The sequence below is a fragment of the Peromyscus maniculatus genome, chromosome 7 (assembly GCF_049852395.1).
Source record: "Peromyscus maniculatus bairdii isolate BWxNUB_F1_BW_parent chromosome 7, HU_Pman_BW_mat_3.1, whole genome shotgun sequence".
NCBI lineage: Eukaryota > Metazoa > Chordata > Mammalia > Rodentia > Cricetidae > Peromyscus > Peromyscus maniculatus.
This window is the reverse complement of record NC_134858.1, coordinates 85,012,502-85,084,590: the sequence shown is the minus strand read 5'-3', so window position 1 is coordinate 85,084,590 and position 72,089 is coordinate 85,012,502. Positions and strand designations below refer to the sequence as shown.

The 72,089-nt window shown below is 37.7% G+C and overlaps 1 long non-coding RNA gene across 2 annotated transcripts; it reads left to right on the top strand.

Moving 5' to 3' along the window:
* Nucleotides 1–28,794: 28,794 nt before the first annotated feature.
* LOC107401579 (uncharacterized) lies at nt 28,795–39,078 on the top strand. Of its 2 annotated transcripts, XR_013052874.1 has the most exons (3): nt 34,639–35,404; nt 35,579–37,039; nt 38,856–39,078. It is a non-coding gene; the product is annotated as an uncharacterized LOC107401579 (long non-coding RNA). The 2 variants fall into 2 exon arrangements; XR_013052873.1 differs by lacking the exons at nt 34,639–35,404; nt 35,579–37,039 and adding an exon at nt 28,795–29,178.
* Nucleotides 39,079–72,089: the final 33,011 nt, after the last annotated feature.

The window sequence follows — 72,089 nt, the reverse complement described above, 5'->3', positions numbered from 1 at the left end:
TAAAAAAGATTTGTTCTATTTTTAATTATGTGTATCTCTGTGTGTGGGTATGTACACATAGATGCAGGTGCCTGCAGAGGCCGGAGGCATCAGATATCCTTAGTGCTGGAGATATATAGGCTGTTGTGACCCACTCCATATGAGGGTTTAGAATCAAGCTCGGGTACTCTGCAAGAACAATATATGTGTGTTATTAAATGCTGAGCATGTCTCCAGTTCTATATTAGTGTTTCTTAACCACTGAACCATCTCTCCAGCCCTGCCCTTTATTAGTGTTTCTTGAAAGAATCGGTTATATATAATGTATGTCTTTCAAACATGTAAAGAATCTGCGCACTGCTAATATTAATTAATAATTCAGGCATACATGGAAGTTAAATCTGTCACTACTAGCAGCAATGTTCAAGGGATATAAATTAGGACAAAATCATACGAAGGCTGGAGAGGTGACTCAATGGTTGAGTGTTGCACAATCAAGAATATAGACTTAGGATCCCCGCACCCGTGATCATCCTGCAAACACTTGTAACTACAGCTTTGAGGGATGTAATGCCCTCTTCTGGCCTCTACTCACACAACCCCCGTCCCCACCTCAGCTGAATGAAATACATCTTTTATTTTTCTTCCAGTTTTTCTTAGTTAAAAAAAAAAAGATGCATTAAGACAATTACATGAAAACAACTACCATGAGGCTAAGGTGCAGCCAGACAATAAATAAAACGTTTACGTCAAAGTTTACACTGAGGAGCTGGACTCCATCGTGGTGCAGAAGGCATGGCTGGCGGGCAGCAGGAGCAGGAGGCGGAGGTGGCTGGTCGTATTGCAGGGGCAGTGAGGAAACAGAGTGAACGGGAAGTGGGGCTGGGCTACACAGCCTCAGTGCTTGCCTCCAGTCAATCATTTCTCCTAACAGTGAGCGATGCTCTACCTTATGAAGATTTCACAGCTTTCCCAAACAGAGTCAGCAGCCGGGAAACACATGTTCAAACACATGAGCCTAAGCGAGACGAGACTTTTCACATCTGAGCCACAACTTGTTTTCTGCTGTTTCCTTTTTTTGGTTTGGCCGAATGCATTCTTTCTTTCTTTCTTTTTTTTTTCTACTGTTAATCTACTATTGACATCCTTTTACTACTTTTTGTACTATTTTATATTAAATGATCACATTTCCAATTGTAAAATCATGTTAGAACCCTAAAACACGTTTTCTTCGTTGCTTTCCTGGCTCTGTGATAAAACACTGACAATATCAAATTGAGGAAGAAAGCTGATTTTAGCTCACAGTTCCAGGCACACTCCATCATGGAAGATAAGTCACAGCAGCAGCAACTTGAAGCAGCAGGTCACAGAGTGCAAGCTGCTATTCCATTTGCTTTCTCTATTTTATATAGTATAGGATTCTCTGCTTGGAGATTGAACTAATCTACAATTAACATCCATTAATGTAATCAAGATAATCTCTCAAAGATTTGCCCAGACACCCATCCACCCATCTCCCAGGTGACACTAAATTCTCAAGTTGACAACTAAGAGTAAACATCATACACATCAGCTCCTTTTATGTCAATTCTGTTCTTTGCATCATTAGTGGTATACCTCCCCCCCCCCCCCACACACACACTCACTCACACACACCACTATATTCAAGTACTTTGGACATCATTATTCTATATTTTAAAAATCAAGTCTGTTTATTTTAGCCCACACATTTATTCTTCCTTTTTTTATGATTCTTTCTTACAATCCTGTGTTAACTTCTCTTTAAAATGCTTCCTTTATGGATGGCAGATGTAGCTCAGTTAATTGCTGTAGTACTTGTACAGCACCGTTGCCCAGCACTGGATAAAGCAGGCATGGGTGGTGGCTGCCCATAATCCCAGCAATAGGGAGATGAAGCTTGGAAGGTCAGAAGTTTAAGTTAATCCTTGGGTGCACAGAGAGCTTGAGGCAAGTCTGGGCTGTCAGCAACAATGTGAACCATGAGCATCACCAAAGAACTTCATTTAATATACCTTTTGATATATGTCACCTGGAGACAAATTCTATTAGTTTTTGTTTGATGGAAAACATTATCCATTTGTTTTCATTTTTTTGAGAATTTTTTTTTAAAACTGGAAATAGAATCAATATGTCAAGTTATTTTGTATCTATTTCTTAAGTACTTGCTTTAATTCCTTTCCTTCTCTGAACTTACTTGGAAATTATTTAATAATCATTTCATGCTTCTTCTTTGTTCATATGGCTTGATATTTTCCCTAATGTTTAGCCCTGGGGTCTTGGGGAATTTTTGGCATAATTATAAGTTTTGGTTGAATACATTCCATGTGAAGTAACTGCAGCCAATCCTGTTTGTTATAAGGGGAATTGCAACCCTCCACTGGGCAGATTGGGTGGGGTGTTGTGACCACCAGTAGGGAGTCTTTTCTTTGGAACATGGATCAAATTACCTTTTTTTCCCTCTCAGGACCAAGAGAGTGGAAGACATTGCCATCGCATCAGTACAGTTTAGCTTCATTATGTGACCTTTTCGATTATCTGGGTTCAAAATGCACTGTGTACATTTTAGGGAATACAGATCATATCTTAAGACATTAGAATTGTCCCCTCCCCCTTTTTTTTTTTCTTTTTAATTCTCATTCCAAATGATTCATAAACATCTGCTGGTTTCCTTAGGCCCCAGAGGAAAAGTCCCGATTCTCAGGCTCTGTCTGCATTCAGAATCCTCATGTAACCACAACACAAAGGGCGATTGCTGTCAGCTCTCTGTTTCCCCAGGACTTTCTGGTTTGTTATTGCTTTACTCACAGGGCCCCTCCCTGCAGAACGTTTGTCTACTCAGAATGTGGGGAAAAATAAGGGGAAAAAATACATTGAAACTTCAGCTTTATCAGATGTTTTGTGTTAGTCCTTTATCATTCCATCCTTGGGTGCCTCAGCTCTGGAAAGTAGTTGTGAGGGGGAAACCCTCTGAATGCAGGCCCCAAAACTCGTTGATTTTGACTACATCATAAACACACCAGGAGCTCTGCTAGCTTCCTAGTCTGCACCTGAATTTCTCCCTAAACAGAAGTGTTCAGACACAAACTGGGCTGTAGTTAGTATCCCTCTCCCTCAGATCCCTTCTGAGCCTACTTGCCTTTTGACTTAAGAGTTCCTCTTTTAGAATGTTACACTCTGCAGTTCTTTTCAAACACATGAATTCTGCATTTCATTCATCTATTATTTGTTCTCTGGCGTCAATGTGAGTTTTCAACAAGCTGCTCTGAACTTAGCATTAGACATTTCCTTCATTTTTCTATTTTTTCCCTGTAGCTAGGAAACAGCATCCATTTTCAAGGAGTTTTCCAAGTGACGGTTTCCTCTGGGTGGATATGAACATCTCAGCGAGTTTGCTACTCCATATATCTCTACCAGCTCTCTGGCCTGCAAGAATCACATGAAAAATACATGTATTCATTGCAAGGTCTCCAAAAGTGTCAGTCTACTAGAGTTTAAAAATGTTTCCATACTAAATTAAAAAACCTCATTTATACTTCATCAGGTCAGAGGATCAAATCTTATCATCTACCATGTAAATCAGATATAGATGGGGCTCCAGCTTCAATCTATCCTAAAGAGAATTTTGTCTCTGTCTCTAAAATGAGAAAATAAGTTATTTGCCCCAAAGGTATCATACTGAGATAATAAACCAGCATTGGATAGTAGTTGTGGTTATTCCCGTTTAAAACGGAAAAACATAAATGTTATTGAATTCATATTATCTTTCCCTACAATGTAGCAATCAAATATTATCTTTCCCTACAATATAGAAATCAAAAGGACAAGTTTAGAACCATAAAACCACACTAAATGGAACAACTTACTTTCTTACTATTCACGATTGAATCAAGGCATGTCATTTGATGTATACTCAGCATGCCTCTTTTTATTTTGAGACCCAGGCTGATTGAACTTGCACACATGGGTCTCGAATATCTGATCTTCTACCTCTGTAACACCAATCTTCAAAGATCTTATTAAATAAAAAACCTAGAGCCAGATATTAGGGTTAAAACCTGAGAGATCAGAGGAATAGGAAAAGCCACAGCTAACCTCACCTCATCAACTCTGCAGCTTCCAAAAGAGACCTACTTCCTGTATACCCATGCCTATATGCCTTTCTGTTCTGCCAACTCATTTCCTCGCCACCCAGCTACATCACTTCCTGGCTCTGTTCCCAGTGTGGCCTTGAACTCACAGAGATCCAGACGGATCCCTGTCTCTTGAGTGATAGGATTAAAGGTGTGTGCTACCATTGCCTGACTTCTATGTTTAATATAGTGGCTGGTTTTGTCTGTGGAACCAAAATAAGACCAAAATACTTTCACCCCAAAACTAAGGCCTAAGACTGCTCCTTTTAGCCACAGGCCATAAGTTACTGGAATAGGCCAGAAGTTACTGAAACCAGTCAGTTCAGATTCCAGAAACCAGGAAGTGTAAAAGTACAGAGTCACAAGGTAGTCAGGAGGTAATGACTGCCACACTATGGGATGTCCTCTCCCTGGCCCACTAGGTAACTGCTTGACCATAGAATGTCCCAACCCTAGCTTCCATAGTGACTGTGTAATCACCAGATGCCCCCATCTGGGAGCAGCCAATGAGAAATGGTGGCGGGCAACTACCTCCTTAGAAGGAAAATTGAATTGTGATTTTTGGAATTCCTAGACACAAGCCAATCAGAATTGAACCCATACTAGCACCCCTAAATGATGTAACCTTGTGATTTTTCCCTTTAAAATCTGAGCTTGCAGACAGGCGGCCACTTCCTCCAGCCTCCACTGCATTGGATCTGTTGGACGAAGTCCCTGCCTAGGCTTGCATTGCATTTGGGTATCCTGAAATTAAACCTTGCTTTTGCATTCCGGCTTGCTCATCCTTGGTGGTCTCTTTGGGGGTCACGATCTGGGCACAACAGTCCTCAGATCTTTAGATAAACTTTATTGGGGGACACAGATAAAATATCACCACACACCTCAGCCTTCCTTCCAAGTAGCTGGGATTGCAGGTTTATGCAGCAAGGCCCTGCAAACAGCTTAACTTTTAATAACAAAGGAATCAAGGAAGAAACTGGGTGAAGACAGAGGTCATTATCTGTGGCGATCTTAATCTTTCCACAGAGTATTCTGAGGGAATAAATGTTTTGATCTGTTGATCTATCTGAGGCAGTTGCAAAAGGTTTCACACCCTTGAGTTTCCCTGAAGATGCTTTTTTAACAATCTGTTCTTTGCATCTTTTGGCATCTGAACAGGCCAAGGAGTTCCTGTGTTATCAAGCTTAGCTTCACTTTTCCTGAGGAGTCTTCCCTCAGTCTACCTTTTTCTTCTCTTGTTTTATTGTTTGTGGAATGAAGAACCTGGACTCATCCACTAAAAGTTTACTTTCAGCATAACTGCCAGAAAGAAGTCATGTGACATGTTCTACCCTGTCCAATAAAGGTCCCAACCCCCCAGCTTCTGAGAAATGCTTTTTGTTTTCTTCTCAGTCTTCCCAGGAGTTTTTGAGTGTTTCTATTTCTAGTGACAGAGGAAATACACAGGCATGTGGGATGATACAATGATTCTCTACCATACCCTTCACTTCATTCTTTCCAGTCAGGCATTTAACCAAGTCACTATGTGCTCAAAGCAAACTCACATTTTTTGGGTTTCTCACATTCTTGGCATTCTCCCAGCCTGCACCTGTTCCTCAATTTCAAAAACCTCTCCTGCATATTTAAGTATTTGTTATAGCAGTTCCTGTGTTAGTCCTCTATTGCACTGACAATAAATTTAGTGGATTAAAATGACTTTGGTTTATTATCTGGGGGTATGGAGTCCAAAATGGATGAGTAGAGTTTCATTCTTTCTGGCAATTTTAGGAGATGATGTGTTTCTTTGTCCTTTCCACCTTCCAGAGTCCACTTAAATTTTCAGCCTCCTAAAATGCTCTTCCAAGTTCAAAGTCAGAATCACAGATCTTGAATCTCTGGTTCTGATCCTCAGTTTATGTCTTAAAATCTTCCCCTTTCTGGCTTTGATCCTCCTGTCTCCCCTTATTCACAAAGGTTTTTGTTATTAAAGTGTGCCCATCAGGACAATCTTCCCATCTCAATATCAGTTTTTTTGCCATAAAAAAAGTAATATATTTGCAGATCCTGGGGATCACACACACACATATTTGGATGACTTTTATTCTATCATACGCACTTACTTTACAGCCATAGATTTCAAGTCATTAATTCTGTAGGATTTTGGATTTCTGAACTATTTTCTCATTTTCATATTATTTATGGTCTCCAACACCAAATCATAGATTGACTATTTTCCTTAGTGTTTCTGTTGTGACATCTCTTGCTTTATGCAGACACAGTAAGATGCCCCAGGAGTTAGAGGGGCCATGAAGTACAATGGATATGAGGATTAGACATATCTTTTGATTTTTTTAAAAACATGTATCCCATTGTATTGGTATTTTAAATATGCCACTCTTTCCAAAATACCTATTCTTTACTTTTTGTTATGGATAAGAGAAAAGACTTTAGAACATTGTTAGATAAGCTAATAGAATATCACGGTAGGTTACTTTCTGTTAGATATCGAATGAGATGAAGAGAATTAATGGTGCCATTTAAAGGTGTCCCTAGAACCTGGAAAAAACAACCCTTCGGGGCAAGTGAATCTCTGTGTCGTCTGCTCTGATGAGATCCTTAAGACATACATGAAGTGTAACTTTGGGGAGCTGATGTCTCCATCAACTTACATTACTAGTGGTTAATAAACCAAGCTTTTATTTAGACTTCAGCCTGAAAAACTGGTTAAGATGCAGTGAAGTTGTTTTTCTCATTCTAACAATTGCATTTGGATTTTTGGAAAAATGTAGTTTCTGGAAGAAATGTTCTCAACTAAAGAGAACTTCTTTGCAGCAAAATGAAAATAAAATGTGGACTTTTTTCTTCATTTAAGTTATTTAAAATGATTGTTTCAGAATGCCTTTGGGAAAAGTCAACTGGGTGAGGGTGTACATCTTTAAAAAGTATTTTAGGCCATCTAGAGCTCATGGGGTTTGGTAAAGATGAATATATGAATACACACAGACACACACACACACACACATACACACACACACACACACACACACACACACACACACACACACACACACACACACACACATACTCCATGCCTATTTTGCTCTGTAAATCATGGAACTGTGGGAGTTCTAAAGATAGACTTTACAGATTGCTGCAGAGGGAACAGGCCAGCAGGCAAGTGTTCAGTCCGTGCCTTCTCTTGGGTCTGGATTTTGTGCTGGTTTTGCATATCTTTGTTAGAACAGCTTCCCCTCCCCTGCTGCCCCACTCCCTGCCCCTGGTGCAGTTGGCTAGAAATTGCAACAGATAATTTGATGTAGGTTCCATTCAAAGAGACAAGGCCAGGACGAAATTACAGTCACTTCATATCTTTGTTTCAACCCCATCCATGACTGCTTATCAGTCTGAAAATAAAACTTTCATTACTTAACTGTTGCATGTAACATTCTTACTGAGCTGACTGGTGCTCATTCCTCCTGCTTCCTTCTTTCTTGTAGTGTTCTCAGTGTCCTGAAGGTTCTCTCCACAATATTTTGCATCATAACTCAAGTTTCCCTCCATGCTCACTCACCTGTCAATTTTCATAACTTGTTTATATGAATGTCTTTAGAATTAAGGTTGTCCATCATCACTTAACTCATTCCTTCAACTTTCTGCTCTCTGGATCCTATGAAGATATTCCCCTGGGTCACAAAATGAATAGTTTATAAAATAAAAAATAAAATGATGTGACCCAGCTCATCAGAAATTACGGCTTACCAGAAGTTCTGACATAATTTTGACTGTGACCCATTTGAACCATGAGAATACTTCATTGGTTACTGAATCCTTTGATCTTATTTTCAAGTGAGGAAAAAAAAACTTGATGATAACACAGACTTTAATACAATGGAAGATAACATAACCAAAACGGTAAGTACAAGTGTAGAATAAATCTTCAAAGTTCTTATTAATAAAATCAAACCCGAGGCGAGTTATTGGGGTCCATGCTGGTAGATCAGAGAGACAGAACAAGCCACAGCTATCTCACCTCGCCGGATCCTCAGCTGGTCTTGTCTCCTCAGACTGGAGGCCTCTGAGTCCTCATCCAGAATGGGTCTCAGCTGAATTACTGCTCAAAAGCCTGAATGCTTAACCAGCCAAAATCTTCTAGTTTCTGGTCCTCATGCCTTATATATCTTTCTGCTTTCTACCACCACTCCCTGGGATTAAAGGCTGGCTTTCTGGGATTAAAGGCATGTGTCACCCTGCTTGGCTATTTCCAATGTGGCCTTGAACTCACAGAGATCCAGAGGGATTTCTATCTCTGGAATGCTAGGATTAAAGGTGTGAGTGCCACCATTTTCTAGCCTTTGTATCTAGTGGCTGTCTGTTCTCTGACCCCAGATAAATTTATTAGAGTACACAGTATTTTGGGGAACACAATACCACCACATACAAGGCCACATATATAGTATTCTACAATACCTGTTTGCAATTAATAGCTGCTGACAATAAGAACCACCCACAGGAATACCCATTGCTTCTTTTTGTCCCCCATCCATTCTACTTCATTTTCACATTTCGAAAAGGAAATAGCAGCTACTGGCTTTGGTCACTACATGTTTGTGGATTGCTTTGATTTCCCACAAGCTAGTTCAAATGAGCATCACGCAGAATGTTACTCTGAATGGTGAGGAAGAGTACCTTCTGAAAGTGATCCATAAAACCGTTGCAAATTCTCTGATAAGAGACATTCCTCAGGGAAACTGTCTGTTCTTTTCCCTCGAAAATGCCTCCCAAAGAATGTTGCTCTTCAGGTATGCCAAAATCCACTGACAAGTTCATATCCGAGATTCAAAGACTAAATCTAATTAATTTGGGTTAAAAATGTTACAAATGCAGCAATTATACCTAAATCAATATAGGATGAAATACATTTTATTGGTTTCTTTTCTGAAAGTTTTTTAATGACTAAGTTATGTGGACACTTGTTTCTATAAAAAATACAATTCTATAAAATCATTTCAAATGTTTAGACCATATGGATAGAAATAATAGCCTTGTTTCCTAGGGTCAGATTGGGTAGGACATATCACAGAGCAATCTAAGTAGCAATAAAGAACACTTTATTTAGTTCCTCTTCTGACCTTATGAAGCACTGTAACTTCATCTCATGGTGAAGACATTACTACAGACACTGACTGCTGATTGCAGTCACTCAGTATCTATCCAAGTTCATGCCGAGAATTTAAGAATAATATCCTGGCCATTTTGAATCATAGAAAACAACTCTGCTTCATAAAAATTATTAAGTGTGGCCTTCTCAGGTTGAAAATGTGTAGAAAGTTTCACGTCAGCTAACATACACTGCACAAACTTTTATTAAATGTTGTCAGTGTTTGTCTAAGATATTAGCATTTGAGTATTCAAGGAGACTCTAGTAATCTGCTAGACACCAGTCAGCAGCTCTGGCTTATTGAGGAAGCCAGAGGGGGGTGTAGTATAGTCCAGGTCAGATTAGTTATGTGTCTGAAATGAAATTCTAGAATTGAGCACATAAAATGGGAATGCTTGCTATAACTTGGGCGTGGTAGGGCACAGCAGTAACTTTAATGCTCAGAGACAGAGGCAGGAGAATCCCAAGTTCAAGGTTATCGTTGTCTACATAGTGAGTTCAAACCTAGGCTAAGTGAGATCCTGTTTGAAAAAGAAAGATCCACCCCAACAATGATTAAATAAAATAAAGTGCCAGTCTTTATCTGTGATGTGAGACAGGTGTATGAACAGTTAACCTTAAGCAGTCATGATGAGAGCAAGGAAGCTTTATTAGGAGAGTGAGGAACTGAAGCCTGCTTATAGCTTTGGGAGAGTGGAAGTTGCTGTTCAGGAAAGAACATCTGGGAGAGGTGGAACCTGAACTAGAGCTTGAAGCATTAACTGAGTGCAAAGAATAGAGTAAAAAAGGGCAAGGCAGGGCAGGATAGGAACCACATAGAGCATGAAATGAAAATGTATTTAGAAAATGAAGAGCAATTCTCTGCAGCTAAGATATACAATGCAATGGAAGGATGTGATGCAAGGTTCTCAGAATGCTGGGACCTTTCATGATCCAGTCATATACGACCCCTAAGCTACTGGACACTCACAGTTATCAACGATAGATCCAGGAGAGCTGTTCTGAGTCCATTGTCTCACCAAGAAGATTATGAGACACCCTTGTTGGGGTGTGCAAATCAGAAACAGGCTTTTAAAGAAAGATTACAGAAAAGTGAGAAATAGAGGGAAATCGAATGAAACTCTGAAGAATCAAGGGTAGTTTCTAAAAGAGGGAAAAGCTGCTGAATGTCCTTTGGAGTTTTTATAGGGCAAGACAGAAGTCATTTGTGTTTGGTTGTTGAAAATAGGAGGGAAATACTCATCTTGAAAGTAGATTCCAAGAAAGATAAGAATGTGGGAAAGGGGGAGATACAAAAACTGGGGCACCAGAAAACGTCTCCCTAAAAGCCAAGCTCATCTGGATATTCTGTAGTGTATTCCTCCAGACAATGTAGGACTACACATAGACAAGTTTGAAAATAATTCCAAAGTGTTTAACATATATGTGTATATATAATCCATTCTGCAATATATTGTGGATAATATACATATATTTGAACTGAAAATCAGATGTTAGAAAGGCTTATCTTTGTGTTATTTTCTGGAAATCTATAAATCTAATTTCATTTTGTGATTTTTTTTTCATTTCATGCTCCTTTGTTTTCTCTTTTGCCAGGTTACAATGTCTTCATATTTCATTCTGTCACAATTCCTTTTATTGTTTACTTATAGAGAGGTGTATAAAATGAATGTGGGCTAGCAAATAAAGACTGTTTCCCAGTGCACCAGGAGTGCTTGGGATGAACAGTGCCAGAATCAGGAAACAGCATTCACAGGCATGCTGCTGTCTTTTCAAAACTGGAATTACTAGAGTCTGAGTTTCAAAATTGATGTCTGACTGTTTTCTTTGTTTTTAATTAATAAAAGATCAATAGAGATTTACTCTATTAACCTTAAGCAGTCATGATGAGAGCAAGGAAGCTTTATTAGGAGAGTGAGGAACTGAAGCCTGCTTATAGCTTTGGGAGAGTGGAAGTTGCTGTTCAGGAAAGAACATCTGGGAGAGGTGGAACCTGAACTAGAGCTTGAAGCATTAACTGAGTGCAAAGAATAGAGTAAAAAAGGGCAAGGCAGGGCAGGATAGGAACCACATAGAGCATGAAATGAAAATGTATTTAGAAAATGAAGAGCAATTCTCTGCAGCTGAGATATAGAATGCAATGGGAGGATGTGATGCAGGGTTCTCAGAATGCTGGGACCTTTCATGATCCAGTCATGAAATAAATAAATAGAGATTTATTCTACTGTGTGTTAGTCTCTCTCTGTGTGTATGTGTGTAATACAGGGAATAGTGAACTTCTCTTTAACAATAAGCATATGAAGTCATTGTTGGTTGAACAGTGAGTAATAAAGATGTCTAAATAAATGAAGATATAAATTCCAGTTAGGTGGAAATGACTTGGCAATAAGTTGAAAAGCACATTTTAAAATAAAGCTAATACATTTCTTTTGGAAATATTCAAAATGTTGGGATATTGATTATAACATATAATCATCTTCCTTACAAAAATTAGGATAAGAAGTGGATTCTTTCGTTCTCTTATATGAGAAAAAAATGAAATCTCTACTATCTTCAGAAGTACTGACACACTGAAGACTAGCTGATATATCTTCTGTCCAGTAGAGAGCAGTCACAGTCCATGAAGAGATCTTAGAATTCAGGGCATGACGGAGCTCTGAACCTTATGTTCTAGCTGAGTCTGGACTTTGTAGAACACAACTAAGTATTCCTTCTTGTGTTCAGGATTCCTTCTCATATCTGTCCTTTATATTTAAGTGTTTACATATGAATTTATATGAACACCAATTTGTATACAAAGACTTGTGACTAGCTTGTGCTCATTTTAAGGTAAGTACTTTAAAAAATCTGTAGGAACACACACTGTGTAGTAAGAAGAAATTGATAGACACTAATGTCAAGCATGAAGGTAGGGAAAGCTTAACATTCCTGGAAAGAAGGACTTAATTTTCAGTAGGCAGGCAATCTTCATAGTGATCAGCCCCAGTTGACTAGAGGACAACATCCTCAAGGAAACACAATGAAATGTAAGGATGTGCGTGCGTGCGTGTGTGCCTGCGTGTGTATGTGTGTGTGTGTGTGTGTGTGTGTGTGTGTGTGTGTGTGTGTGTGTGTATGTGTGTGTGTGTGTGTGTGTGTGTGTGTGTATGTGTGTGTGTGTGTGTGTGTGTGTGTGTGTTCATATGTGTTTAGGTATGTATGTGCATTTGCATGTGGTTGCCAGAGGTCAGTATCCAGTGCTGTTCTTTGAGAGCTGTTCATCTCATTTTTTGAAATAGGCTTTTACTAGGATTTAGGTTGATCAATCAGACTGAGGTGGCTGGCCAGCTAGCTGCAGGGATCTGCCTGCCTCCACTTCCCCAGTGCTGGGATTTCAAACACCTATCACAACATTCAGATTTTTTTTTTTAAATTGGATGTGGGGATTTAACTCAGGTCCTCATACTTTCATAGCAAACACTTGACCAACTGAACTATCTTCCCAGCTTTGGAATATAAAGATTTTTGACTAGCAGGCAAATGAAGAAGAATTGAAGAAAGATTCACAAAGAGAACTTTAGATGACATAATAAAAGAATGTGCAGCAAGGGCCATGAATTCAAATGTTATTGCTTGTTTCATATTTCTTTTTCACCGTTATGAAATGTTTTGTGCTTGCATGAAGTACTATATGGTAATGATTCACACACACACATACATATACATACATACATACATACATACATGCATACATACACACACACATATGTGTATCATCTTTAGTGATCACTCTGTGGTAAGTTGCTTTTTCATCTCTTCTAACATTAATAAGTTTTGTATGTTGAGATCTTTTACACTCTTCCCGTTACCTTGGAGTATATCCTAGCTTGTTAAAGAAAATTGTTCTTGGAGTGTGGAAGAGAAAGCCAGAACTAATTTCTCCTGCCTATCTGGGTTTTTCTTCCCATTATTCGGTGCCTTCTTAGACTCTAGTGACAAATATTCTACTCTGTTGTCCCATGAAACTGTATTTTTCATCAGTGAGTGAGGATGTGTGGTATTTGTCTTTCTATGCATTACATTTAACACTCCAGTCTTGTTGATAATAACCATTCTTACTGAGGTGAGACAATATCTCACTGTGGTTCTGACTGTGGTTAATTTCTGTGATGATTAATGATGTCCTTTTAAATTTACTTGTTGGCCATCTATATATTTCCTTTTGAGAAATATCTATTCTGACCTTTGGCCTATTTTAATTATATTATTTGTTCGGTTTATGTGGAATTTTTTTTTTGGTATTTAATATATTCTGGGTATTGAGTCCTTGCTGTAATTGTGATTTATAAATATTTTCTACAATTTTATAGTCTGTTTCCTAACTGTTGGTTGTCAGAACTTTTCATTTGATAGATTGCCATTTGTTTACTTTTTATTTGCTGCCTGTATTTTGGGGATCCTGCTGGAACAGATCTTTCCCCATTGATACCTTGAAGTGATTTTATGGTTTTTAAGCCAAACATTTAGGTCTTTGATCTATTTTGTGTTGATTTTTGTGTATGGTGAGAGGTGTGGCACTGGTTATTTTCTCAGCATACAAATGTGCCGTCTTGTTTTGATTGATCTTTTAATATGCCAGAGGCAAGTAAAGCGTGGGAAGACAGTATTTAGTTCTATGCTGGAAGGCCCATCTTGCCGTCTTCTTCTTATTCATGGGCTTTGAATGCTATAATATGAAATCTTTGAGTGTATGAAACTCTGCTTCTGTGTGATAGGATATTCCTGTAAAATAGGACTGAAGGATGAGGTGGCATGAGGAAAATGCACAGGCTGTCCTGATCCTCTGTTTGGTCTTGTTCCCAGAAGTCAGTTTGCAGCTGAATAAATGTAATGGAAAATGAAGAGTAAGACCCACTGGGAAAGGTACAAAGTGAAGAGTGTTCTCAGGCCCTCATAAACAGTCATCTTTATGAATGTGCACTGACATGAGGTTCATTTGGTACATTAAAATGCTACCTTCTTTTATGTGTTAATGACACACTGATTTATCATCAACCAGGCATAACTTAAGGTGGTTTTACCCAGTGGTGACATTACCAGAAGACAGCCACATTCTTTTTTTTGGCCATCCTCACAACCAAAGTCATACAATTTAATTGGTAGACAAGAGTTAGGTATGTAATTTGTGGCCCGGAAACTGACTAGAGCTCACTAACCCACAGGCAGTGGACTTGAATACCAGCCTGTGAGCTCCTCTCTTGCCTTCTGATCTAGTGAGCCTCACAGACTACTGCTGAAATGGTATCATTTCAGTCTATTCATAGATTGTTATAATTTCCTGCAAAATGTTTGTTTTCACTGAAGTTTAAATTATTGCTGAAGAGTACACAATATGCTTGAGTTAATTTCAATTTTTCCCTTAACTTACCAAGGCTTCTCAACAAACGGAATTCCTATTCTGAGCAAATCAATGGTTTTCTACCTATTGTGAAATGTACTTTCAAAATTTATTGGACAGCATTAATTAGTTGAAAGTAGCTACTTTACGAAATATAGTTTAGTCACACTTTAGAATGATTGGTTACTCACTTTAGTTTTATGCTGGAAACAATATAGATACATGTCACCACATCTCCTAATATTTACACTGGGCTCTGGCAATGTACTATGGTATTTAGAAGTTATACATCTAGAGCTAGGAGACATGCTTCTTAACCTCATCCTGTGACCTACAGGTCTCACACTGTGAACGTATCTTACTATTTATTCTGCAAAGTAAAAGACCATGGAAAACACACATAAAAATAGCATCAACTGGGGCCTGAGTGTCAGTAGCAGCAAGAGGTTTCCTGGTAGAACTTTGGCCCTCCATCCCCATTCATTGTCTATGAGTCCTTCAACACCCTCTTTTATTTAGATAAAAGAGATTTTCCCTAATGTTATTTGAAATACTAAGCACATATATCAGCAAAACAAGTTCTCTGGCCACATTATCCCTTCATATTGGTATCCTAGGCCATTTCTAGAGATAAACAGTTCTGAAGATAAAAATAATGAGAGAGTTTAGTAGGCAAGACCTTATTCTGAACCTTGTTGAAGGTTTAGAGGGCTTTGGTGAGATCAACCCATCTCAAATGGGATGAGTGCACAGCCTTGATGAGAGGCGACTTGGAAGGAAGACTGGTGAGGGTTCTGGGAATCCATTATCAGATAAGGCCTACAATCAAAGGTTTGGTGAGCTGAGTGGGATTTGTGCATGAGGACATGTGTCATAGTGAGGGGAACCAGGAGAGAGCATTTCACATTCCTGCTCTGTGAGGAGATGAGTGCAATAAATCTAACTGCACGCATATCGAGGACTATGTCTTGTTCCATAGGATGTTCTTGAGAGATTTTTCAAGTATGGGTTGAAATTCAGGTCAGAGATTGTGTCTAAGTGCAGCTGGAAAGCAGTTCCACTTTTCTTATCCTTTTTCTTACACTCACACTTGAAAGTCTTTTTTCTCTTTTCTTTCTTTTTTTTTCTTGTTTTACTTTGACTACACCGAGGGCTAGGATTTTAGCCATTACCTTTACTTCTATCTCTCACAAAGTTTTGATAATTAGGAAGAGTCCGCCATCTTCCACACCCAAACAAGTGTAAGCCTACATCTGACTCAAGGGGCCATATTCCTATTGCTTTCACAAAGACTATGCTGGCCCACACATCCCAAGAGTTCTTGCAAAATCTCATTACAAGTTTGACTGATTTTATAATTTTCAGAGGGAATAAAATATGGGAAAAAAAGTAAAAAGTCCAAACTGTAGTGGTATTCTAATTGTACTGAAATGTGATTTTGATTGTATGTTAATAAATAAAGTCCCCCCGGGGGTCAGAGTTATTAGAGCCGTAGCACGAGTGTGGCGGTGGTGGCACACACCTTTAATCCCAGCACTTGGTAGAAGAGCTAGGTACATCTCTGTGTGTTCAGGGATACAGCCAGCATTAGAGACATATGCCTTTAAGACCTGGGGGGCTGTTCATACAGACAGTGACGAGGCACTCACGTGTTTGGGTTTACAACCAATGAGAAGGCAGAACAAAAGACTATGAAAAGACTTACACACAGGAAATAGGTCCATTTTCGGAGAGCTAGGACCACTGCAGGAGGAAGGGTGAGATTTTAGCTCTGAGCTCTGACCTCTTGGCTTTCTCTTTTACATTGATTCTGTGTTTCTTATTTAATAAGACGGTTGGTTACATCTACACCAAACCCAAACCAAAATAGTATTCTACATATTATATAGGCAAAACAAATAATTAAAAGCAATTATATATATATATATACATATATATATACATATGTATATATATATGTATGTTTGCAGCAGGAATTTATGCAGTAATTCAGTTTATAATTTATTTCCTCTGAGATACTACATCTTGTCCATAAAAGATACAAAGAGTTTGGTTTTTTTTTTTCCTAAAAAAATATTTGATAGTCTCTTCTATGTTCTACACAGTTCTCTAGGGAAATAACAGAAAAGAGTGGAAAGTAAAGCTAATCCCCAATAGTATTCCAGGGAAGGAGACGGGCAAAACACATGTCAACTAATACATGGACAACAGGTGTTAGAAGGTAAAGGTTATGAAAAATATACTAGGAGTTAAAGAGAGAAATCCATGGGAGTCTGCTTAAGGAGTATTAGGGAATTTATTAGGATATAAATTTAGGAAATACACTCATGAATACAGAACCTAGTAAATAGCTGAAGTCGTCCTCTGTTCTGACCGGGAGTGAATCCACCTGGCCTGGCCATCTGAACACACTAGGAAACGGGGTTGGGGGGTTAGGGGGGTGGGGGGAAGGGCCTTGTGACCCCTCTCCCTTTCTTTTTAAGAGGTCGGCAAGAAGCACTGCCTCCTTTGTACCATATATCCAAGGTCATGGGCCGAGCAAATGCCACTATAAGGAGTTATTTTAAATTAGGGTTTCAGAATATTAGATTCAATTTTGGGAAAGATTGTAAATAAACAAGTAAATTGTAAGTTGTAAATTGAGAGCTGAATAAGAATATAGTAGCAATGTTGAAGTTCCAACTGTAAGGAAAGTGCAAAGAGGCCTCCAAGGCAGAGATAAAGTTGCTGCTCAAGGTGCATAAAGGGTAATTTGACTGGTTTAATTGGAAAAAGAGTGAGGTGGACAATGTGATGGGAGAGTTTCCTGGAGACAAGTCAGTTCGAGGTCCTTGGACCAACAAGGGTTATCTGGATTTCATTCCTAGTACAGTCGATTTATGCAGAGAAGACAATGCTAATTATTCACCCTTTGTAATAACATTTTCAGCTGTATCATCTGTGTTTCAATTTTAGAAGGCTGCAAAGCTTTCATATGATAATGTTTCTAGCATAGAAATAATTGTATACCCTCCAGTGTGTTGAAATATGTAGGCAAGAAAGTGAAATGGGCCCTATTGTTTGTCATGGTCAAGGTGAGCTCCTGCTTCACTGTGTAACTGTTGACTCAGTGGGAGATCATTCTCCTCTGCCAGGCCAAGCCACACTACAGTACACGGACAAGTCAAGAAGAATGTGCTTTAGCTGAACAATGAATTGCTGACAAACTCTTCACATGCATACATTTGAGGCTTAAAATGGATATTTAAAAAACTGTAACATACAAGTGACTGTGGAACAAAATATGCTTTTTAATGTGAGCGTCAGAAACTATAAAATTCCTCAGGATTTCCATTTGATTTCACTTCACTTTGATGGACTCTAGTACAATTTCCATCAAAATACACTCCGCCTTTTAACTAAATAACATTTCTTTTGGGCACTGGTTGGGAGCTGACATCTGACAATATTAATTTGGGGAATAAAGATTTTTGTTTCAAAGCCTAACTGTGTGCAGAGACTGAATTGTCTACTTTTGCAGGTTCCTTTGATGAGGGTGTATGTGCTCCTGGGCTGCTGAGAGAGGTGCTACATAACTTCTGAGTAGGAAGGCTGTTCTGTGCCCAGTTCTCTGATTTCTCACACTTAGTGAAATCAGGTGAAGGTCAACCCCTGGAAGACTTCTCTTCATGACTTCTCCAGAACGTTGAGTTTAAAAGATTAAAGAACTGGACGGTGGTGGCACACGCCTTTAATCCCAGCACTCGGGAGGCAGAGCCAGGCGGATCTCTGTGAGTTTGAGGCCAGCTACAGAGTGACTTCCAGGAAAGATGCAAAGCTACACAGAGAAAACCTGTCTCAAAAAAAAAAAAAAAAAAAAAAGATTAAAGAAAGAAAGTGACTTTAAAAAAAAAACAACTTCCACCTTATTCTTAGCAGTGAACTCTAGTGAAATACTAAAGATTGAAAGTACACAATAAGGAATACGGTGTAAATAATCTTTCCTAAACTTCACCTTATAAATTAATCTCTCTCTCTCTCTCTCTCTCTCTCTCTCTCTCTCTCTCTCTCTCTCTCTCTCTCTGTGTGTGTGAGAGAGAATTTTAGTTATTGTTCTCACTGCTGTGCCTGACAAAAACAACCATTAATGGGATTTATTTTGGTTTTTGTTTGAAAATGTGATCCATTGTATCAGGGAAGGCAGGGGGATAGTACTCAGATAGCATTGCGTATAAAGACAGGAGGCAGAAAGGTAGACGCTGGTGCTCACTTGCTTTCTCCTTTTGTCCTTTTTATTCAGTCTAGAAGCCCAGGACATAGAATGGTGCTACCAATATTCAGGGTGGATTTCCCCACCTTGGGTAAACCTCTCTGGAAACAGACTCGCAGTTACACTTAATAGAGGCATGTCTTCTGGGTAATTCTAAATCTCATCAAGCCAACAATGAAGATTAACTACCACAAGTCTATCTCTTGCCAACTTGACACCAAAACACACCCATCCCTTTTATGTTACAGCATCCAATTACTGACCCCCAAAGTCTCATGATTATCTCAGAGTAAAAAATGCATTCAGTTTACCTACAAAGCTCTACATAGTTTTAATAGTTTCAACACTATTCAAAAACCAAAAATCACTACTGAGATCAGAAAGAAAACTTGTAAAATAACAACAACAAAAAAAGTCACATGCTTCCAATGTACAATGATACAGAATAAGCATTCCTATTATCCAAGCTAGGGCTGGGAAATAATGAGGGACTATTTGACCAAAGCAAGACAGAAACCCAGCAGGGCAACTCACAAACACTGCAGCTCCGTGTTTAGTGCTTGGGGCTTGTGGTAGCCTGTGCCATCTGGACTCCAGTAGGCTTAGGCAGTCCAGCCTCTTTAGCTGTGCAGCCTGCCACAAACATAGCCCCTCTCGGCTTCACTTCGCTCTATGCTTTGTTTTTACTGCTTCACCGGTTCAATGATCCTAGTTTCTGAAACATCCTGCAGTTTTCATGGCAACTTAGAGTTTACCTTCACAACTTTATACAATAGCCTCTGGGGGCCTTCTTTTAGGGAATCCCAATCCTGACAAACATTCCCTGGACTCCATGGTTTTCTGGAATCATGGTACAAGCTTTCATGTCTCCATATCTCTGCTATCCTTGCATTTTTGCATGACTGCTCAGTTACTGAGAAAGTGCTACCAAGTTTTTCTTCCAGCTTGAGATGTAGTATTGCCCTGGCTCCTACTTCTATTATAACCTCTGTGTGCCTTGATGGATGAATCTGGAAAAATACTCCTTTAGGTTGTTATGGAGCATGGGACATTTTTAGTGGGATTCTCAGTTCAGGCTCTCTCATTTCCAGTGGTTTTGCGTTATTGCAATTTGGAACCTAGGATAGATAGGATTTTGTCCTCAGAGTTCTTCTTCTGTTGTCTTGGGGCAGAGCATGAGGTTCCCCTTAACGCTAATACTTTTTTAAAATGTATAGCTTTCTTTGTACCTGTTTTGTCTACAACTTCAAACCCAGGTGCCCTTCCTCATCAAAATGCACAGTCTTTCATATACCTCTATTTCTGTTTTCTCCCATTCATGTTATTAAGATCAGTAGGAAATGATCACATTACAGCCTGGATGCTGTGCTGTCTTGAAATTTCCTCCAGCAAACAACTGGATTATCCTTGAATTCGGCTTCACTTGACTAACAACTGGATTATCCTTGAATTCAGCTTTACCTTACTAACAATTGGATTATCCTTGAATTTGGCTTCATCTTACTTCTCATGAAACAGACAGAAAACAGCTAGATTCTTCACTAGAATTCAGCATGAAGGGCCTGTAAGACCATTTCTCAATACATACCTTGTAATCAGACTTCATTTTTTGCCTGCATTTCTTTCAAAATATTGTCTTCCACACGTCTATGAGAATGGCCCCTTGAACTCAGCTTACATTATGCTAGGTTTTTGTAGTTTGCAGCTTAAAACTCTCCCATGTTACTCCCACAAATCAGTCTCAAAGGCCTACAAACCTCATGATTAGGCAGTTAAAGCAACAGCCCTACTCACTACAAAGTTTCTGCATTTGTTGCTTTTCTGGTTGCTGTGACAAAACACCTAAGAACAGCAACTTGAAGAAGAGTTAACTTTGACATGGTTTAAGGGTACAGCCCAGCAAGACAGGGAAGTTACAGCAGTAGGAGGATGAGGTAGCAGGTCCCTCGGCATCAGTAGTCAGGAAGTAGAAAGAGATGGATGCTGCCACTCAGCTCGCTTTTTCTCCTTTCCTTTTTATGCAGTCTATGGTGTCAGTGCATGGAATGGTACTGCCTACCATCAAGGTAAGTCCTCTTTTCGCTATTAATCTTCTCTGGAAATACCTTCAGACAATCATGGAAGTATATATATATATATATATATATATATATATATATATATATATATATATATCCTAGGTAATTCTAAACCTATTCAAGACAACAATCAAGATCAGCTCTTACGATTATATAGTCAATCTCCAGGGATATTGGTTTTATTAAATTACCATATAACTGAATTAACAAACACTAAGCTGTTGATTCTTAGACAAATGTTGGGCTAGAGTCTCATAAGGCTTAGTCATAACACTGGTTAGCCAATCAATGCATAATCTTGTTTAATGTTTGTATGCCTCATGTAAAATATGCTGTTGATTCATGAGTAGTGAACTCATGATCAACAGTGTTGAAAGTCCTGTTTGAAAGAAGGTGCTCTGATATATGTATTTACCTCTGTATGGTGCAGTATAGCATTTTTTTCTACTTAGAAACCATATGATAATATTTTGTCACTATTCATGGATTCTAATTTAAATAGTGAAATCATTTGGAGTCCCCCAAATGCAAAAAACAAACAAACAAAACACAATCATAAAACAAAACAGAAAGATAAAAAAAAATCAACAACAGCAAACAACCCCCCAAAGAGAGTTGTTTACATTAAGAGCTAAAACAATAATACCAAATAGTATTTTGCGAACCCCATTGGCAGCATAAATATGTAGGGATTTCATTTTCTACTACCTGCATGCCTGTGAATGAGCACCAACTGCCTTCACTGTTGATTTTGGAGTTAAAACAAAACTTTAATGAGTAGATGAGTTAAAATATAGAGAATCTGAATAGTGATGGAAAGCATTTAACACACACACACACACACACACACACACACACACACACACACAGTTTTTTGCATCCAGTGAAACCATTAATGGCAGCAGGAAAAAACTTACAGTTTTCAAAAAGTAATAATGATAAGGTTAGTGGCACACACATTCTGAGGCGAGTTTTAATCTGTAAGTGGAAAGTGGCGTGTTACTGTCTTTAGAACATATGGGGATTGTCAAATGATTCATGAAGGGGGACCCACACAATATCTGTTCTCATCAACAAATACTGAAAGCATGCAATATTTTTCTTTCTCTTTTTTTCTGGGAGAAATTCAGAAATGTCTCAAATAAATTTTATGACATAAAATAGGAACATATTGATTTTTGAATCTTCAGACACAGATGTTGAGAACTTTAACAAATTCAAGAAAACTCATTTGTTTTACTTGGTGGTTATTTTACCTCTTGAAACATGGATATGACTTCATCCTCCATAAATCAATAAATCTTGAGTTGGTGATTTCTTTGTTTTGTAGAAAGGAAATTACATCATAATAGTAGTCTTGGGATAAATAAGATCAGCTCATTTCCTAATGTCAGCATTGAAACCGCAAATTGAATGTCAAGACCCTAAATTGTTATTTTCATTTAATTTTAAAAGTATGGAAAAAATTCAAAATGATTCAAACCAAAAAGAAAAAAACCTAAATCCAGAAAAATATATACTCAGTTATGTTTTCTTTTCTTTTTCTTTTTTTAAATCAGGACAACACATGAGAAAATCCTTAGGAAGAAAGAATTTGGCGGAAACACGTGGTTTTTGACTTGTAAAATTGTGGAGTTCAGCTAGCATGCTGTTTAATATAGCTATCTCTGCTCTAAAGTTTCCTAAGTCTCCATTATAGAATACCTATGTTAGTTTGATTTTTCAGAACATACCTTAAGGGATTTTCTTGTGAACAGAAAGGAGTAGCAGAAAGTCCTCGAGCCAATAGTAGTGATGATGGAATTGATGCAATTCAACACAGAAGCAGGATAGGTTGGAGAACCAGAAATGTTCCCCCAAAAGGTAAATTCATAAAACATTTAAACACTGCTTATACAAATGTATGTACTTGTTTGTAATGTGCTGGTGAACTCACACATTCTTTCTTTATAGAAAATATATTTATAAACAAAGTTTTGTTCAAAGTAATATTTTACATGAAGACAATGTCAAACAATTATCTTTGTATCTTTTACCTTTATTTTTTAATTTTGCAATATTTATTATAAAAAACTTGCAAATAAATAAAACACCACACCCCAAAATGAATCAAATCAAATTTTCTCCAGCTCTATGAACTTCTAAGTTAGAACAGGCATCTGGAACAAAGGCACAGAGCTTCACAGTAAATTCTTATTTTGAGACAGGGTTTCTCTGTGTAGTTTTGGTGCCTGTCCTGGATCTCGCTCTGTAGACCAGGCTGGCCTCTTAACTGACAAAGATCCACCTGGCTCTGCCTCCCGAGTGCTGGGATTAAACCATCCAGCCAGGGTCTTTACTCACTGAACTATCTGGCCAGCTTTTATTTGCAATTTGTAAAATGCAAAATAGAAGCTACTTATCTACAGATAGTTCCTCAAATATTTGGTGTTTAATTTTTAGACAAGTGTTTTCTAAGAAAACAATTAAATTGTCTGCTTATACCCCTTTTTATCTTTGCAAAATTTTGTTGCTGCAAGACTATAAAAACATAGTTTACCGACCTGAATATAGGAATGATATTTAAATGATTTCATGCCAAGATATTTTAGAACAAATTATTAAATTTCTTACACTTTCGAGTTGTCACTATTTAATCTATACAAATTCTCCTCCATTTTTTTGAGGAATAAACTTTGATATCTTTGACACTAGAAGCTTGGTTTTCAATAAATGCAATTAATGAAAGTTTAAATACTATTTTAAAATTTCATTTATTGAATAAGTAGATTAAATATTGCTAATAAATTTTGAAAAAGTGGTAGACACATAAAGAATTTACTAATAATATATGCCATCTGAAATATAGTATAGTTTCATTGGTTTTCAAAATAGTTCTTCAGTGATTTAAAAGTCTGATTAATTAAAAGCAAAATTTAGTGAAAGTAATTTTTGTTATTCTAAATATTTTTCATTTTGTACTCAAGAATTTCTTTGCTACAAATTTCCAAGGTACATTCTGAAAATACATGCAAATGCTATAATTTTTATAAATGCAACCTCTATTTTGATAAAACATTTCATCTCGCTTGTATACAGCAGTGATTTATGTATGCTCTTCAATCAATTCCATGTATATTTTTATTTATTTATAGTAAAAGTATATTGTTCTTGTACCACAATGCATTACTCTGACACAATTAATGTTAGTATTATCATTGAAAAAATTTATTTTGTTAAGCCTTCTAATGCAATACATTTCATCAGTTACAATAATGTCAGATAATTTTCCTTCAATAGGATAAGTTTCCATATGCTCATACATTAGAAAAATGGCTAATTACTAATAGAATCGATACTCAATAACTTTGTTTTTTAAAGAAAAAAGTTCTGATTTATCTAAGAGTTTTTCTTCTGCTATGAAGTTGTTAAAAAATTAAGAGCACTTGTTTAATTTTTTATATGTCCAAAGAATTCAATTTGGAATTTAAAATTCATAAATTTTATTTAGAAGTGAGTGAAAATCATACTTTAGAAAGCTATGTAAAGATATTTTATACAGTTTCGAACTTCTGCTATGGTTATCCTTATGCCCTTGAAAACACATTGCTACTTTTTTGGTGTTTTTCCATCTTTTCTTTACTGAAGTTGTAATACTGTGCTTTCACACCAGACAATATCTGTCAATAAATACTTTATTATATGATATTCATAAAACTTTTTGAGAATATGAATGTCTACTTCCTTTTGTTAAGCTCATTGTTGCAGAGTAATTTATTAAAAATAAGTAAATGTTATCAAACTATGAAATAGTTTTAGATTTACACCACACAGTATATGAAGCAACATGGCTAAAACATTCCAAATACTCTTTGGTTTATGGAGAAGTAGGCTTGTTTTTTTTTTTTTTGTGTGTGTGTGTGTAGTTAGGTATACATACCCTATAATTATCCTGTGGGTTCCCAATGACATCTGTATGGCAGCCTGAGGAATTCATTCATCCCAAAAATTATTCTACAAATCATGTCACACCTGATTGACACACCATATCAAACTCTGCCATCATTGCCTGAGGTGAGGAGTGAGCAGTACCACCATACTCTTACTTAATGCATTAATCTTCTATGTCAGCCTTCTGAAAACTGCCCTAGAAAGAGAGCTATTACTTACATAACAAAACAGGTGATAAAAAGGATGGTGAACAAAGGTAGTCTTGAAGAAAACTGTATATTTCATGTGTATTGAATATACAGCAAGAGAGTCCTCACAGAAGTGAGAACCAGTCAATAATAGGATTATTTTCCCAATAAAGTTACTTCTAATGCAATTGCTAATATAATTTTGTTGTTTTCAATTATTAGATACACACACATAGTATAGCTGTTTACCTGCATGTATGTCTGTACACCACGTGCATACCTGAGAACAGAAGAGTGTGATGGATCCCTAGAAACTGAAGCTGTGGGCAGTTATGAGTTGCCATATGGGTGCTGGGTATTGAACCTAGGTTCTCTGGAAGATTATCCAGTACTCTTAACCTCTAAGCCATATCTTCAGAGCACTAAAAGCATATTCCTCCAAAAAACAAAAATGGAAAAAAGAAAATCTTTTTTTATTTCAGCTAGAATTTTTCTAGATTTTTAAAGTTATCAGCAATTAAATTATTTGTACAAATAACATAAAATGATATCTTGGAAACAAAACTGGATACTCAGCACAATGCGGGAAGATTCTTTTTGGAAAGATCATATCTATTTCTTTTCAGAAACAATGTGACACACTAAATTAACAGTAAAAGCAGTCATAGCTGCTACTTTTCTATTTTCTTTTTGGTTTATTTTTGAAATTGTAATTTAATTATAACATTTCTTTTTTTCTCTTCAAGCCCTCCCATATACCCTTCCCTGCTCTCCTTCCAATCCATGGCCTCTTTTTATGTTAATTATTGTTGCATGAATCTATAGAGTGTATGTACATATATATCTTTATGATAGTATGTTGAGTCCATATAATGTTACTTGTATGTATGCTTTCAGGACTGATGGTTTTGTACGGGACAACCAATTGGTATGCTTTTCCCTGGGGAGGACCACTGCTATCACTCTCGCTCTCAGATTTCCTTAGTTGCTATAGTTCTCTGTTAAGGATTGAGGACCTCATCGGCTCCTCCAAACCCATCCAGTTTGGCATGTTTATTGGTGTCCTGTGGTAACCAACAGCAGCTCACTAATTGTACTTAAGATTCACTGAACAAGAAGGACACCATGCCTGGGACTGGAACCCAGCCAACTACTCAGTGCTAGTAAAATCATGGCTATTGGAGGAGAATCTACAACCACTAATTTACTAAACTGGCCTAATCCCTAGCAACAATCTGTAAACATTTGTCCTTAAACCCATAGATAAGTGTGGTTTTCACCAATCATCAAGGAAATGTCACTTTGCAATAGACAGAGGCTGTTACAGAAAACCACAACCAATCAAAATGCAGAGTTGTGGAGCCTGGTCCCAAAGGATACTTCTATAAAACACTCCCAAACCTAAGACTCAGGGAACATTACAGATAAGGGGTGGAAATACTTAAGATATGGAGGATCAAGGACTTTGCTGTGAGATTGTGTCTCCTAGCAACATCATAAGATGTACCCATAAAGTCTCACCAACATGACTGTTCAAAAGCTACTTCTTTTCAAATTGCTTCTTTTTCTGTTAAAGAATGTTTACTATTTGCTGTAAAGACATTAGATTTTTTAGTATAATAAATAGTTATTAAGCCAGTGTAAATTAAGGAAATTGAAAACATGCTTCATTTTTTAACAAAGTGCATTTAATCTTTTTTTTGAGAAAATAAGTTTAGAATTTTATAGGCCCAAAAATGCTTAGAAGATGTCTTAAATTGTTCCATAGATCACGTATTTGATTTCTTCTTTCCTTTAGTGCATCCAAAGTACACAATATTTCCTAGATAACCAAGTGGTAATTTTTAGAATAAATATATAAATGAGAATATTTTAAAGCTCTAGACCAAGGACTGATAAGAAGGGAGATAAAACATTAAATTTTGCTTTGTAATATACTCAAAACAATGACAACACACTAATCTTTTGTAAATTTTTTAAAGAAAAATATTCAGACTTGTTTTTAAATTATGTTTTGGGGAAAGAACTTCATAAATGAGTACTTTATCAGCACCATTCCTGTCCTCTTCTGTAGTAGGATCTTAAAAGTTCTTATTAATAAAATCAAACCTGAGGCCAGTTACTGGGGTCAATGCTGGTAGATCAGAGAGACAGAACAAGCCACGGCTATCTCACCTTGCCAGTTCCTCAGCTGGTCCTGTTTCATCAGACTGGAGGCCTCTGAGTCCTCATCCAGAATGGGTCTCAGCTGAATTACTGCTCAAAAGCCTGAATGCTTAACCAGCCAAATGCTTAACCAGCCAAAAGCCTCTAGTTTCTGGTCCTCACGCCTTATATATCTTTCTGTTTTCTACCACCACTCCCTGGGATTAAAGGCTGGCTTTCTGGGATTAAAGGTGTGTGTCACCCTGCTTGGCTATTTCCAATGTGGCCTTGAACTCACAGAGATCCAGAGGGATTTCTATCTCTGGAATGCTAGGATTAAAGGTGTGAGTGCCACCATTTTCTAGCCTTTGTATTTAGTAGCTGTCTGTTCTCTGACCCCAGATAAATTTATTAGAGTACACAATATTTTGGGGAACACAATACCACCACACTCTTCCTTCTCAAGCTCCTTCTTTTTCCTCCCCTCCTTCCCAAATTCGTCTTCTTTAATGATCACACACACACACACACACACACACACACACACACACACACACACACGCATGCACACACAGACAACATACTGAATCTTTTAATATTTTTAGTATTTCTGGTATGTATATGTTTCCAGAGGTGACCACTTCAAATGGGACAGTGACTATGAGAGCTCATCCCTGGAGAAAACTGGTTTTCCTGCTCAGCATCCATTGACTATGTGTAACCCTTCATTTATAGCAGTTGTTCTTAACCTGTGGGTCAAGAACCCTTTGGGGGTAATATCAGATATCCTGCATATCAGATATTTACATTACAATTCATAACAGTAGCAAAATTAGTTATGAACTGGCAATGAAAATAATTACATAGTTGAAGGTCACCACAACATAAGGAACTGTATTAAAGGGTTGATAACCACTGATCTAGAGAAAAGACCTTGTAGAATTTCTCCCACCCATATTGATATGACAACTGGAGTTGTGATTACACAGGTCTTGTTCAGATAGCCATATTGTTGAGAATTTATGGGTGCATTATCCCTTATCTAGAAGCAGATATCCTGGTCTTCTGGATCTTCCAATCTCTCTGCCTATTCTTTTGTCATGTTTCCTGAGCACTGAAGATGATCATTTAGGGTTGGGTACCCCATGAACACTTACTGTCTGCATTTTGACTACTTATGGATCTCTGTAGTAGTCTCCAACTATTGAAAAAATGAACTTCTTTAATGAGAGGTGAAAGCTACCCTTATCTATAGCTATAAGGATAAGTATTTAGAATAGAGTTGTAAATTACATTAGTTTAGGGAATTGACAGTATTAGGTTCTCCTCCAGCATCTAAATGACTGCAAGTAATTGGTTAGGTTTACAGCACAGGAATGAATTTCTACCTGTTGAGTGTGTTTTAAGTCTAGTGAGATAGCTGTTGGTTACCTCCAAGATAGAAGTGAAGCGAGAAATCCATGGAGTCTGCTTAAAAGGCAAAGGAATTTATTAGGGGAGGAAAACTCACAGTACAGAACAGAACTGTCATAGGTTCTAGAATGCTGGGGCACAGTCTCACGCTGTTCCAGCTGTCTGAGTCAGTCCTACATCCAAGCCCACGAAGGAGAGAAGAGAGCTGCATTTGTACATCTCAGGTCTTAAGGGGAGCCAAGGGGCCATTCCCCAGGGGAATGTACTTCAAGGTCATAGGCAGGTAGAGCAGTTAGCTGCTACATCTTTATGGCTGCACTTCAGAGTCATAGAACAGATATCTACTACATTTTCCCCTTTTGTCTAAATAAGGAAGTTCTAACAATATAAAACTATATACAATAGGAATGATTATCATGTATTGTCCAAGAAAGGGGAAATGTAATAACTTAAACAAAAATAGAAATACAACCAGCAAGAACAACATTAACAAGAGACAGACACTAAAATCCAGAGATGTCCAGAACATAGGTAAATGGCATGTTACAGAGATTACTCCAATAGCTGTCTTATTTTTTTTTTTAAAAAATCTAACTTTAGTATCTGAAATATTCTTAGCTAAGATATGGAGGATTATAACTGTAACTATCTAGTATTCAACTCCATCAAAGACCTGAGAAGGAACATAATGTGATACCTGAGAAAACAGGAAATGCAAGCAAGCGATTTCCAAAAAATTGTGAGAACACACAGAGATGGCTGGCAGCCTGGACAGTCACCTAAAGTTTCTCAGCACCATTGGGGCATTCCCTTTTGGCTACAGGCCTAGAATATCTAACAGACCATTTTGAGAAGCAGAAATTTTGAAAGACCATCTTACCCTGTCATGGCAAGTTTCAGTAGTTGCTTTTCTTTGGGTCCTACTTGTCTGTAAAGGACAGGATTCATACTCTCAGCAGCTGAGGCAGGGCTGTTCTTTGCCCAGCAGGCCATTTTGTACCAAGAAGACAAACTTCCAAACAGAGTGTCTTGGAAATCCAATATTCTCTCAGGAGCTGATCGATGCTGTCAGAAGCAATCGTGTCTCCTGTCAACAGAATTCTACGTTATCAAAACATTTAAATGTCATATTCTCTAGGTCTATGAAATGTTTGAAGATTACCTATCCATATGGCATATGTTTCTGTAAATATGGAAAGCCTAACTAACGTAACTATAGAAATGACAAGCACAGGTGACTATTAGTCGCTAAGTCTTATCTACCTAAACAACCTAAGGACTAAGGCTTCACATAAACAAGGTAAATAGTCTGTAAATAGATGTACAATGACCTCAAAACTGTGGCAATATACAAAATATCTTAAATGGAGGTAGAAATGCATAGTACAATATGATAACAATATCCTATATATGTATCAATTTATAAAATATCCTAAACAGAGGTAGAACATACATACAGTATGGTGAATATAATAATATATTTGTATCAAAATATATTTGATATATAAAATATATAAAATATTTCAAATAGGAGTAGAGACATGTGTACAATATGACAATTATAGTTTTGAATTTGTATCAATATAAGTTATCTCAAGTAAGAGTAGGAAAATAGTTTGAATTTGTATCAATATATAAGAATCCATATCAATGCAAATTATCTAAGCTATAGTTTGTTAAATTAGTTTACTAGTAGATACAGTAATCTACCTTAATATACTATACCTATTCATTCTCCTTTTTTCTTTTCTAAAAAATAATCTTGAGTCTAAATTTTATTGTTCCATTCCCAACCCTATAACAACTTATCCATAACCCTGAGGAAATTAAAACTTTTGGGAGAGGGGGTGTCATTTTCTTAAAATTGCTTCCTGCTGTTTGGGGGGGGGTAGTGACAGTATCTCTGTGGGATCCTATAAAAAAGCTAAGTGGTTAAGTCTCAATAGTACTAGCTGTAGTGTTTGTAGCTAGTCTCAAAGTAATGGGTAAAATTATCTGAAGTTCTGGCTAGAAGTGTAATATAATGGACCATCTCATCCTGGAACTATCTTGAAGAGTTTGCAGTCCAAAGCTGATCATTGAGTAGTGTTTTTAGCTTCAATGGCATCATTATGGACCAGGTAGAGACATTGTTGTGGGGCCCCATCTTCCTTCTGGAGACCTCAGAGATTGTTATTGGAAAGATGCATTTTTCCATTGTGGAAAACTCGAACATTATTAATATCAAAATGGAAAGTTTGGATTTAGGGTGATTGGAGGAAGGATTCCCAGAAATCAAGGATAAGCATGGAAAGAAATAGAATCTTGACAACAATGGTCCCTAGATTATTGGTTTTCTTTTGTCCTATATCAGTTGGTTCTTCTGATATGAGACAGACTCTCCTAATTTTTCTTTTAGCAATATGCTTTGGTTTAGAGAAGGAGAGAGCCATATTCCAACTCCAAAGCCAGCTTGATTTATAATTGAGTTGGGACAATAATTATTCTAGAGGTAAAGAGATATTGATGTTAGGCAGTGAGATATTACCCTGTAGAGTATATTGGTACCAATAGGTCCTTCCCTTCTATTGTAGATGTCTAGGTGTCCAAGGCCTTATGATTTCTTGAACATGGGTACTTCTATTATCCTGTAAAGTTAAAAACCAGAACCCTGTCCTGACCCTTATTTGTTGAATTTTTCTTATAATTTGTAGAATTGTCACATTGGTGGATGAGCTATTACTTCTTCTCATCAAGGGGTTTCTCCTGTTCAAACTGAATTTTTATTAATTTTGTTGGTATCCATAGCTTTTCTTCTCTTGCTGAAACAAAAGCAAAACCACTTCCCCAGAATAGGACGTATCCTGGGTTCCATTCTGAGGTCAACACATCTTTGGAGTCAACTGGTTGGTTTAGCTCAGGAGTTTTTGTCTGTTGTCCATTGTCTCTCTGCAGCTGTTGTTCCATTCTCATCAGCATTGAGAAAATTCAAGGTTAATAAAGCACCATGTAATTTATTTCTAGGGGTCATTGTTACCTCTTTCTGTTTATTTAGCATATCCTTTAAAGTTCGATTAGATCTTTCTATGACTCCTGGGCCTGTGGGATTGTGTGGTATATCTGTAATTTGCTTTATTTTGTAATAAACAAAAACCTGTTTCATCTTATTTGAAACATCTGCTGGAGCATTGTCAGTCTTAATTTGTACAGGTATTCCCATGATGGCCATAATCTCTAATAGGTGTGCAATTACAGAATCAGCCTCTTAAGATCTCATAGAAGTTGCCCATTGAAATCCTGAATAGGTGCCAATTGTATGGTGTACATATTTTAATCTTCCAAAATCTGTGAAATGAAATATATTCATCTGCCAGATTTTATCTTTGTATACCTTTCTGCAGGTGATGGAGTTTGGTTATAGAAGGAATAAGTAGGACTTTTTTTTTTTATGATTTCCTTGGCTTCTAGCCAAGTGATGGAAAAGTCAAACCTTTGTTATTTACGTGGTGTTTCTTATGAAATTCTGAGGCTTCTAGCACATTACCTATTAATAACTGCTCTATCTTATTGTTATCTTGTGCTAGAAGATCTGGCAGAGCTGTATGGAATCTGATGTGTGTTATATATACAGGATGTTCCCTATTTCTGATGATTCCTGTAATATCATAAATATTGGCATTAATTCTGTTTTAGCAGGAATAAATTCAGCAGTTTCAATATGTAAAACAACTCTCTCTGCATATTGAGAGTCAGTAACTATATTGAGAGGTTCTGTGAATTCCATAAGTACCATAAGAATGGCATATAGTTGTGACTTTTGTACAGAATTGTAAGGACTTTGAACCATTTTATTTAAATCTCCTGATTAATATCCTGCCTTTTCTGATTTATTTGCATCAGTATAGAATATAGGGACTCCAGAAATTGTTTTTTGTCATACAATGTGAGGAAGGACCCATTCAGTTCTTTTTATGAATGTTATTCTCTTGCTTTTAGAATAACAGTGGTTAATCTCTCCCAAAAATTAACTGCAGGCTCTTTGCCAGTATTCATTATATTCCCATAAAGAGGAAGTTTCCTCATTAGTTAAAGGTACTAAAACTTTTGCTGGGTCCATTTCTGTCAATTGACAAAGTCTTAATTTTCTTTTTAGGATCAATTCAGAGATCTTTTCCATATATGTCTTTAATTTTTCATTCAGTTTATGTGCTAGAAATGTCTATTTCAATATATTATCTTCCCTTTGCATCAAAATCGCTGTGGGGGAGTGTCTGCATTTAAGTTCTGGATTCATATGCTTCACATATGCATCTCATATTTTCTTTTCTATTAGAGCCAATTCCTTCTCAGCTTCAGCTGATAATTCTCTTGGACTATTTAAGTCCTTGTCCCCTTTTAGGATATTGGCCAAATTTGCTGTTCCATCTTTAGATATTCCAATGATAGTCTGTAAGTTGGAAATGCTTCCTAACAATTTTTGAAAATCATTAAGCATCAGCAATTGATGTCTCCTGAGTTGTACCTTTTGGGGGTCTAATTTTCTGTAGATCTATCTTATATCTTAAAATTAATAGAATCTTCTCTTTGTATTGTTTTCAAGAGCACTTTGTAATCCTCAGTGAGGCAAAAGTTTCTTTGCTTCTGCAAACATGCTTTCTAAAGTATCTTGTAGATGTAACCAACCATCTTATTAAATAAGAAACACAGAACCAATGTAAAAGAGAAAGCCGAGGGGTCAGAGCTCAGAGCTGAAATCTTACCTCCTGCAGTGATCCTAGCTTCCTGAAAGAAAGAGAGCTATTTTTTTTGTGTGTATGTCTTTAAATAGTCTTTCTGTTCTGCCTTCTCATTGGTTGTAAACCCAAACACATGACTGCCTCATCCCTGCCTATAAGTACAACCCTCTAGGTCTTAAAGGCATATGTCTCCAATGCTGGCTGTATCCCTGAACACACAGAGATCTATGGGATTAAAGGCATGCGTCACCACCGCCACGGTCTTTCTATGGTTCTAATAGCTCTGACCCCTGGGCAACTTTATTTATTAACATACAATTAAAATCACATTTCAGTACAAATAGAGTACCACCGTATTATCTGACTTCAGATCAGCTAAAAAGATATCATCCATATAATGGTAAGTTATAGATTGTGGAAATTGTGCACGAATTATTTCCAATGCTTTCTGCATAAAATATTGGCACAGGGTGGGGCTCTTTGTGCCACTATCATGTCACTGGGTATGATTTCTTGCCTAGCTAGTCCTTGCTAATGTTCATAGGCCTTATAGCTGGGTAGGACTATTGATTACCTGCTTCCATGGCAACTTGCATAGTACCTTCTGATATTATGAAAGCAAGTCCTTTAAAAGGCATTGATGCTGGCTCCAGCTTAATGCTTTAAAGTCCTGTATCTGAAATGTGTGGCATTACCAACAATTGAGTCTTACCTAACCAAGGTGGTTAAAGACTTCTATAATGAAAACCTCTGAAGAAAGAGATTGAAAAGGACCTGCCTGGACTGAATCTACCAGGTTGAACTCAATCCTCAGGGGAGTCTTTGCTGTGGAGGAGATGGGAATGGGGGGTGGACTGGGGGGAAGGGGGGCGGAGAACAAGGGAATCCGTGGCTAATATGTAAAATTAAATTAAATTATAAAGCTATGTGGGAACCATTGTCCATGCCTCAGGGTTGTTGTGCCACCATAGCTAGGGTGTGCCATCCACCATCCAATTCTTTGCCTCTGGGGTCAGCCAGGACCCTCTCAGAGCTGAAGCAGGACCCAAGGGCAGGAGCACCAGAGGATGGAGTCCGAGGCATTGAAGCCTTCCCTGCCTACCCTGTGTCACCCTCTGACTCAGGTAGCTGCCCCTCCAGCCACTTGAGGTGGCTCCCAAGTGTGAGTTGTTCAGGAGTAGCCACATCCTTGAGTCTATCCAAGGAGGTGATTAAACAGCTCAGCTTCTCTCACTGCCTCTTGGTGTTGTGACTTTTCTGACCATAGCCTCTCTGGTTCTTCACAGAAATAGAAAATATTCTAAAACTCACTTAGAACCAATCCCAGATATCAAAAACGATGTTGAGCAAAATGGTCAATACTAGAGGAATTGACAGACCTAATTTCAAGCTACATTACAGAACTACAGTAGTAAAAACAGTATGGTACTGGCACAAAACAAACATGTAGACCAACGGAAACAAAATATAAAAATGAATTATGAGGACACAAATCACAACCATCTGGTAATTTGACAAAGCTGCCAAAGATATACATTGAAGGTTTTTATATTTAGAATCTTAAATAAGTGGTGCTACGGACCCTAGATGTTCCCATGTAGAAGAACGAAACAATATCTATTGCCTCACACCAAAGACAGCTCCAAATGAACCGAAGACTTCAATGTGAAACCATATCTATTGCCTTACACCAGAGTTAGCTCCAAATGAGCCAAAGACCTCAATGTGAAACCTGAAATGCTAAGACTGCTAGAAGAAAATCACACCCTGTATGCTACTAGGTACAAGTGCAGGAAAAGACTTGTTGAATAGGACTCCATTTTCTTAGGAATCAAAGCCAATGGTTGACTAATGTGACCTCAAAAAATTAAAAAGTTTTTGTATAGCAAAGGAAATAATCAGTTCAGTGAAGAGGAAACCCACAGAGTGGGGAAGAATCTTTCCAGACACACATCAGATAGAGAATTTATATTCAGAATGTACAAAGAATTAAAAAAAAAACCCAAAAGACTAAGAAAACAAACAACCCAGTTTAAAAATAGGCTATTAGCCGGGCGTTGGTGGCGCACGCCTTTAATCCCAGCACTCGGGAGGCAGAGGCAGGCGGATCTCTGTGAGTTCAAGGCCAGCCTGGGCTACCAAGTGAGTTCCAGGAAAGGCGCAAAGCTACACAGAGAAACCCTGTCTCGAAAAAACCAAAAAAAAAAAAAAAATAGGCTATGAGGGAGCCAAGGGAGGGAAACAACTAAACTGCAACATCTATGAACCACAGCTGTTACCAGCATGGCAAGATATGCATAAAGGTGCAAGAAGTGGCACACATGTATTGGTGGCAACCAACAGCTATCTAATTGGAGTTAACAGGAGGAAAATCATGCCTGGTACTCGTATCCTGGTCAGCTTCCCCGAGCCAGTGAGGTCATTGACCTTAGAAAGGATCTACTACCACCACTTCACTAGACCAGGATAGTTCTTAATAAATTCTAAATCTTATCCTTATGCCCAAGACAAAGGTAGCTACCAATCTTCATAAAGAAGCTTATCATTAGAGCAAATGGAAAGTATCACAGAAAGCCATAGCTGGACACAATGCAGAGATCAATGGATGCTGGGGAGTCCAGCCTTGGCGCGCGCACGTGTGTGTGTGTGTGTGTGTGTGTGTGTGTGTGTGTGTGTATGTATGTATGTTTTCAAGGCTGGCTATTTGGTATTATGCTAGGTTGTCCAAAAGAGTCTGATTCAGCCTGGGATAGAGTTATAGATTTCTTCATATTCATCTGCCTTGAGCTTAATTCAACTCCTATCTTTAGTTTTATGAAATTGTTTTCATTCAATTTACTTTTCTCTTGATCTTATCACTTGGCTCCTTTTTTCCCCACACCTGTCCCTTTCACCTAATTTATAGTCGACAATTTTGAGTAAGTTATTGTGATGTTTAGCTTTAGATTTAACATTAAACTTTTCTTATTGGTGAGTCCAGTAAATAGATTTGAAATATAACATCAAATGTTACTTGGAGGAAATGAGTCAATTAATGTTATTGAAGCACATGCTAGAAATATGACCCAATGATGGCTTCTTTGGGCTTAATGAGAAAAACAACCAGTCACTTGGATTTAAGTGAAGTAAAAATTTCAGAATGACACCTCCATAAATTCTGGACTAGTTAGCTGAGGAAAACACATGTGTTAAATTTTCTCTGTTTAGATCTTGGCTGACAAGAATGTGGTGGTATTTAGGAAGGATCAAATCGGCTCCATCTTCTGCCATTAATTGGCTTTCACTTCATGTAATTATGAAGACCATGGGCCACTCAGTGAGATTATATGCTGAATGAAAAGCACGGCTGCGTCAGCACTCTAAACTTCCTCCTGGGAAAGAGAAGCATGGATAACAGTTTTGACCATATACTAAACTAATACTTTTTTGTCCATCCTAACGCATCTACAGCACCACATTTTACGGTATTATTATAACGACTACTCGACCTTTCACACAAAGAGATGCCAGACAACTTCCTTCAATCCTAGAAGTAGGAAGTAGAGTTAGACTTTCCTGTTTCGGCTTCTATAAACCACTTACCTCCCGTTTACTCTATAAGCAGCAAGCTCTGTTATCGTGCTTGTTTGTGACTAATTATGTGAGTACTGACAGCAGAGGTTCCATCAAAAACACAGGTAAGTTTAATTAAAAACAACTGGTGAGAGATTTTTAATGAAGATATGAGTGTGTTCTTAAAAGTCATTGTTGTAATGTTCAGAAAATAAGGCAGTATTTGTAAAGAAGTTGAAAAATAACTGTAAAAATGATACTAAATTGCTGAGGAAAAAGGGTCAATTTGTGTGTTTTATATCCTAGACCTCTTACTTTATGGTTTTGGGGATTGAAGCTAGAGCTTCTGTCACTATATCCCACCCAGCCCAACTGCAGCATTTTATAAACTGACTACAGTGACTTACAAACTGAACAGAGACACATCTCTTGGTGTGGAAAGCTAGATTATCTCATGAATAAGGAGTGTTTGCTGAAACATGAATTTGGGCAAGATGATTTAAGCAAAGTGTAGGATTCTGCAGTGGTTACTGAGACTAGCTCACTTGCATAAAAGGTTCCTCTAGCCAAAGCTGATTTCTTCTAAATAATGGGTCAGCCGGGTCTTGGCCAGACTTTTCTGTCCTTGAGTTAATTGATATGATGTAATTGATTTCTTCGCCAGAAGCCAAGATTATTTCCAAGTCAGAACAAAGACTCATGCTCTTTTCCAAAGCAATTTAAATTGTTTTAAGCTTTCTCAGTGTAGGATGGATTGAGAGCTTTGGGTTTCCTAGGTTAGCTTTGCAACTGTCTTCACTTTTACATCTAAGATATGTCATTCCTGCATCATAGGCTTTTCATTTCTAAAAACAACAACAATCCCCTTCAAACAAACAAGCAAACACAAAACTCAAACAAACAAAAACCCACAAAAATTAGTTCACTCTCAAATGAATGCCTGTTTGATCTTTAAAACTACTGAATGAGGAATTGCTGGGGGAGTATTTGTGATACATATGTAGAAGAGAAAGAGAGAAAGCAGTGGTGGTGTGGAGAGAAAGAAGTAAGAGATGGAGGGGCATTGGAAGGGGAGTAGCGGGTAGGTTTCAAATCCCGCTTACCTATGCAACTAGGGTTTTTCCCCAACAAAATAAATGGATAATCACTTTACTAAAATGCCAATTTTCCACAAAATAAAAATATTTTACTAATTCCAGCAGCCACCATCAGAATGATGTGGCTTAACATTCATGGAAAATATTGTGTGCAGGGGCAGACAATATGGGAGTCAGTTTTACAATAAAACATTTGATTAGCCAAAGCCCAACTACCTAACCATCCCCAGTGTGTGTGTGTGTGTGTGTGTGTGTGTGTGTGTGTGTGTGTGTGTGTGTGTGCCTGTGTGGGTGCATATCCAGGAATGCTTGCAGAGTCCAGAAGAGGATTATTGCATGTGCTTTTTAAAATCACTCTTTGCCTTTATTATTATTTTTTTTTTGAGGCAGGGTCTCTCAATGTATTTTAATCAGCTTGCTAGTTACACAAGGCAGGCAGTCCAGAAAGCTCCCAGGGTCTAGCTGGTTATGTCCTCCTATTCTGTGGTTATAAGCACATGCCTTGCTTTTATGTGGGTGCTGGGGATTTCAACTCAAGTCCTCTAGCTTTTATAGCAAGTACTCTCTCTAATCCCAAGAGCCATCCCCCAAGGCATCACAAAAAACTCATGGATGATTGTCCTTCTCATTATCATAGTCAGATTGAACCATAATCAAAGAAGCTACCTAAGACTGTTTTCAACTGCATGAATGCAACCTGCACATTGGAGGGTTCTCTGTAATAATAATAATAATAATAATAATAATAATAATAATAATAATAACAACAACAATAATAGTAATATAATAAAACATGAAGTGCTTGCAGCATCTGAACCAGAACTCACTTGAGTCTTATTTTCAGGTGTTCAAGAGGCCAATGTAATATGAGGATTATAAGAAATGGAAAAAGTGAAATGTGCCGCAGAGTTTTGGATGGACTTTTGGCATGTGATGGATGAATGGAGACGGGGAGCCAAGGAACTCTTAAGTGAAAACTGGAACCTCAGCCAGGATCTTGGAAAGTCAATAAGTGAAAACATCAGCACGTTTTGAAAAGATTAAAACAAATCACAGTGTAAAGATAACTGTGGTGATAAGATTTCACTGATAGCCAGTGAGAACATGGGTCAGACATGTTCTGAATGCCCAAACAAAGAGCAAGAAGGGGAATATTTGGAAATGCATTATTGTGCATTTGCTATAACACTGTAATTTTGTCATTAATAGAAACCTCAATGTTTATCTCCTAAGGATCATGATTTCCTTTTCTTATCTACTGTATTGAAGTAAAACCTTTAAAATGCAAATAAGCCCCATGTGATCTCTCTGGCGGTGACCTGCCTTCCAAGTACTCTCTGGTTAGCCATGACCCAGCCATTCTCCACTGTCTTCCTCAGTGCTCACTGTAGATGACCTGTCTTTGCCCAGCTCTCTGCATACTCTTGTGCACAGCAGTTCCTTTATTTTCTGTCGATTATTTATTTCTGTATTATTACTACACACCATTTGAGAGCTATTGCATAGAATTTCCCCTGATTCTTCCAAAACAAATTATCTCTTCTCTTCTATTTGATTGCAAGATGCTGGTTTCTGATTATAGCAATTTTGAAATGATCCTGGCTTAGTTCCCCTTGACAGATTTGCACAGCTGTCAATTTCTTCAATTGGCTGTATTTTGCTTAAAGCATGAATTGCCTTGTTTATCTCTCCAATCTCAAATTCTTAGCAAGCATGTCTCCCTAATTTTTACTTCATTTGATGTGGGAGATTTTTTGGTTTGGGGGATGACAATTTAAATTAAAAGAACAAGAAGCAATGGTTACTGTTACGACTTTATTTGTCATGGTATAAGCTCAGCATGAGGCAAAGAATAAGCAGACATGATGATGCCAATGTTTCCAAAAAAGAAAAGACAAAATAGGGCATATGTATGCATAATTTACAGTTATCTTAGCTCTTTATTTGACAACATTTTCTTCAATTAAAAACTGTAATTAAAAAAAGAAGTTGAACATAACAGATTGACAAGAATGTTAGTCTTATGTTCATGTCTACTTTGACTGAATTTGGATAAGCTATTGATTTTTTCAATATTCATGGTTTGCTGATTTCTAAGTTAGAGCTCAGCTTTGTATCTCTGTGATTTTATTAAATCCTTTATTAATATGCACAGTGATTTAGATTTACATCCATCCTTTTGGCTTATGTATTTATAAATACATAAGCCTGTCATGCCTGACAGGTAGCCCAGATTAGAAGAGTTTGATGAATAAAATCAGTTGTGTGAACACCTAGAGACTAACAGGAAGGCCATGCACAACCGTCTTTGAATAAATGAGTGTTATATCCCATCCTCAAGTCAGTGGCTAATGGATACATTGAAAGTACTCAAGATGGCTGAGGGAAAAGGCTTCGGAGCTAGCACCATGGGAAACCTAATCATTCTGTCAGCATAGACATCTGTAGCAAAATACCACAGAATACTTACATAAACAATAGAGATCTGCATTTCATAATCAGACTTTGGGCTATTTTCAAATGGCTTGGAGGAAAGGAGGGATGTGGGAGCATCCTTAAGACCTTATCTGAACCTACTAACTCCTTATTGATCTATCTGCAAATATTACTACCTTGAGGGCTAGAACTTCAATACATGCAATTTGAGGAGAAACAAACGTTCTATCCATCACTTACCATGATTGCATCCACTGGGTAAATAAAATGATCTCAAGGCCAAGAATCTATAATTAAGCTAAATAAAATTACACCACTTAAGATGTTTTCTGGGATAGCAGGAATCCAGAACTAAGCTGTTGCTGTGTCCTCTCTAAGGGCTGCAATAGAGATGGATGAGGCATTGTGGTGTTATAGCTAGCCTCTGATAGTAGTGGGATTCTCTGTTCCAGGACACAGACAGAAAATCAACAGGCCAGGAATACAGAGGCTACATACAGTCTTGAGACTCTCTCTCTACCTTCCCCATGAGAGCTAGAAAGACAAAATCTCAAGTCCTCATATATTCAGAATCAGCAAGCATGGAAGAAGGAGGTGGGCACAGAGTCCTACCATTAGTGGAAAGCAATTGCTAATTAATAGCTGCTGAAAGAGGAAGAGTTAATTTTATTTAAGGGTGTGGTCCATAGAGTCTAATATGCTCCCCCCCAAGAATGGCCATACACCCAGGGTCACATAGACAGCACTAATGGGACTCAATGGATTTTAAAAAAAGAGTAAGAATACAAATTAGGTAAGTATGGAATGGGAGAAGGTAGTTCTTGGAGAAGAAGGTAAATGAGGGTATTATCAAAATACAACATATGAAATCATGAAATAATAAAAAGATTCTTTTAAAATGGTGATTGGCAAAGTAAGAAAAAAAATCAAACTTATTTTAAACTAAGTTTTAAGTAAATTTAATGGATTTTTCTTTGATATAATTTATCTTTTTGGTGGAATTTGGAGATAATTAAAAATAGCATAGAGATAATTTTGAAAAGATTTTATTTTATTTTTATTTAAGTGTGTGTGGGGGGTGTGTTGGTGCATGTGTGTTCACATGCATGTGGATGCCAGAGGAGAGCATTAGATCTTCTGGAGCAGCAGGTACAAGCAGAAACTATCTGATATGAATATTGGGAACCTAACTTGGGATCTCTGGAAGAAGCTTTTTAAACTATTGATCAATCTCTCAAGCTCCCATAGAGATGGCTTTAAGGATTATTCCAGCTTTGTTTTCCTATACCATCAAATGGAAATATAAGGATTTTCAACTATAACTATTTTGAGAAAGAGTGGAAAGAGAAGTGGGGTTTAGCTGTGAAATTTTGTCTTTAGAAGTGGGCTGATGATGAGCGTAAATTAAATGAGTATTTGTATAATAGAGATACCATGCATGTTTCATCTTGATAGCTGACAGTTTCTTTACTCAGCACTACATAGTTACAGGGAAACATGAGTTTTACAAGACTATTTTTGAAAGAAGGAAAATCCTAGATTTATATCCTTGGGATATGAAAGCTTTTACTGTGGAGGACAAAAGTCTGAATGACTGAAAGATTTTATGTGTCCTTCCTGGACACCCAGAAGTTGTTCCATTTTCTATAGTCTGCATGCAAAATGTTATTTAAAGCCTGTATTTTGCTTTAAATATTATACAGTGGTTTCTGTTATACACAAGCCAAATTTAAACAGAACTCTTTATACTTCTAGGCCTGGAAACTGTTTTAGCAAGCTCTATTTCTGTTTCCTCTTCCTGAAAAAGTTGTCTCTGCAGACAGAGGTTTGGCATCTGTCTACCTTCTTTACATATTATGTATTACTGCGGGATCATTGGAAACCTGAAATGCTTTGTGGATGGAAAACGTGGGATGGATGAGAATCCCTAGATGTATTCACTGATGTGTTTAATATTTTTCTACACATGAAGTTCAAATTTAGAAATGGAGACTTAAAATCAGCTATCATGTGAAGAGTTTGAAATTCTGGGAGATAGCCAACTATGGGAAAAACAGCTCTCTCCTATATTCCCACACATCTGGAAGAAAACATTTGATCCACAACTTCAAGATGGTGTGAGAAGCATGAAAAGAAATGGAGGGTCAAAGCATACAACAGACTGTGGCTGGATAAAACACAGAAATGTGGAACGTTAGATGTTAGATTTACAAAAGACTCAGAATGTAGCTAGTGCACCAAACACCACACTGGAGAAACCCCTTTTCACTCACCCCCCTTTACTGAGTCTGTAAACAAAATAGGAAGCGGAACCATCTGGAAGCAAAGGCAGGAAAGCAAAATTTTGTATCACTGACCTACAGAGCTGCCCCTGTGTGGATCTGGGAAACTAACAGTGCTGTTCTCCCATGCTGTATCATGGCATCACTGCTTGTTGTGATGGGGCAAAGAATGGGGTTGACATCAAGAGAATCTTTGCAATGGAGCTACTCTGCAGGAAAGAGTAGACAAATCTGTACAACCACTTCTCCATACTCCAAAGCCTCCTCCATGCACTGAGAACATCAGCCAGGGCAACTGAAGAGTCCATAAATTCCCCAGGTAAGCTGATCTAAACTGAAACTCAGCAAGGGAAGCACACTCAAGCTAAGAATGCTGACACAAGGAAGTCTAAGTCCTGGAATAATGAGAATATACAGCTGCACAGCAAATGCAAACTTGGACATAGCTGTAGAAGAGCCATAGATATGGAAATTTGTGCAGTGGGACCACTCAGCACCTGCTGAAGACAGGAGATAGTATGCAGGGTAGTTACACTGCATGCTGAGGCCAGGGAAACTCCGATGGTATGACTGGCTTCCTCTGACACCTGGGCAGAAGTTCAACCCCACAGGCAACCTCTTTGGAGGCCACTAAGACACTGTATGCTGATCAATCTGGTCACATAGGTTTAAGCTGCAAGCACAGTTAGGCAGTTTTATACTAATTTCAACTCCCACTTTAAATAACTAATATTCTAGTACACACAATACCATTTTCATTCTTTTGTCCACATCAAGTTATTGGAGTTGAAGAGACAATTGTTTTTTATGTAATTATGACTGTATTTTCACAGCAAGCCTATGAAGTAATTGTGGTTGTTTCTTCAGTAATAGTATATCTTTGGACTGAAGCTAAAGATTGTGCACAGTGTCTTTAACAGGTACACTGAGGAATTGGTTACTGAACTGTATTAGCAGTAAAGAGGCCAGGAATAAGTGAACATCAAAATATTCCAACCGAAAAATATATGTGATTAAAAAAATCAAACCAATGCCTAAAAACAAAAGTAAAGTCCTTATAAAATACACGATAAGCCGATTAGCCGGGCGGTGGTGGCACACGCCTTTAATCCCAGCACTCGGGAGGCAGAGGCAGGCGAATCTCTGTGAGTTAGAGGCCAGCCCGGGCTACCAAGTGAGTTCCAGGAAAGGCGCAAGGCTACACAGAGAAACCCTGTCTCGAAAAACCAAAAAAAAAAAAAAAATACACGATAAACATAAAAAGGCAAAATTACTCTTATGAAAATAATTATTTCATTGTGGTATATTTCAATAGGAGTAAATTTTATGAAATTCCAAACAAAAATTTCAAAAGAACGCTAATAAGAATGTTTAATAAAAATCAAAGATGACATAAATAAAATCTTGAATGAATTCAAAGATAAATATGAATAAAAGTCTGATTGAGACAAAAATTTAATGCATAATACGAAAGAAGAATTCAAAGGATATAAAATTATTTTTAAAATATAAAACAAGGGGCTGGAGAGATGGCTCAGAGTTTAAGAGCACTGGTTGCTCCTCCAGAGGTTCTGAGTTCAATTCCCAGCAACCACATGGTGGCTCACAACCATCTGTAATGAGATCTGGCGCCCTCTTCTGGCCTGCAGACATATGTGCAGGCAGAACATTATACATAATAAATATATAAATCTTTAAAAAAAAACTTCTAAAAAACAAACAATATTAAAAAAAATAAAACAAATTTTAGAAATAAAAAGTTCAATAAATAAAGAAGTTTGTGTGAAGCCTCACCAATGGAAATTGATCATTGATCATTGCTTAAAGACAAGGTAGACAGATTTGAAGATGCAGCAGTAATAAAATTAGAAAATCAGAAAACATTAATGAAACCATGTGAGATCTATGGAATACCATTAAAACATGCACACACACACACACACACACACACACACACACACACACACACACTAAACTAAAGCAGTTTATGACCACTACTATAGAAGATAAAGGAATTCTACACACAAGTGAGAGAGAAACACTTCATCTCTAGAATAATGCCAACTGTATCATTCATTATGAATGATCTTTTGATGTGTTCTTGAGCTTGGATTACAAATATTTCACTGAGAATTTTTAAGTCTATGTTTATTGGGGAAATTGATTTAACATTTTTGTTGTGCTTTTCTCTACATTGGGTATCAGGATATTATTGTCTTCATAGTAAGATTTTTGTATACCATCAGTTTTGATATATTGTTTTTATTTTATTTAATTTTAGAGATTTTTAAAATTTTCTTAATTTCTTCAGTGGCTCACTCATCATGCAATACTGTGATTTTCAATGTCCATGTGTTTTTGCAAGTTCTTTAATTTCTCTTTCCATTGATTTTGATTTTTATTCTATTTTAATCAGATAGAGTATAAGAAATTATTTAATTTTTTATATTTGTTGATACTTGTTTTGTGTCCTAATATGTGATCTATTTCAGTCAAAGTCCATAGGCTGCTGAGAAGAGTGTGTATTCTTTAATATTTGTATAGAATGACCTGGTAGGTCCATTTTATCTACAATTGCACTTAACTCTAGCATTTCTGTTAGCTTTTTGTCTGGTTGCTCTGTCTAATGGTGAGGTGAGAAGAGAATGTTTTAGTCATCCACTATTCCTGTGTTGACATTAATTTGTGCCTTAATATCTAGCATAACATTTGTTTTGTGACATTTGGCCCACCCTGTGGTATTCTGTATATATTCAGAATAATACTATCCTTTTATTAGTTATTCCCTTAATCACATGAGTGACCCTTTTCATCCATTCTGACTAGATCTGGTTTGAAGTCTATTTTGTCAGATGTCAGAGTAGCAAGGCTTGCTTCCTGCTTCCTTTAGCTTGGAATTCCTTTTTTCTTCTATCATTTTACTCCTTGATAGTGTTGGCAACTGTTACTTATCTACTTGTTTTTGAGGCAGCTAAAAGAAAATCTGTATTGTAATCCAACCTATAAGCCTGTGTCTTTTAATAGGGGATTTGAGACCATTAACCCGCAGACAGTACACATAGGTTCCTGTCATTTTTGTCCCATTAACCTCCAGTGTGCTCCCCACTTCTGTATCCTCTACTGTGTGTTGTGGGACTCCACATGCTTGGGTCCCTTGTCCTCAGTCAGCTCTGGATTCTCCTTTTTTTTTTTTTTTTGTTTGTTTGTTTCACTGTGTAGCCCAGGCTGTCCTGACTAGGACAACAGTCATGAACATCATGTCTGGCCTGCAACTCTACACTTTTTACAATAGCTTCTCACACCTCAAGATTAACAGTCAAAAACTAATTAGAGTATGAAGTATTGAGATGTAGCTTAAAGGCACATAATTTGTAGAGTTGGTCACTTTTTTGGCAAGTGTAGAAACCATATAATCGGTGAGATATCTTGACATGCTATTGCTATGGAACAATAGTAGGTTCGGCTACATAGTGAGCTTGCTTCTATCAGTTTAGTGGAGCAATTCAACCACACTTTAAAAAAATCATTGTTTGTTAAGGTTAATAGATTACCAAGGATTTTAATTAAAATATTTTTACTTGTGTAGATTATTTTAAATAATTAAGAGGCAACAACAAAGCTCAGTTGATTCTCATTATTCATGGCCATCCTATAAATCTGTTGAAAATTGAACCGTTGAAAATGTGTTTATTTTTCTATGGGTGTGTGCATGCATGTATGCACATGTACATGCAAGTACCCGAGGAATCTAGAAGAGGACATCAGATCGCCTGGAGTTGGAGTGACAGGCAGTTGTGTGCTTCTTGGAACAGAGCTTCAGTCCTCTGCAAGAGCAACAGGCCCTCATAACTGAGCTATCTTTGTAACTGCAAGTGTGTTTCTCCTTAAAGACACAATTGATATATATTGTTGACTCACTAACACGAGACACATGGCCATAAGCACTAAACTGGCACCCAAAGCACATTGAGATCACGTGTATATTTCCATAGTCATAGCACAGTCATCCTTTTTTCATAACACTAGACAGGACTTCAAGCACTGTGTTTGGGTGCATGTTAAATAGAAAACTAATCAAGGAGAGCAAAGAGTGGGGACAGTGTGGCACTAAGTAGAATGGGACTGAAATCTGGCTTTTTGTAGAAGAGGGGTAAAAACCGGAAGGCAAAGCATGGCTTTCCTCAGCCTCAGCTTGAACATCTAGTAGCTGGCTTCAAATTTTCCTTACTCTGTCCTGTGGACTTTGCACAAATGAGTACACTAATACTGAGATACTATTTTGGAGTTAAACACGATTTTAGCAAGTGGGTGAATTATCAAGTCTTGTTTCCCCAAACAATGAAGACTGACTGCTTTAGAGTTAAATGTAGGATCTCGAATACCATTGGAAACTAAAGGAAAATGCCACTAAGATACTTAAGAAATGCATATAATTGACACTCATGCCAGACTTGTGTGATTATAATCGATTAATACATAGTAAAATAAGTTTAACAGTTAGGAACCTGGAATGTCTCTGTAATGTCTCCATTCAGCTTATCTGCTTTACAAAAAAAGGGCATGAGGAAAATGTTTTCTAGAGTGCAATGTCAGAGTTGGGAGTTTTGAGCTATTTTAGACTTCTAGATACTTATCATGAATGTCAGTAACAAAGGAGAGAAAACATAGATTATCTTCCTGTCTAGATAAGAATAAAGTGATTTTTAAGTGAAAAATAAAGTGAAAACAAGAAGGATGAATGTTCAGGAAGGAACCATACAAACAATGTACGCCTAAAGCCATCAGTGAGTAACAGGCAAAGGTCACAGCTTCTGGATACAGAAATTAACAAAAAGAGCCTCTGTTTACTAATGACAAGCGAGCTTGGCACTCAGTGCTAAATGTCATAGCCTTTGTTTCCTTTTCTTTCTTGTGCTGGTTTCAATTGGTACAGAATACCATTCTTAGGAAATACCAATGCAGTTGACTAAAAATAGGATTCTGAAAATGTTTAATCATGAATATAAACTTAAAAACTTCCGGAACTGTAGCAAACTGAAGTCAGGGTCTTGGAAGGACTTACCTTCCTTAGAATTTTCTACACAATTAAATAATGAAACAAAATATTGTCGTAAGTTATTTTTTTCATAATAATAAAACTAGTCTATTTACTTGTAAAAGATGGACCAGAAAGTGACTTGTGAAGAAATCAAAGTACTATTGGATCTGGGCTAAACTTCTTAGTTTCATCTAAAAAGTATTTACTGAGTAATTACATAGATGCCATTGTTATGATCAAATGCTAATGTGCAGAGGTTAAATAACATCCTTTCATCATGTCTCATAACTGTGAAGAGGTAGAAGCTGGGCAGCAAGCTAAGAAGTCTAATTCCAGAGCCCTTGCCCCACACCTTAGGTGTAGGATGAAGTGCTCTTGCCTGAATGGAAGGAAAGGAAGAAAAAAATAGTTCCATATTGGTGAGTCATTACAACGCAAAGAGCATAGAAGGTGAAGAAAGAAGGGGAGTTATGGAGATTCCCCTGACAGCTCACTCCCTACGCATATACACAGTGCTCTCATGTTATCAATACTCCACACCAGAGTTTCCTCCCACTGATGTGTTCCTGGAGCCATCAAAATCACAGAAGCCATAGTTAACTTAGGTGCTGTATATCCTATAAGTTCAGACATACATTTAATGATGTGTTCATCCACTTATTGTTTCATATTTTTCATTTTCCTAAAGATCTTCTGTGCTCTATTATTTTTTAATTCTTCTACCATTCTGCCATTGACTAAAACCTTGCCAAACTCTGGCAAAAATCAGTCATTTTCCTTTTCTGGAATGTTGTATAATTGGAATTACTCAGCATGTTTTCTACCCAATTTGACTTATTAAAACTATTAATTTTAATTTAAGATCTATGTCATTTTAATGCTTCATAGAATAACTTTTTAGTAGTGAATAATACCTTATTGTCAAGTTGTGGTATGTAGTGATCCATTCATCTGCTGAAGCACATTAGTTGCTTTCGTGTTTGGTAATTATAAGTAAATCTGCTAAAAGTGTCTATGTGTACAGATTTTTTTGTGTATGTATGTGAACATAAGGTTTCAAGTTTTTTGAGTAAACACCAAGAAGTGTAATTTTTGGATCACATAGCATCAGACCTTCTGAAACTCACTCTCTTAATCTTAAGTCACTGTAAAAAAAAAGGATCTATCACAAAAAATAGTCTATTGTTATATACAATTGCGTATTTCTTCTCTAATATCCTAGACTTTTTTTTAAATGAAACTATCTACTATACCTACTACAGAGACACAAGCTCATCCGTGTCCATTCACAACAGGTGGCAACAGACCAGATGTTCATTGATTGATGGATAGATAATGAAAATGTGCTACATTTACACAAAGGAGTTTTATTCCACTAAAAAGAAAACAAAATTATGAAAAATTTCTATTAAATAAATGGAACTTGAATAATTTATTCTAAGTGAACTAACTCAGACCCAGAAAGACTAATGCCACACATCCATACTTATATGTGGATTTTAGCATAGAGTCTTTAGTTTTGTCTGCTTAACTTGGAGTAGCTGTAGAAGCCAGGAAACTAGAAAAGAGTGCCTGGTTCAGAGTGAAGAAAGATTGTAAGAGAGGTAAGATAGTAGAACACAGTGGATAAGAAGGAGAAATGTGAATAAGTGGAAGGGAGATATATGTGAGATGGAGATAGATGTAAGGGGTAGGGGACAATGGGAAAGAAGTATATGTGGGAAGGGAAATAAGTGAATGGGTAGGGTAGGTGGTGGAAGAAAATAATTGACACTAAGGATATTTGAAAAGGATACATGGAAACCTTTTAACTTTTTATTCTATTATTTTGTAATATATGCATAACACACACACACACACACACACACACACACACACACACACACACACACACCAGTTAGCCTTATTCTACACAGGAAACAATGTTCTTCCCAGAAGACATTGGTTGCCAAATAAAAAGCCCGGGCCAGGTGTGGGATACCTACACTTACATTTTTAGCTAAGGACTTCTGAAAGCTAACCAGAAAAATGAAAGTTATTGTTATTGCTGCTGTTGCCTATAAGAAATTAGGATGAGACCCTATTGCTGAAGACATCACATACTTTGGTCACATGATATGGACAAAGCAAGCTAGCACTGACCCATGAGCTTTCATCTTGGTGGCTAGCTTTCATAGTATCAGAGAGGGATATGCAGGCTACTGAAAGACAAATTTCATTGATAGTTATACCAAGTTATGAATGCTGTCAGCCAAAATAAAGACTGGTCTTGGAAAGATATGCCCATGGGTGCAATAGTGGTAGGAATGTTACAAGGGCAATCAATCTCTTTATTCTTGGCTTTAAGGCTCTTTCCTTAAGGCAAAAATGCATGTCTGCTACCATAAATCTGACCATGAATTCATGGCTTGAGATGTCATAAGTCTTGGACATGAAGAGACTACCATAATTTTGCTAAATGAACAAAATATCAAATTTCTCTCTAAAGACATGTATTTACCTATAGATTAGTGAAGTTTCCATCACTCAACAGAGACTTTTCTTTGTGTACTGAATGACAATTAACATAGAAATTTACAACTGAACAAAGTGCAGAGAATGAGACTGTGGAATGCTCAGCAATAAATGGGATTTTTGTACCACTTACTCTGATGGCTAATTTTATATTGGCTTGACACAGGCTATAGTCATCTAAGAGAAGAGAAAAGAACCCAACTGAGAAAATGCCTCCATAAGATTGGCTATAGCCAAACTTATAGAGCTGTTTCTTAATTAGTGTTGATGGGGGAGGAGTCAGCTCTTTGTAGGCAATACCATGCCTGGGTAGGTGACCCTGGGTTCTATAAGAAATCAGGCTGAGCAAGCCACGAGGAGCAAGCTAGTAGGCAGTGCTCATCCATGGCCTCTGCATTAGCTTCTGCCTCCAGGTTCCTGCTTTGTTTGAGTTCCTGCCCTGATTTCCCTAAGTGTTATCTGGAAGTATACGCTGAAATAAACCATTTACACTCAACTTGCTTTGGTCATGGCATTTCACCACAGCAATAGTAATCCTAACTAGGGTATCACCTTCCCACCAGGCACTGAAAGCATCTTGGAAGGAAGAGCAGACAGACTCTAAGAGGCAGGGGTCAGGGAGTAGTACCAGGACTAAACAGTGACTTTGAGACATGATAGGAATGCTATGCGCATGACCTTACAGCAGCTGTGGTTCATTGCATAAGACCTGTACAAGGCCAAGCCAATCAATATTCTCCATGGAGGTGGGATGGGATTATGGGTGCCCACCTATGTCTGAGGAGATATTAACCATTTATGGCTACTAGTTAAAGGGGAGTCAGTCTTTTCCTTAAGGATGTGGTCCTTTGCAGATCCACCATGGTCCAGTGGATGGCCCCATACCTATGTGTATATAAGAGCAGTACAAATTGGACTCAGTGACATGTGAAAAATAAAGAGTGGGGAGTAGATATGTTCAAAATGTGTTGTATGCAAGTATGAAATTCTTTTTTTTTTTTTTTTTTGGTTTTTTGAGACAGGGTTTCTCTGTGTAGCTTTGCGCCTTTCCTGGAACTCACTTGGTAGCCCAGGCTGGCCTCGAACTCACAGAGATCCACCTGGCTCTGCCTCCCGAGTGCTGGGATTAAAGGCGTGCGCCACCACCGCCCGGCTACAAGTATGAAATTCTTAAAGAATTGATAAAAATATTATTTAGAAAATAATAGTGTCACATTTGAACCTATTTGAAATCTATACCATTACCATTAGCCTATCTTGATGACCAGGTTTTGTTTGAGGATGAGAAAGCAATTGGAGACTGGTTTGTCTTTTCATAAAAATGGACGTGAGATTGATCCTGTTTACTTCCTGAAGTCCTGCTCTTTCAGATGCTCCAAGAGACAGAAGAGATACATAAGAATTAAAAAGCATATTCTGAAATTGTTTAGAGCAGAAGCTACACTATCATCTTATCTGTCTGCTCTTGATCATGTCTACCAGGGTGGAGTTATCACACTGCTGTTTCAAGAGAGTCAGTGAAATATATGCCCACAGTATTTTTTCAGCAACTCTGCTAGTTAATAGTGAGAGTCTTCTTGTTTGTGAGGCCCCAAGAACTTACTTAACTGGAGCTAAGAGCCTGTCAAAGACATTTTCGATGTTAAGGCCCATGTCTCACGGTGTCTCATTGCTATATCAATAATGTTCCAAGAATTCCTTGTAAAAAAAAAATGGAATGCCATTGTATATTGTACTGCCTTTGTGATTATAAACAATGGAAAAACCTCCATCAGATGAATGAAACTCAAACATATTTGAAAAGCTGCTAAGCAACAAAGATTTTAAAAACTAAATCTTACCAATGCTACACATGCTAGGAAATACTTCATTTTTTTGTTATAAAAACAAATATTGTGATAGTATTATTTTCACAGTTAAACAGCTTCAAAAATAACTAAAACAACACAAAATAATATAAGAATAATAGAAAACATGTGGGAAATAGGGATGATTTCAGTTTTAATCATCACAGAAAGTATAAATGCTCTGAGGAGTTTATATGACACAGAAAGTATGGAGTTCAGGATGATTTTATATTTGATATATTAAAACAATTCATAGAGGCAGGTGGATCTCTGTGAGTTCGAGGCCAGCCTGGTCTACAGAGCGAGCTCCAAAGCTACACAGAGAAACAAACAAACAAACAAACAAAAAACCCTAACAAACAAAACATTTCATGTCTTTGAGGGATTGTGAACATATGAAACATGGAACTATTATCTTTATTAGCACAGGATGCTATAGACTATTAATTGATCTGCATAGTCCAGCCATATATGTCTTCAACTAAAACCTCATATTATGATGACATTTTCATAGACACTAAAGACTTGCCTATAAATAAATACAATGCTCACTACAAACAATATATTCCCATGCCTCCATGAATTCTAAAATGTACTTAAATTGCTATGACAATAAACTATCTCCATAAGAGCTGTTTGTAATCAGTTACTAAAAATTATTTCCACAAAATAAATAGCTAATAAGACAGTTTCTAATTCAGTAAAAATAATTCATTTCTGGATTTCACCTTAGTCATAGCACCTACTGTGTGAAAGACACTTTTCCAGAGTCACTGGGAGATACAGGGATAGCTAAAACACAACATTGATATGTTTAGGGGTTATTAATTTAGTCTATAACAAAGGAGTAAATCTTGTAACTAGAGCTTGGTGACAGGGTTAAGAAGTAGTTTTCATGCCATCCTTTGGTTCTTTCTGCTTTCTCAGTCTGTTGCTCTTCTTTGCCAAAATCTTTTCAGATATATCTTTCAAGAATTCCTTTATCCACTCAAATACCTTATGAAGAAGTAGCTTTTCTAATGAGGGCTGAGCAATATACTGATCTTTGAGTATAGCAGTATGTTATTAGGGGTTGTTTTATTACTACATTCACTTAGCACAATCATTGTAGTTGGTCTTTCCCTAGGGCCCATGATGACCTATCTAGTTCCAGATTCTTGGCCTCATTAACAGTGTCGGGTATAGATTCCATCTCATGGAGTAAGTCTTAAATCCAACAACAACAACAACAACAACAACAAGAAGTGGTTGGTTACTTCTTATATTTGTGCCACTATTGCATCAGTGTAGCTTACAGGCAAGTTACTTTTATAGCTTTCATGGTTCACAGCTCCATGAATGCTTTTCCCCCTCCAGTCACATGTATGATACCTTCCGGTGCTATGAATGCCGTTCATTAGGTCTGAAGCTTCTGGTGGAGCTTCAGCTTTATTTCTCTGTGTTTGATGACATAAGTATGTGGTACTTCCAGCATAGACTCTTACTATTGGGTTGTGGAAGGTAACCAATAGCATTGGCAATATCCTGTAATCTCTGGGGAGGTCCATGTAACCTCTTGGGTCAATGACTCAAAAAGATCTAAACCCTTCCTGGTATTGGGGTTTTGTTTGTGTGGTGGTTTGAATAGGTATGACCCTCATAGACTCAGGTATTTAAATGCTTGGCCCATAGGGAATGCCACTATTAGGAGGTGTGTGAATTTGTTGGAATAGGTGTGGCCTTATTGGAGGAAGCATGTCACTGTGGAGGTGGGCTCTGAGGTCTCATATGTGCTCAAGCCACACCCAGTGGGGTAGTCTCTCCCTGCTGACTTCAGCTCCTTCTCCAGCACCATGTCTGCCTGCTTTCTAACACTTCCGTGTGTCCCACCATGATGATAATGGACTCTACCTCTGAACCTCTAAGCCAGCCCTAATTAAATGTTTCCCTTTATAAGAGTCGTCATGGTCATGGTGTCTTTTCACAGCAATAGAAACCCTAACTAAGACAGTTTGATATCATATGATATTTAGTTGAGAGAGTCTCCCTCCTTGTATTGTGATTCCATTTAAATTCTGTATTATTAGGAAGCTTCCACAGAAGAGAAAAAACATGAAAGAAGAAATAAACTCAAAAATGGAGTGTAGATACCACTATGAAAATGAAACTTTCAGAAGAAAAAAACAATCAAAATTGTTTTAACCTTGTACTAGGAGGGAGTTTTTAGATATAGCGATTATTGTATTAATGCACTGGAAAAACATAATAGATAAAAAAATAAGTTTAAAATTTTAAAACATAAAAATCTCTTTCTTCATTAACTATACTGTAAAAGTGATTGAAATACAAGCCATATTCTGGAATAGAATATTTTAAAAACATATATGTGACAAGGTGTATAATAAAACTCAATAAACAGTAAGAAAATGAACACAGTGATTGTAATATGCCTAAAGACGTGCAAGGGCAGTTTATTGAAGAGGACATACTAATGATAAATTAGTACATGAAAATAATGATCAACATTGTTATGCACTAAGGAACTGTAAATTGAAAACAATGTATGGTGCTGTTGCTGCCTGCTTTGGTTTGAGTGAGAAATGTCCCCTACAGGCTCATGTAATTGGTGGGTGGTGTTTGTGGAGATTATGGAAGTTTTAGTAGGTCCAGCCTTATTGGTGGAAGGCAAGAATCAGTCTTCAAAGTTGTGTAACTTCATTCATTCCTGCTTGTGCTCACTGCTTCCTGTGTGAAGATTTGTGATCAGCCAGATTCCTCCTCTAGCTGGGTTCTTTCCCTGCCATTATTGATTCTAGCTCACTGGAAACAATGCTAAAATAAACTTTTCTTCTATAAGTTGATTTGGGTCTTGGTATTTATTGCAGCAGCAATAACTAATAAATAACTAGAAACTTTTCTATTTTTTTCAAAATATAACTAGAAAAACAATATACTACCCAACCAGAGTAACTAAAGTTAAAGTAGTAACTATATCAAGTGCTACAGACCAACTGGATATTTCATGCATTGTTGCTCAAAGTGTAAAATAAAACAGCTACTCGGGAAACATTTTTATCAGTTCTTTATAAAGCTAAACCTATACATACCATATAATCTGGCAATTATACGCATGTTCACACTGTTAGAGATCTCCTAAAAGATAAAGTCTTACACATAAGCAGTCTTAGAGATTCTAAACACACACATACAAACACACTATTAAAGTTCATGCATGAATGTAGGGTACAAGTTTAACATACAAAACCAATTTGTTTCTTAATGCTTCCAATGAACAATCTGAAAAGACAGTTAGGAGAACATTCCACATGTAATAGCTTCTATAAACACAAAGACATGTATGCTGAAAACAACAAAATAATTTTTAAAATAAGCTACAGAAGGTTTAAATTAATGGGAAGATATCCACATGCATGGGTATAAAAACATACACTATTAAGATGTCAATACCACTCAGTGTTCTACTAATACAGTAAAAGGCCTATAATTCAACAATGATAACCACACAGTCAAACAATCTATTTGCAAAATGGGCAGTACATTTGAACAGATATTTTCCAAAGACAGCCAATAAGAATATGAAAGGAATCCAGCATTATTATAATTTGGAAAGGTAAGTAAAAGCAAAATTAAAATATTCCTTCACATGTACTAGGGTCACAATCATTTAAAAATGAAAGGTAACAAATATTGGTGACATTATGGGAAACTGGAATATGGAGCATTGTCAATGAGCATGTAACATGTTGGGGATCCTATGAAAATACAGCTGTCCCTCAATATTAAAAATAAAAATTAACACATGATCCAGTAGTTTCACACATGAATATATATCCACAGGAACTGAAAGCAGGAACTTAAATATAAGTACATCACTGTTCAAAACAATAGCCTTCATAATAAACCAAAGGTAGGAAAAAAATGATTATCAACAGATTACTAGAAAAGCAAAATGTGAAATTTACACAGTAGAATTTTGCTCATCCATAAAAAGTTATGGAACTTTGATATATACTATAATATTGATGAACCTTAAGAACATTTTGTTTAAAGAAATAAGCCAAGGGTAGAAGAGCAACCATTAAATGGTTCTTCTTATATGAGGAGTGTAGAATAGTCAGATTTATGATGATAGGATAGAATCAAGGATGCAGAGGCTGGAGCTCTGGGAAAAGATAAGTCATCGCTTAGTATAGCTACAGGTTTAGTTAAATGATGAATAAGTTAGGGATGGATAGGGTTGATGATCTTAAACCATTGTTAATATATTCAATATCACTAAATTCTACAACAAGGGGGTAAATTAAAATGTTATGTCATGTGAAGTTTTTTGTTTGTTTTGTTTGAGTCATAGAGTCTCACTTTGTAGACCTGGGGGTTTAGAACCTTCTTTGTAGACCAGGCTGGAAGAATTCACAGAGATCGGCCTGCTTCTGCCTCCAGAGTACTGGGATTAAGGATGTGTGTCACTGTGCCTGGCTCCTTGTTTTGTGAATTTTAACACAATAAAATACTTTAAAGTAACTTCTTACACAGCTGCAAATTCACTTTTCAAAATAAGTTCTCTTTACTAAATTCGAGGCTCATATAAAGAACAATAATAGCAGCTTGATGGTACCAGAATTCCTTTCAAAAATACCCTTAATGAAGGAATATACAATTTTTTTTCATTTTCTTTTTTCAAGATTATGAAGTGAACTTGAAATTTCAAGCACCAGAGGGTAAATTTTAGACTCTGTGTCTGAATGCTGTAGAATCTTTCCCACTGTTGACGGGCTGTTATAATCACAGCAACTCTGCAGGTATGTGAAGCATGCATCTGTGTGCTCTTTCTATGCATTTTGACACAGCTGTCAAAAGGAATGTTTACAAAAACAATTATTTAAGAAGTGAGAGCAATTTGCCAAACAGAGGAGGATAAAGCTGTAGAACATTTACATTTTCTTCAAAATGCCAAACCTCTGAATAACTCTCTTGTTACTTGCTGTGGTAGTTTGAATGAAAATGGTCCCATAGGCTCACAGGGTGTGGCATAATTAGGTGGTGTGACATTGCTGGAGTGTGTGTGGCTTTGTTGGAGGAAGTGAGTTATTGGGGCGGGCTTTGAGGTCTCAGAAGCTTAAGCCAGTCTAGTGGCTCACAGATCTCTTCATGCTGTCTGCTGGTCCGGATGTAAAACTCTCAGCTCCTTTTCTAGCACCATGTCTGCTTGCATGCTGCCATGCATCAGCCATACTTCCTGCCATGATGATCATGGACTAAACCTCTGAAACTTCAAGTCAGACCCCAATTAAATGTATTGCTTTATAAGAGTTTCTGTGGTCATGGTATCTTTTTCACAGCAATAGAAACCCTAACTGAGATACTTGGCAATGATTGCCAAACCTTTTGGGTACAATGAATAATTGGAATTTGCTTGGGTTCTCTTTGGGATTTAAGGTGAATAGTTTTATAACTTAAAATTTTAAGAACTTTTAAATAATAACTACAATATCAATTTTATGACAGCAATAGTTCTATACACTAAAGAATTACAGTTGGGGCCTGGTGAGGTGGTGTAGGTGGTAAGGGTACTTGCTTGCCACCAAGCCTGGCAACCAGTGTCCAATCCCTGAAATCTATGTGGTGGAAGAAGAGAACCACAGAAGTTGTCCTCTGACCCTCAAGCAGAGAAGCTCTCTCTCTCTCTCTCTCTCTCTCTCTCTCTCTCTCTCTCTCTCTCTCTCTCTCTCTCTCTCTCACACACACACACACACACACACACACACACACACACACACTTAAATACATGTCAGAAAATACCCCAATAGTTGGGACAGACAATACATACACTCGTGGAGTTACCTTGTACACAAAGGACACTTCTGTCCACTAACCATGAATTAAAGTTTTACAGCAATATTCCAATTATCATTCCTTTCTTGTTCTTAATAGAGCTTTACGCTCTTTACTGCCAGGTTCCTCCAATCTCTCTGAAAACTCCTCTCTGTTCTCTTGCTCTTGTTTGTTTACCTTAGAGATGAACGTTTCCCCACATTTCCACATGCTTTCAATGAGTGACTGTGATGTCATTCAAACCAGATCTCAGCTCCTATTTTTGTGTCCATGCAACTGTCTATGTTTATAGTTATGTTAACCATGCCAACATCACACCAGAATCCACAGGACTACTTGATTCAAGTTATCTAAAATGTCATGTTTCTAAAAAACCTAGTAATTATCATTATATCCAGAATCATGTATTTCATTAGTTGGCCTAAATGTTCCAGAAATCATAGTTCATGTTATCTATTAGTTTCATTTAATAAAAAGCATCTTAAGGAAAATATCTAAGAGAATGATTACTTTGACTTGTTTATTCTGCCTAGATACTGGATACTATTTTCACTAAAGGAAAAAAAATAGAACATAAACTAGTGTTATCAATAATTGCTATAGTAATTGAATTTCAGTAAACCATAGCAAACAATAAAACAACATTATTTATATATTCATGTGCCACATATTAAAGACAAAGTCCTTACATGACATTGGTTTTATAAGAGTATATAACCTAGAGACGGGATAATGATGTTTGTGCCAGTATACTCTATCATATTTACACAATATCAAAATCACCTGAAGACAAGTTTCTTAGAAATGTTTTTTTTTCATTAAGTGATGCATGATTGCATATTTTCAATTTTGAGATAATTCTCTAGATAATGAACATTAGTGCCACAGTTATTCTTTCTGGAAAGCTCTTAAGATATGGACCACTAAAACATAATTTGAATTCATCATGATTATGGCAGTAGTTAAAAGTATTTTCTTCTGAGTCGAAGGCATCATTGGTATTCTTATATAACCAGTTCTATATTAAATCTTTTCAACCACATCTTAGATAATTCATTGGAATAAATTTATCTGAAAATAGGGAAACAATCTCTAATGAGTTCAAGATATTTCACCAAGAGTCAAAAGCAAGTTATATCAAGGAGTGTCAGCAGGAAAATAAGGTTTCATATGTTACTGATTACCCTTGCTGTGTTTCAACTCATGAAGAAGTTAGAAGAAACTTGTTGAAATGTATGAAATTTTAGTAATACAGTTGTTGGTTTATATGGATTTGTTGAAGAGAGTAAGAAAAATTAACACATTAATAAAAATCGTGAGAGTCTAAGCTTTGAAAATATATACTTAGAATCATTTTAGTAGACTGAAACAAAGCATACACAACTTTTTTTTTTTACTGAATTTAGATTTCTATCAACCTATCTAAATTTAGTCACAGTTAATAGTAGCTATCCTTTGAAATGTGTAAGATCATATATGTATATTAATTTAAGAATATAGCCATGTCTTTAGGAGGGAGGCAGCTGTAGACAAAGTTCCAAAACAGAGCCTCATGCTCTGTGCTGGGCACCATCTGTGGAGTTCAGTTCAACACCTAGAAAACCACAAAGCAGTGATGGAGACACCAGTTTCAAGCAGAGATTTTTAAAAGTCATGCAGTGCTAAGTTGGAGAAGTAGAGAGAAAGCATGTGAACAAAGTGAAGACACTCTTCAATCAAGGTAGACTGTGCTCTCCACTGATCTTTGGGAAGCTAGCTACTTTCTTTTCTTTTGGTTTTTTGAGACAGGGTTTCTCTGTGTAACTTTAGAGCCTGTCCTGGAACTCACTTTGTAGTCCAGGCTGGCCTTGAACTCACAGAGATCTGCCTACTTCTGTCTCCCAGGTGCTGGGATTAAAGGCGTGTGCCACCACCGCCCGGGGCTAGCTACTTTCTAATCCCACCAAGTGGGACACATGATCAAAATTTCTTATGGCCCATATATTTTGTTAACAATCAGCAAATCTGTAAAAACATTTTTATATCTATAAATAATTGAGAAATTTCTAGTGAAAATTGCATTAGAATTTTGTGATGTGGGAATTTTCATCAATATTGCAGATTTTTTTTTTTTTTTTTGAGACAGAGTGTCTCTGTATAGCTTTGAGCCTTTCCTGGAACTAACTCTGTAGGCCAGGCTGGCCTTGAACTCACAGAGATCCACCTTCCTCTGCCTCCTGAGTGCTGGGATTAAAGGCGTGTGCCACCTCTGCCCAGCACTAATGTTGCTGATTTTATACAATCCATGTTGTAATTGGCTTGTATCTAGATATAGGAACTCCATTAGTCATTGAACAGATTGATTTGTGAACTTAGCATTGTAGATAGTAACTACATAATCAAAGAATGCTGAAAAGTCAAGAGGCAGTCAAGTTAGGACAGCAGTGATCTTGGGCCAGAACAGAGGGGAGAAAGTGTGAAGAAGTGGCCCAGAGCCTGGCAGAGGAGGGAAGGGTGAAGAGTTTCTCAACAGATATGATCTGCGAGTCAGGGGAAGCCTCCTATGCCTCTGACCAGAACTCTGAGAAAATAATGATGGCTGCTTAGGGTCTCCCAAGGGAAGTGGTAAAAGGTATAAATTTAATTATGGTATTGTGTCCAAAAAATTGCCTCACAGAGAATGAGAATATACAACACTGGGGGCTACTCATTGGAAACACAGGAAAGGAAAATAGAAACATATCCCTTCCTCCATGAAGATTCAAATCCTGATCTTACACCTATCGGAATAATGTACTTAACAGAGAGTCCCCTCTCCAGCACAAGAAAGCAGGGGTTAAAAATATCAGTTCAAATCTGAGACAATAGATTGCTAAGTTGTACTCAAAACAATAAGAACTGTTATTGGCAATTTTTAATTTTTTACTGACTTAATAGAATCTAATCTAGTGAAAAAAGTGATGTTTTTGCCAGTCCTGTACCATGAGTCTAGAATTCTCATCTTCATTTTCACATGTCTATATCTTCTCCATAATTGTGAGCCTCAGGACACTAATAATCTCCTAGCATTAAGTCTTGTCTTTCTTCTGTGAACTACCACAGTATTTTTTTTTAACTTCTTATATAGTAACACTTTCTACTGCATTTTATAGTTGCTAAAATGTCTTTAGAGCTCTTATAGGAAGGGATATTGATTGATTCTTCCTTTTCTGCATGATGTCTAGAGAACAGAATGTGTTGACTGAATGGCTGAATTTTCTATGCCCAGAAAAAAAAAAAAAAAGGGAGCTGGGTTCCTGCACCTCAGCCCTCAGCCTCACCACCGTGTGTGAGAAGAAGATAACAGCCTCGTGCTGTCTATTCTTTCCCATTGGATCTGATAACTGGGAAGCAGTTATTCTGTTGGAGAAATTTAACTTACTTCTAATTCACCCTATGAAAACTCTGGTATGAAAAAACAGAAATTTGTAAGGCTCATTCAATTTTATATTCTTCTTGGTGAAATTATTGTTTTCTTAAACAAAGTCTAAAGGAATAGGTGAGTGGAAAATATTTACAGCACACGTGGAAAACACAGTCTCGTCAAATACCAAGGAGCATTTGCATGTGAAATTTGAAGAGTAGAAAGAGACAGCAATGCTGTGGTCACAATGTCACCGAGCACCAAGGCTTCTACATTATAAGTCATTGAACTCACTTTCTCTCTACCATTCCCCATTCCTTTCAGAAGCATAAAAGCACCTCGATTTTTAATGTAGTAGAGTCACCATACAGAAGAACTGATTCTATCAATTCTACAAATGTATATTGAACTTTTTCTGGTTGGCAGAGTAATCTTTGGCAGTGGCAGAGCCCATAGCCACGTAAAGCTGACTCTAATAATGCCCAGAATAAACGCCGACACTCACAGAATGTGTGGAAAGTAAAGCTTAGTTTCCCCAAGAGTACAGTAAACCTTCTGATGTGGGAGACAAGTGGATGAATATTCTACTTGACATGCATTGTTTATCTAGGGGAAGTAGGTAGGGATAGAGGTTTTCAGGCTTCTCATTTGGTAGATTGAGACAGAAATCAAGAATACTTCCCCATATTCAGGATTCTCAGAATAAGTGAAGAGCCAAGATCCTTGAGAGCAATATTTAATGTATATTTATGCCAATGAAGGAACAATTCTGAGGTTGCACTAAGACATATCCTATGTCCAATATTCATTGTACTATAGAGAGGAAGCAGGGGCTTATTTGAACACTTAGTTTGGCTTGGAATCCCTTTTCATCAGAAAACAAGGATGCTCTATGATACTTACTCTAGGTATTTCCATAAGAGTTTGTCTTTTGAAGAAACCAAAGCTGCAGTCAAAGTTACATGATTCTCACAGAAGATGCTTAAATATTTGGTATGTTCAAAGATATTCAATTTTGTCTGGGATAAGCTCCATGAAAGCCCATGGCTATTTGATGTCTGTTTGTACACTGTTCGTTTTCACTTCTCTGTGACAAAACACTTGTCAAAACACCCTAAGGAGAAGAAGTTGCTTATTTCTGACCATAGTTTTCCAGAATTTTGTCCATGGCTTTGGGGGCTTAGGCACTTGGACAGGACATCATGGCCGTTCAAGCACATGGCAGAGAGTCTTTTGTGAAGTGGATGAGCAGCAGAAAGAAGAGGGGCTAGAGGAAAGAGGTGGGGAAAGAGACACCTCTAAGGAATGCCCTTAGTGACCTGTTTACTCCAGACAGCCATACCTCTTACTGTCTCCCAATAACACAGCCACTTTAGGGGAGCAGGGCTGACTAACTCACAGGCTTCTGCAAATATATGCCACAGACCTGGGCATGATTTAATCCAGTGAGGTTGACAGTCAAAATTAACTGTCACTTGGCCTTTATTCTTTGCTCCTGGTTTTATCTCCTAGTGATTTCTGCTGTTTATGATTTTTTTTAATTTAAGCACTTTTTAAGATTGTGTTTTCTCTCTTTTACTAGAATAAGATTTATTCTTAACTTTAAACTCCAGCTCCTGCAAGCCCTGACTCCTGGGTCCATAGCTCTTTCCAGTCTTCAGAGTGTGTCCTGTGTCCTCGCCTCATCTATGGATCCTTTAATTGTTCAATCTGTGGAGCCTTTGGTTTCCTTGTCCAATGATTGCCAATCATCTCCACTGCTGGGTTTTCATGTGAGAGCTGGACAGGCTTGCTGACTCCACGAATTCTAACACAAGAGCCCGAGTTTGCATTTGATAATTCACATTTATTTGGGAATGTCTCGTTCACAAGGATGTCTTGTGCTCAGTAAGTGATCAGATTATTTTATTTGTTCGTTCGTTCGTTCGTTCGTTCGTTCGTTCGTTCGTTCGTTTGTTCGTTCGTTCATGAAGAACCTTATAGCTTTTGGCAAACAGTTACATTGTTGTTTAACATTTTGACTGTTGATCTTATCTATCTTTGAAGTAAGAAAAGATCACGCTTAAAGCATGAGGATTTCGTTAAGACATTAGATGTGCACATGAGTTCATGGTGGATCATAGAGGACAGTACGACACTGCAAGTGTCACTCAACAAATCAATGTTTTGTTCTGGATTTAGTTTTTGATTGTGTGTGTGTGTGTGTGTGTGTGTGTGTGTGTGTGTGTGTGTGTGCGTGCGCACATCCTTGTTGTTGTGGTGTTGTTGTTATGTTGCTGTGGTGGTGGTGGTGGTGGTGGTGGTGGTGGTGGTGGTTTGCTACCTCATAAGCTAGGCTAGCTGATCAGAGAATTTTTTTGCCTCCAGCTCCCATCATTTAGCAACCCTGGGATTACAGACACTCACTACCTTGTCCTACTGTATGTTGATTCTGGGTACTCAAATTCAGGTCTCCGAACGTGTCCAGGAAGTGTTTCACCCACTGGCCATCACCCCAGGCCTCCTTTCTCTCTTTATTCTTTAAGTACACATCTTTCCCCTACAAATTAGTTCAATGTTAAACCACATTGTTTCTTCATCAACATGTTTATAAACATGATTAATGGTGGGAGTTCCCTGATGAGATAAAAATAACAATTTTGAATACTTTCTGCATGTGATTTTGGGTTGTTCACTGATAGTTTTAAGATGTAGACTTTAGCAATTTATGATTTCAATTGGGAATGTGACTCAGTAACTCAAAACAGGAAGTCTGTACATCTCTTTGAAACTAGTAACATACTCAACCCAGTGAGGTGTCTGATTGATGGAGGCCTGCAGACAGAGAGGGGTGTGATGGTCAGCTCCCTGTATTAATACTTCTCTCCCAACCATGACAAAGTACTTGACACCAGCAACATGGGAAAGGAAGGGTCTTTCTTGGGTCACAGTTTGAAGGTTTCAGTCTGTCACTGCTGTTCTCAGCAGCAGGAATGTGTTGTGGCTGGGTGCCTGAGCTCATTGCAGTCAAAAAACAGAAAGAGATGAATACTGGTGTTTGCTGTCTTCCTCCCTTTAAAATTTGGTTCAGGACTTCAGGACACAGAACGGTAATGCTGACAACCAGAGTGTGTTCTCCTACTTCAACTAAATCCTTAGATGCCCCTTAGACTTGCCCAGAGGTTTCTCTCTTAGGTAATGGTGTTTAAATATACTCATTATCATTCATAAAGAGAGGGATGGCATTTATGTCTTTTAAGTAAAATATATTCAAGGAACAAAGGTAAAGGCGATATATAGAAAACAATTCAAAAATATCTGATAATTCTAGAGGCATTAATTTTACCAGATAAAATATAACAAAAATAAATTTAAAAAATTTAATTTATGAGTAATACATGAGCATTAGCACTGAAGAAAAAGTTTTAAGAAAAAAATGGAAAAGATCAAATATTTAAGCAAACATGAAGCTTTTTCCTTTTAAAACAGAAGGAAATCTGGCAAGAGTGAAAATGGGGGCCATTTGTCATGAGAGGAAAGAAATTCTGAACTTTCTATATTTAGTGATGTAGTATTCAATTTTTGTAAATGAGAAGTTGACAGAAATAAAAGAAAAAAGACAAAGGCCTCAAAAAAACATTCAGAGAAGGAAATTTTGTGCAGCTTTTATGAGGGCTTGGAAAAGAGGTTTATAGATCAGAATGTTCCACAAATGAACAAGAACATAGAGAAATGTAGGTGCTTTGTTAAAAATCTTGATTTGTGGATAACAGCTCAGATGTTTAAAAGTCTTAAGTAAAGAATCCTAGCTTTAATATGAGATGAGAAGTTTTTCTTGAAAAGTGGTATTGATACATACATTAGAATGATATGTATAAATCAGATGAGCTTGGGCACACTGAGATGAATTGTAACTATTGATAAATGTGTTTTACTGCATTGCTTTTCTAGTGAATGGATGCTGTTAAAGGGAAAATATATGTAAAGAGCTGCCAGGATCTAGCTGTGAAGTGCTCTGGGTAGGGTGACCTCTGGCTGGGGTGATCTCTGTCTGGAGTTGGCTTTGGCTGGGGTCAGTTTTGGCTGGGGTGACCTCTGGCTTAGGAGGGCTCTGGCTGGGATGACCTCTGACCGGGAAGGACTCTGACCTGGTTGGTCTCTGTTTACAAAGACCTCTGGAGACAATGCAGTGTTCAGTTGCCTGTGCAGCATTCTTCAGGCACCACAACTGGCCTTGAGACTTTGTTTGATGTCTTGTAGCTGGAAGATTTCCTGTGTCCCAACCTACCAGTGGTTGGGACAAATCTTTCCCACTCATGTCCCCCAAGTAAACACACAGAGGCTTATATTAACCATAACTGCATGGCCATGGTTCAAGCTTTTAGCTAGCTAGCTCTATATCTTAAATTAGCCTATAACTATTAATCTATATATCGCCACATGTTCCATGCCTTTACCTGCATCCAATTACATATTGCTCCTTGGGTGCCTTGCTGGTGTCTCTCTTCAGTTCTGTTTTTCCTTCCCAGAAATCTCCTTGTCTGCTTGTTCAACCTATACTTCCTGCCTGGCTACTGGCCAATCAGTGTTTTATTTATCAACCAATAAGAGCAACACATTCACAGCATACAGAACATCCCACAAAAATGTCTTACATCTATCAATTCCTAAAACTTCTTCAATAGGTGCTACCTTGGTCAGGCACTTAGAACTTGGTAAACACAGTCCTCCAGGCTAACATCAAAGCTGATAAGGAATTGCTCTGGTGGGAAGTCAGTTAAAAAACCATTAGTTCATAGAACTAAATGAGGGAAAAATGTTTCAGACAGTGCTCTTTGACTTTGGTGCCCAGGAAATTGCTCCTGATATGGCAAAGTGGAAGCAAAAAGTGCTGTTCCTTCTGATGTGATGTGGAAGGGACCTGGCGAGGCTCTGGGGATACAGGTTCAAACATACCTGGCTGCTTGTCGGGGCTTGGTACTTCTGTTATCTTTGAGCCATAGCTACAGCCTCTACAGAACTTGACTATGTCCCCAGAAGCTTCTGCAGAACTTCCCTCCTACTGCCCCATTAAACCAGGAGGTAGGAGTGAGGCCATGTTCCTTTTGACCTCACCTAAATGACAAGGAGATAGATGCTTCCATCTTCAATGGCTTCGCAGTGTTCATCACCGGGAACAGTAAGTCAGATATTTATGAGGCCTTATGCTGAACAGGGAGCAGGCTCCAAAGGCAGCTCATGAACAGTTAGTTAAAAAGGGAAGCCTTGGCCTCAGCTTTGACAAGAGGGAGAAAAAAGGAAGGGTGTCCTGTGGATGGAATTGTTGGAAATCCATCTAGTACTTGATTTTCACCAGGTGGGCTCGAACTCCCAGCCAAGACTGTTGTTCCTGTGGTTAACAGGATTGGAAGCAAAAGGCAAGGTTTGGTTACTGCCAGGAAAGGACTGTATGGAGAGGATCAAGGCTGCTTCCTGCTCTCTGGGGACTGCTCATGCTTCAGTCAGTCTCACCTGAGACACATCAAGGTTTGGAAATATTTTGGAGCATCAAAACCAGTTTCCTATAATTCCTGTAGGCAGATGGAGCCGAAGGCTGATTGCCTCCTGCCTGACTGTGCTTCAGCAGTGGCTTTGCAGGGGGAGCTGGAAGATGACAGGCACCCTGCTCCATGACCAAGCTCTTTGTTATAGAGGAATACTTTGCTCTCTGCAGCCAGGCTTTGTAAATGCATGAACTGTGGCTGCTGGAAGAAGACCCTGCTGTGCAGCCATATATATTGGGACATTCCAGGCCAACAAGCCCTAGAAGGTTACCATAAAATGATGAGGACGCTGTTTTATGGAAGCCTATTTCAGGAGTAGCAGCCACACCAGACACTGTGCTCATGGAATAGGTTGAAGGCAGTGGGGACCTGGCATGTGTATGGATAGCAGTGTTGACTCGAAGATGGGTATGGGAACCTCAGCGAAACTGGAGGAGACGTCTTGATACCGCTCTAAAGAACTCTGTTTTATTTTCCCAATGTCAGACAGAGAAGTGATTATTTATTGCCAGTGACTCATTTTGTCTGCGTTTTGCTACTACCCTGGATTCCTTTGCTAAAGTATCAGGTTCTGCCAGCCTTTTCCTGATTATAGACCCAAGGGATGAGCAGAGGAAAGAAGGAAGCAGCCCTTTCTCTTCTGTTCCCCATTCTGAAGTAGCAGTTTCTTCAGACAGCACTCCTAATGCAAACCACGATGACGTGATGACTGGGAAATGATCCCAAGTTGTGAGTTAGGGTCCCCTCCACTTCAGGACCACCTGCCACTCAGGAGCTGAGATTACCTGGAATTTTAAAGATTTGTTCAGTTTTTTGTTTGTTTGTATTGAGAAGCCTGTGGTCTAACAATAATATGCATCCTTTCTATATCTATTCCACCCCTTCTAAGCTTTAGTTTCCTCTTTCGGAATTGTTGCTTCTATTTTTTTTTTTTTTTTCGAGACAGGGTTTCTCTGTGTAGCTTTGTGCCTTTCCTGGAACTCACTTGGTAGCCCAGGCTGGCCTTGAACTCACAGAGATCCGCCTGCCTCTGCCTCTCGAGTGCTGGGATTAAAGGCGTGCGCCACCACCACCCGGCACTTCTATTCTTAAATGCTTTGGTTACTACATTGACAAATAAAATCCACCCCTTCGTGTGCTGTCTCTTGCTGTGGGATGGTCTGTATGTCAAATCTGTCACTCTGATTGGTCAATAAATAAAACACTGATTGGCCAGTGGCCAGGCAAGAGGAAGTATAGGTGGGACAAGGAGGAGAAGAATTCCGGGAAGTGGAAGGCTAAGTCAGAGAAACTGCCAGCTGCCACCATGACAAGCCGCATGTGAAGACACGGGTAAGCCACAAGCCACGTGGCAGGGTATAGATTTGTAGAAATGGACTAATTTAAGCTATAAGAACAGTTAGCAAGAAGCCTGCCACGGCCATACAGCTTGTAAGCAACATAAGTCTCTGTGTTTACTTGGTTGGGTCTGAGCGGCTGTGGGACTGGCGGGTGACAGAGATTTGTCCTAACTGTGGGCAAGGCAGGAAAACTCTAGCTACAGTCTCCACTTCTACTAAAGTTGGTTTTCATTTTACAGTTTAAAGAAGTCTTTACAATTGTAGTTAAGATTTTTATTGTATTTGACTAAACATTTAAATATTTTGTTAACCAAACACCAGTGATTATAAAAAATAGGCACCTATTTATACAACAAATGTTTTATTTTTAGAATGCATACTCTGTGTCTGGGACTGTATTGATTGCTGCAAGGGACATGGTGTGATTATTCTTCAGAGTTTAAAATGTGATTCTGCTTCCCACCACTGTATTGACTAGCAGCTGAGACACAATGTAGTTCATGGTAAAGCTGTATCTGCATGATACTGAGAGAGTATTCTTGGCAGAAGTGTGAAGGGAGGAAGAGATTCATAGAGAAGTTAACAAGTCACATTAAGCCTTTACAAAAATGTATAATATTTAAAGAGAACCATGTAAATAAACTTCAGACAAGAAAAAGTCAGAATCAGGAAAAAAACAGGATTTGTCTAGGAGATATTTATATTTTTGCTTATTGTGGTTTGTGGTCAACATGGAACAGAAAGAAAACATAAGTTGAATCTGGATGAAAAACAGCATAGAAACAGAGAACTAAATAACTACATCATAATATACTGTTTAATAATATTATTATGTTTCAATGATGAAAATGAGACCACCTAATACTTTTGAATTGATTACATAATTCTAGCTAAAATAGTTTAATCCCCAAATTCTACTCTGAGAAAATTGAGGAGGAGAAAGGAGTAAGATTCTTGTGGTATTTTGTTTTACTTTAGGGATTTTGTGTGAGGTCATTTAAATATCAATTTAAATAAATTTTGTAGGTAATGTATATTCAACTTGGGTTAAGAGCCTAACTTACACAATGCAGGAGGAAGAGAATCCTGTGGCTGGGCATTCTCCATAACAATTTGCTGACATTGGTTAGGACTTGCAAGATACACAGAACATGATCACCAACTGACTCATAAAGCTATTTGGACCTCAGGTCTAGCAGAAGAACGTGTTTATTTTGTTCACTTTGTAAAAGTAAAAAAGGCACATTTTATCACGTGTTAGTGAATTTGATCATTCAAATTGTATGCTTTGCCTGGTTTACTTGTTAAAACTTCCCAGAAAGGCAGATGTTGATGTTTCCCATTGATCTTTCTCTAACACCCCAACTGTCTTAGGGCATGTTTACATATCCATTTGAACAGTCTTTATTGAATATTTTCATGTGCTAAATGAATATTGTAATCCCTGCCTGGCCACAGCAAAACATGGGACCTAGCCACTCATAAAGGAGTAATTCTTTTTTTTTTTTTCTTCGAGACAGGGTTTCTCTGTGTAGCTTTGCCCCTTTCCTGGGACTCACTTGGTAGCCCCGGCTGGCCTCGAACTCACAGAGATTCACCTGGCTCTGCCTCCCAAGTGCTGGGATTAAAGGCGTGCGCCACCACCGCCCAGCAAGGAGTAATTCTTAAAGGAAAAGACCATAGAATTATAAGAAAATGCCTGTAAAAGAGGCATAATAACTTTTTTTCAACTTCAACCTTTATTTTCATATTCCCAACCATAGGAAGTAAGCAAAATATCTACTTCAAATATGCATATTAAAATCCAAAGTATTTGAATATTTACTATTATGTGCTAAATTATTTTATTAAATTAATTCCTTGAGTGAGTTTTGAGCTTAAAAGTGGTCATGTTTGGGTTTCATATTAGGATTATCTTCTTCTTTTTTAAATTAAATTAAATTTTATTTTAAAATACCATTCAGTTCTACATAACAGCCACAGATTCCCTTGTTCTCCCCCTTCCTGCCCCCCTCCCCTTTCCCCCAGCCCACCCCCCATTCCCCCCTCCTCCAGGGCAAAGCCTCCCCTGAAGATTGAGATGGACCTGATAGACTCAGTCCAGGCAGGTCCAGTCCACTCCTACCAGATTGAGCCAAGTGTCCCTGCATAAGCCCCAGGTTTCAAACAGCTAACTCATGCAATGAGCCCAGGACCTGGTACCACTGCCCAGATGCCTCCCAAACAGATCAAGCCAATCAACTGTCTCACCTATTCAGAGGGCCTGATCCAGTTGGGGGCCCCTCAGCCTTTGGTTCATAGTTCATGTGTTTCCATTTGTTTGTCTATTTGTCCCTGTGCTTTATCCAACCTTGGTTTCAACAATTCTCACTCATATAAACCCTCCTCTTTCTCGCTAATTAGACTCCCATGGTATATGAAGACCACATGTAAAAAGGAAGAAACAAAGTGCTAAAGAGGCCCACGAAATCCACAAAGATACCCCCACAAAAGACTGCTGGCAATGGTCGAGAGACAGCTGGGACTGACCTACTCTGGTGATGGGATGGCCAAACACCCTAATAGTTGTGCCAGAAACCCCATTCAAGGACTGAGGAATCTGGATGCAGACATCCACAGCTAGGCTCTGGGTGGAGCCCATAATAACTTTTATAAGAACTGATTAATTCTTATTAGTTTCTTATGCCATAATTTAGCAAGATTAATAATTAGATAGAAATATTCACTCATTCACATATACATACATCTACAACTCCCCACGTATTTATACTATTTTTTTATTGAAGAAGTTATTATTTGCTCACTATTTTATTAATCACTGTATTCAATTTGGATCCCACCTTTTCATGTTTTTCAGGACCTCCTATAACAGGGCCATCAGTTGGTAAACACACCTTTCATTCATAAGCCTTTAGAAAGATACATTCAAACCATAACAATATTTAGAATGAATAATTAATTTAATATCAAAAAGTCAAATAATATAAGTAGAAAATGGGTGTATTATCTACATTAAGATTCATCAAAGAAAGCAATGGTCAACAGATATATAAAAGTGTGTGATTTCATTAATCAATAGGGAGATAAATTAAAATAAGAAATCACCTTATGAAGTCAGAGTGTCTTTCATCAATAATATGAATGTTAATCATTCGTAAGTGTGTGTAGAAAAGAGAATCCTTGCACATACTTGGTTGTAATTCAAAGTGCATATCCATTTTGGAAAATAATATGGAAATTCCCAAAATAAATTAAATATAGAACTAACCTATGTTGCAGTAATCCTATTACTTAGTACCTATCCACAGGAAATTAATGTATCAAAGATAGATTTGTACTTTATTCAATGTTGCAGTATTATTAGCATAGCATATATGCACAATTATCCTAACTGCTCATGGTTGTCTTCGTTAGCATTAATATTGCTGTCATGAAACACCATGACCTATGTATGATGAAACAAATCACAATTAGGGGAAATATTTATTTGTCCTATGCTTCCATATCATTGTTCATTACTGAAGGAAGTTAGGACAGTAAGTTAGGTAGGCAGGAACCAGGAGGCAGGAGCTGATGCAGAACCCATAGAGGGGTTCTGCTTGCTGGATTGGTCCTCATGGCTTTTTCAGACTGCTTTCTTCTAGAACCCAGGACTACCAGCCCAAGGGGTGGCCACACCCACTATGGGCTGGTTCATCCCCATTGATCACTAATTAATAAAATGCCCTACAGGCCTGTATCGCAATCTTATGGAGGCATTTTCTCAATTGAGACTCCTTCTCTGCTGACTCTAGTTTGTGTCAAGTTGATTTAACACTAGCAAGCATAATGGTAAAAATTGTAGATACAATGTTTTTAAAAACAAAGGGAATTGTGATGATATTT